This window comes from Phyllobates terribilis, unplaced genomic scaffold (assembly GCF_046119375.1).
Source record: "Phyllobates terribilis strain yellow unplaced genomic scaffold, ASM4611937v1 Scaffold_2__4_contigs__length_985480577, whole genome shotgun sequence".
NCBI lineage: Eukaryota > Metazoa > Chordata > Amphibia > Anura > Dendrobatidae > Phyllobates > Phyllobates terribilis.
The window spans coordinates 14,765,814-14,837,902 of record NW_027362762.1 but is presented as its reverse complement, the minus strand read 5'-3'; the positions used below and the strand labels follow the sequence as shown (position 1 = coordinate 14,837,902).

The following is a 72,089-nucleotide window of genomic DNA, read 5'->3' as shown; positions in this document are numbered from 1 at the left end:
AGCCCCATACAGACATGGAGGAGAACATGAGCGGCCGCACAGAGCCCCATACAGACATGGAGGAGAACATGAGCGGCCGCACAGAGCCCCATACAGACATGGAGGAGAACATGAGCGGCCGCACAGAGCCCCATACAGACATGGAGGAGAACATGAGCGGCTGCACAGAGCCCCATACAGACATGGAGGAGAACATGAGCGGCCGCACAGAGCCCCATACAGACATGGAGGAGAGAACATGAGCGGCCGCACAGAGCCCCATACAGACATGGAGGAGAACATGAGCGGCTGCACAGAGCCCCATACAGACATGGAGGAGAACATGAGCGGCCGCACAGATACCCATACAGACATGGAGGAGAACATGAGCGGCTGCACAGAGCCCCATACAGACATGGAGGAGAACATGAGCGGCCGCACAGAGCCCCATACAGACATGGAGGGAGAACATGAGCGGCCGCACAGAGCCCCATACAGACATGGAGGAGAGAACATGAGCGGCCGCACAGAGCCCCATACAGACATGGAGGAGAACATGAGCGGCCGCACAGAGCCCCATACAGACATGGAGGGAGAACATGAGCGGCCGCACAGAGCCCCATACAGACATGGAGGAGAGAACATTGAGGGCGCCGCCACGAAGCCCCATACAGACATGGAGGGTGAGACATGGAGCGACCCGCACAGAGCCCCTACAGACATGGAGGAGAACATGAGCCGGCCTGCACAGAGCCCCATACAGACATGGAGGGAGAAATGAGAGGCGCACAGAGCCCCATACAGACATGGAGGGAGAGAACATGAGCGGGCCGCACAGAGCCCCATACAGACATGGAGGAGAACATGAGCGGCCGCACAGAGCCCCATACAGACATGGAGGGAGAAATGAGAGGCTGCACAGAGCCCCATACAGACATGGAGGAGAGAACATGAGCGGCCGCACAGAGCCCCATACAGACATGGAGGGAGAACATGAGCGGCCGCACAGAGCCCCATACAGACATGGAGGAGAACATGAGCGGCTGCACAGAGCCCCATACAGACATGGAGGAGAACATGAGCGGCCGCACAGAGCCCCATACAGACATGGAGGGAGAACATGAGCGGCCGCACAGAGCCCCATACAGACATGGAGGGAGAACATGAGCGGCCGCACAGAGCCCCATACAGACATGGAGGAGAGAACATGAGCGGCCGCACAGAGCCCCATACAGACATGGAGGAGAACATGAGGGGCCGCACAGAGCCCCATACAGACATGGAGGAGAACATGAGCGGCCGCACAGAGCCTCATACAGACATGGAGGAGAACATGAGCGGCCGCACAGAGCCTCATACAGACATGGAGGGAGAACATGAGCGGCCACACAGAGCCCCATACAGACATGGAGGAGAACATGAGCGGCCGCACAGAGCCTCATACAGACATGGAGGAGAACATGAGGGGCCGCACAGAGCCCCATACAGACATGGAGGAGAACATGAGCGGCCGCACAGAGCCCCATACAGACATGGAGGAGAACATGAGGGGCCGCACAGAGCCCCATACAGACATGGAGGAGAACATGAGCGGCCGCACAGAGCCTCATACAGACATGGAGGAGAACATGAGCGGCCGCACAGAGCCCCATACAGACATAGAGGAGAACATGAGCGGCCGCACAGAGCCTCATACAGACATGGAGGAGAACATGAGCGGCCGCACAGAGCCTCATACAGACATGGAGGAGAACATGAGCGGCCGCACAGAGCCCCATACAGACATGGAGGAGAACATGAGCGGCCGCACAGAGCCCCATACAGACATGGAGGAGAACATGAGCGGCCGCACAGAGCCCCATACAGACATGGAGGAGAACATGAGCGGCCGCACAGAGCCCCATACAGACATGGAGGAGAGAACATGAGCGGCTGCACAGAGCCCCATACAGACATGGAGGAGAACATGAGGGGCCGCACAGAGCCCCATACAGACATGGAGGAGAACATGAGCGGCCACACAGAGCCCCATACAGACATGGAGGAGAACATGAGCGGCCGCACAGAGCCCCATACAGACATGGAGGGAGAACATGAGCGGCCACACAGAGCCCCATACAGACATGGAGGAGAACATGAGGGGCCGCACAGAGCCCCATACAGACATGGAGGGAGAACATGAGCGGCCACACAGAGCCCCATACAGACATGGAGGAGAACATGAGCGGCCGCACAGAGCCTCATACAGACATGGAGGAGAACATGAGCGGCTGCACAGAGCCCCATACAGACATGGAGGAGAACATGAGCGGCCACACAGAGCCCCATACAGACATGGAGGAGAACATGAGCGGCTGCACAGAGCCCCATACAGACATGGAGGAGAACATGAGCGGCTACACAGAGCCCCATACAGACATGGAGGAGAACATGAGCGGCCACACAGAGCTCCATACAGACATGGAGGAGAACATGAGCAGCTGCACAGAGCCCCATACAGACATGGAGGAGAACATGAGCGGCCACACAGAGCCCCATACAGACATGGAGGAGAACATGAGGGGCCGCACAGAGCCCCATACAGACATGGAGGAGAACATGAGCGGCTGCACAGAGCCCCATACAGACATGGAGGGAACATGAGCGGCTGCACAGAGCCCCATACAGACATGGAGGAGAACATGAGCGGCCGCACAGAGCCCCATACAGACATGGAGGAGAACATGCGCGGCCGCACAGAGCCCCATACAGACATGGAGGAGAACATGAGCGGCTGCACAGAGCCCCATACAGACATGGAGGGAACATGAGCGGCTGCACAGAGCCCCATACAGACATGGAGGGAACATGAGCGGCTGCACAGAGCCCCATACAGACATGGAGGAGAACATGAGCGGCCGCACAGAGCCCCATACAGACATGGAGGAGAACATGAGCGGCCGCACAGAGCCCCATACAGACATGGAGGAGAACATGAGCGGCTGCACAGAGCCCCATACAGACATGGAGGAGAACATGAGCGGCTGCACAGAGCCCCATACAGACATGGAGGAGAACATGAGCGGCCGCACAGAGCCTCATACAGACATGGAGGAGAGAACATGAGCGGCTGCACAGAGCCCCATACAGACATGGAGGAGAACATGAGCGGCTGCACAGAGCCCCATACAGACATGGAGGAGAGAACATGAGCGGCTGCACAGAGCCACATACAGACATGGAGGAGAGAACATGAGCGGCTGCACAGAGCCCCATACAGACATGGAGGAGAAGATGAGCGGCCGCACAGAGCCCCATACAGACATGGAGGAGAACATGAGCGGCCGCACAGAGCCCCATACAGACATGGAGGAGAACATGAGCGGCTGCACAGAGCCCCATCCAGACATGGAGGAGAACATGAGCGGCCGCACAGAGCCCCATACAGACATGGAGGAGAACATGAGCGGCTGCACAGAGCCCCATACAGACATGGAGGAGAACATGAGCGGCTGCACAGAGCCCCATACAGACATGGAGGAGAGAACATGAGCGGCCGCACAGAGCCCCATACAGACATGGAGGAGAACATGAGCGGCTGCACAGAGCCCCATACAGACATGGAGGAGAACATGAGCGGCTGCACAGAGCCCCATACAGACATGGAGGAGAGAACATGAGCGGCTGCACAGAGCCCCATACAGACATGGAGGAGAACATGAGCGGCTGCACAGAGCCCCATACAGACATGGAGGAGAACATGAGCGGCTGCACAGAGCCCCATACAGACATGGAGGAGAACATGAGCGGCCGCACAGAGCCCCATACAGACATGGAGGAGAACATGAGCGGCTGCACAGAGCCCCATACAGACATGGAGGAGAACATGAGCGGCTGCACAGAGCCCCATACAGACATGGAGGAGAACATGAGCGGCTGCACAGAGCCCCATACAGACATGGAGGAGAGAACATGAGCGGCCGCACAGAGCCCCATACAGACATGGAGGAGAGAACATGAGCGGCCGCACAGAGCCCCATACAGACATGGAGGAGAGAACATGAGCGGCCGCACAGAGCCCCATACAGACATGGAGGAGAGAACATGAGCGGCCGCACAGAGCCCCATACAGACATGGAGGAGAGAACATGAGCGGCCGCACAGAGCCCCATACAGACATGGAGGAGAACATGAGCGGCTGCACAGAGCCCCATACAGACATGGAGGAGAGAACATGAGCGGCCGCACAGAGCCCCATACAGACATGGAGGAGAGAACATGAGCGGCCGCACAGAGCCCCATACAGACATGGAGGAGAACATGAGCGGCCACACAGAGCCCCATACAGACATGGAGGAGAGAACATGAGCGGCCGCACAGAGCCCCATACAGACATGGAGGAGAACATGAGCGGCTGCACAGAGCCCCATACAGACATGGAGGAGAGAACATGAGCGGCCGCACAGAGCCCCATACAGACATGGAGGAGAGAACATGAGTGACCGCACAGAGCCCCATACAGACATGGAGGAGAACATGAGCGGCTGCACAGAGCCCCATACAGACATGGAGGAGAGAACATGAGCGGCCGCACAGAGCCCCATACAGACATGGAGGAGAGAACATGAGCGGCCGCACAGAGCCCCATACAGACATGGAGGAGAACATGAGCGGCCACACAGAGCCCCATACAGACATGGAGGAGAGAACATGAGCGGCCGCACAGAGCCCCATACAGACATGGAGGAGAACATGAGGGGCCGCACAGAGCCCCATACAGACATGGAGGAGAGAACATGAGCGGCTGCACAGAGCCCCATACAGACATGGAGGAGAACATGAGCGGCTGCACAGAGCCCCATACAGACATGGAGGAGAGAACATGAGCGGCCGCACAGAGCCCCATACAGACATGGAGGAGAACATGAGCGGCCGCACAGAGCCCCATACAGACATGGAGGAAAGAACATGAGCGGCCGCACAGAGCCCCATACAGACATGGAGGGAGAACATGAGCGGCCGCACAGAGCCCGAACCCCAACCCCATCCAACACCTATAGTGGAGATTGTGAACCCGGCCTCCCCCCAACATCAGGGTCTGACCCCACAAATGCTCTTCGGAATGAAGGGGAAAATATCCAGAGACGCCTCTAAAATCTTGTACAAAACCTTCCCGGAAGAGCGAAGCTGTTATATCTGCGGGAGTGACTCCATATTAATGTCTATGGATGTAGATGAGGACAGAGAAGCCCCCATAGGTGGATGTGGGGGGCACATACTTTTCTCCATATTAATGTCTATTGAAGTAGATGAGGACAGAGAAGCCCCCATAGGTGGATGTGGGGGGCACATACTTTTCTCCATATTAATGTCTATTGAAGTAGATGAGGACAGAGAAGCCCCTGGAGGTGGATGTGGGGGGCACATACTTTCTCCATATTAATGTCTATGGATGTAGATGAGGACAGAGAAGCCCCCGGAGGTGGATGTCGGGGGCACATACTTTTCTCCATATTAATGTCTATGGATGTAGATGAGGACAGAGAAGCCCCTGGAGGTGGATGTGGGGGGCACATACTTTTCTCCATATTAATGTCTATGGATGTAGATGAGGACAGAGAAGCCCCCGGAGGTGGATGTGGGGGGCACATACTTTCCTCCATATTAATGTCTATGGATGTAGATGAGGACAGAGAAGCCCCCGGAGGTGGATGTGGGGGGCACATACTTTTCTCCATATTAATGTCTATGGATGTAGATGAGGACAGAGAAGCCCCTGGAGGTGGATGTTGGGGGCACATACTTTTCTCCATATTAATGTCTATGTATGTAGATGAGGACAGAGAAGCCCCCGGAGGTGGATGTGGGGGGCACATACTTTCCTCCATATTAATGTCTATGGATGTAGATGAGCACAGAGAAGCCCCCGGAGGTGGATGTGGGGGGCACATACTTTTCTCCATATTAATGTCTATGGATGTAGATGAGGACAGAGAAGCCCCTGGAGGTGGATGTCGGGGGCACATACTTTTCTCCATATTAATGTCTATGGATGTAGATGAGGACAGAGAAGCCCCCGGAGGTGGATGTGGGGGGCACATACTTTCTACATATTAATGTCTATGGATGTAGATGAGGACAGAGAAGCCCCCGGAGGTGGATGTGGGGGGCACATACTTTCTCCATATTAATCTCTATGGATGTAGATGAGGACAGAGAAGCCCCTGGAGGTGGATGTGGGGGGCACATACTTTCCTCCATATTAATGTCTATGGATGTAGATGAGGACAGAGAAGCCCCTGGAGGTGGATGTGGGGGGCACATACTTTCCTCCATATTAATGTCTATGGATGTAGATGAGGACAGAGAAGCCCCTGGAGGTGGATGTGGGGGGCACATACTTTTCTCCATATTAATGTCTATGGATGTAGATGAGGACAGAGAAGCCCCCATAGGTGGATGTGGGGGGCACATACTTTTCTCCATATTAATGTCTATTGAAGTAGATGAGGACAGAGAAGCCCCTGGAGGTGGATGTGGGGGGCACATACTTTTCTCCATATTAATGTCTATGGATGTAGATGAGGACAGAGAAGCCCCCGGAGGTGGATGTCGGGGGCACATACTTTTCTCCATATTAATGTCTATGGATGTAGATGAGGACAGAGAAGCCCCTGGAGGTGGATGTGGGGGGCACATACTTTTCTCCATATTAATGTCTATGGATGTAGATGAGGACAGAGAAGCCCCCGGAGGTGGATGTGGGGGGCACATACTTTCCTCCATATTAATGTCTATGGATGTAGATGAGGACAGAGAAGCCCCCGGAGGTGGATGTGGGGGGCACATACTTTCCTCCATATTAATGTCTATGGATGTAGATGAGGACAGAGAAGCCCCCGGAGGTGGATGTGGGGGGGCACATACTTTCCTCCATATTAATGTCTATGGATGTAGATGAGGACAGAGAAGCCCCCGGAGGTGGATGTGGGGGGCACATACTTTCCTCCATATTAATGTCTATGGATGTAGATGAGGACAGAGAAGCCCCCGGAGGTGGATGTGGGGGGCACATACTTTCCTCCATATTAATGTCTATGGATGTAGATGAGGACAGAGAAGCCCCCGGAGGTGGATGTGGGGGGCACATACTTTCCTCCATATTAATGTCTATGGATGTAGATGAGGACAGAGAAGCCCCCGGAGGTGGATGTGGGGGGCACATACTTTCCTCCATATTAATGTCTATGGGTGTAGATGAGGATAGAGAAGCCCCTGGAGGTGGATGTGGGGGGGCACATACTTTTCTCCATATTAATGTCTATGGATGTAGATGAGGACAGAGAAGCCCCTGGAGGTGGATGTTGGGGGCACATACTTTTCTCCATATTAATGTCTATGTATGTAGATGAGGACAGAGAAGCCCCCGGAGGTGGATGTGGGGGGCACATACTTTCCTCCATATTAATGTCTATGGATGTAGATGAGGACAGAGAAGCCCCCGGAGGTGGATGTGGGGGGCACATACTTTTCTCCATATTAATGTCTATGGATGTAGATGAGGACAGAGAAGCCCCCGGAGGTGGATGTCGGGGGCACATACTTTTCTCCATATTAATGTCTATGGATGTAGATGAGGACAGAGAAGCCCCCGGAGGTGGATGTGGGGGGCACATACTTTCTACATATTAATGTCTATGGATGTAGATGAGGACAGAGAAGCCCCCGGAGGTGGATGTGGGGGGCACATACTTTCTCCATATTAATCTCTATGGATGTAGATGAGGACAGAGAAGCCCCTGGAGGTGGATGTGGGGGGCACATACTTTCCTCCATATTAATGTCTATGGATGTAGATGAGGACAGAGAAGCCCCTGGAGGTGGATGTGGGGGGCACATACTTTCCTCCATATTAATGTCTATGGATGTAGATGAGGACAGAGAAGCCCCTGGAGGTGGATGTGGGGGGCACATACTTTCTCCATATTAATGTCTATGGATGTAGATGAGGACAGAGAAGCCCCCGGAGGTGGATGTGGGGGGCACATACTTTCTCCATATTAATGTCTATGGATGTAGATGAGGACAGAGAAGCCCCGGAGGTGGATGTGGGGGGCACATACTTTCCTCCTTATTAATGTCTATGGATGTAGATGAGGACAGAGAAGCCCTGGAGGTGGATGTGGGGGGCACATACTTTCCTCCATATTAATGTCTATGGATGCAGATGAGGACAGAGAAGCCCCCGGAGGTGGATGTGGGGGGCACATACTTTCCTCCATATTAATGTCTATGGATGTAGATGAGGACAGAGAAGCCCCCGGAGGTGGATGTGGGGGGCACATACTTTCTCCATATTAATGTCTATGGATGTAGATGAGGACAGAGAAGCCCCTGGAGGTGGATGTGGGGGGCACATACTTTTTTCCATATTAATGTCTATGAATGTAGATGAGGACAGAGAAGCCCCCGGAGGTGGATGTGGGGGGCACATACTTTCCTCCATATTAATGTCTATGGATGAAGATGAGGACAGAGAAGCCCCTGGAGGTGGATGTGGGGGGCACATACTTTCCCCATATTAATGTCTATGGATGTAGATGAGGACAGAGAAGCCCCTGGAGGTGGATGTGGGGGGCACATACTTTTCTCCATATAGTGTATATTCTCATAATGTATCTATGTTTCCCCCACAGAAGTCAATAGAGCATAGAAATCTGATTCCTCAGTGTTGTGTATTTGTACTTTCAGACGCTGATGACTTCATTTTTTCGATGCTTTGTTGCAGGATTTGCACCTGATTCTGCTTTTCTGCGCTGTAGATCCATCACTGACTGCAGATCTCTGGTGACGCCTTCTGATTCCTTCTCTGAGAATATCATCCTTTTCTATTGGGATAATATGTTCCTAGCGTCTTTCTATCCGCACTCACCGTCCGCTCCTCGCCGTCCGCTCCTCGCCGTTGCTCTCAGGGATATTGGCACTGGTGACCGGGCTGCTGCCTGCCGCTGCACTGCGGAGACACTGGGACCTCCTGTATATATGAAGTCTGGGAGCGTCAGATGAGGTCACGCCGCACAATAGAATTCACCTGAGACCCAGTTCTGTCCCAATAGTCACAGGAGAGCATTTATTTCAGGAGCAGTTGATTAACATTGACGAAACAATAATTAATGAAATCGTATCTATTATTTCACACAAATCCAAAGAAAATCCTGATCCACATCAAGAAGAAAAAGCTGCTCTTTGTGCATATAATAGTTTCTGTCTCGATTCTCCTGCTGTGTAATCTGTGTGATTTGCGATTAATCCTTTCTGAGAGAGCAAACCCTCTTCATCATCATTCTGCCAGCACAATAGGTATATGAACTTCGTTTCCTTCTCTTCCCAGCATGCATTTCTCCTTCCATTGTCCATTGTCTTGCCTGCCCTAAGCTGAAAGTTCTTGCGCCCTCATGTAGTGTGACAGCCAGGAGGGCAGCAACAAACAGACAAAGATCCACTCACTATTGTCTGTGCTTTTTCTTTAGCGGGACAAAGGCCCACCCCAACTCCCTGTGGAGAGGAAAAGACACCCCCCACTTCCTGCAAAGAGACAAAGACACACCCCAACTTCCTGTGTAGAGGAAAAGACACCCCCCACTTCCTGCAAAGAGACAAAGACACACCCCAACTCCCTGTAGAGAGGAAAAGACACACCTCACTTCCTGTAGAGAGACAAAGACACGTCCTCACTTCCTGTAGAGAGACAAAGACACGTCCTCACTTCCTGTAGAGAGACAAAGACACCCCCCACTTCCTGTAAAGAGGAAAAGACACACCCCACTTCCTGCAAAGAGACAAAGACACGTCCTCACTTCCTGTAGAGAGACAAAGACACACCCTACTTCCTGTAGAGAGACAAAGACACGTCCTCACTTCCTGTAGAGATACAAAGTCACACCCCACTTCCTGTAAAGAGGAAAAGACACACCCCACTTCCTGTAAAGAGGAAAAGACACACCCCACTTCCTGTAAAGAGGAAAAGACACACCCCTCTTCCTGTAAAGAGGAAAAGACATACCCCACTTCCTGCAAAGAGACAGACACCCCCCATTTCCTGTAAAGAGACAAAGACATGTCCTCACTTCCTGCAAAGAGACAAAGACACACCCCACTTCCTGGGAAAGAGGAAAAGACATACCCCACTTCCTGCAAAGAGACAGACACCCCCCATTTCCTGTAGAGAGACAAAGACACGTCCTCACTTCCTGCAAAGAGACAAAGACACACCCCAACTTCCTGTGTAGAGGAAAAGACACCCCCCACTTCCTGCAAAGAGACAAAGACACACCCCAACTCCCTGTAGAGAGGAAAAGACACACCTCACTTCCTGTAGAGAGACAAAGACACGTCCTCACTTCCTGTAGAGAGACAAAGACACGTCCTCACTTCCTGTAGAGAGACAAAGACACCCCCCACTTCCTGTAAAGAGGAAAAGACACACCCCACTTCCTGCAAAGAGACAAAGACACGTCCTCACTTCCTGTAGAGAGACAAAGACACACCCCACTTCCTGTAGAGAGACAAAGACACGTCCTCACTTCCTGTAGAGATACAAAGTCACACCCCACTTCCTGTAAAGAGGAAAAGACACACCCCACTTCCTGTAAAGAGGAAAAGACACACCCCTCTTCCTGTAAAGAGGAAAAGACATACCCCACTTCCTGCAAAGAGACAGACACCCCCCATTTCCTGTAGAGAGACAAAGACATGTCCTCACTTCCTGCAAAGAGACAAAGACACACCCCACTTCCTGGGAAAGAGGAAAAGACATACCCCACTTCCTGCAAAGAGACAGACACCCCCCATTTCCTGTAGAGAGACAAAGACACGTCCTCACTTCCTGCAAAGAGACAAAGACACACCCCACTTCCTGTAAAGAGGAAAAGACACACCCCACTTCCTGTAGAGAGACAAAGACAGCCCCCACTTCCTGTAGAGAGAAAAAGACACACCCCCACTTTCTGCAGAGAGACAAAGACATAACCCCACTTCCTGTAGAGAGAAAAAGACACACCTCTACTGCCTGTAGGGAGGAAAAGACCCCCCCCACTTCCTGAAGTGACAAAGATCCACTCCCACTTCCTGTAGAGAGAAAAAGACACACCCCCACTTTCTGCAGAGAGACAAAGACATAACCCCACTTCCTGTAGAGAGAAAAAGACACACCTCCACTGCCTGTAGGGAGGAAAAGACCCCCCCCACTTCCTGAAGTGACAAAGACCCACTTCCACTTCCTGTAGATAAAGACACGCAGCTACTTCCTGAAGAGAGACAAAGACACGCCCCCACTTACTGTAGAGAGGCAAAGACATGCCCCTACTTCCTGAAGTGACAAAGATCCACTCCCAGTTCCTGTAGAGACAAAGACACCCCCCACTTCCCGTAGAGAGAAAAAGACAGGTCCTCACTTCCTGTAGAGAGACAAAGACAGGTCCTCACTTCCTGTAGAGAGACAAAGACATAACCCCACTTCCTGTAGAGAGAAAAAGACACACCTCCACTTCCTGTAGAGAGGAAAAGACCCCCCCACTTCCTGAAGTGACAAAGATCCACTTCCAGTTCCTGTAGATAGACAAAGACACGCAGCTACTTCCTGAAAATCTGACTCAGTGTTTCTGTTGCATGAGACGGATTACGCGCATTGGGCAGTTACACAGAATTTTTGGGCTGAATAAATCTAACACTTTGTAGTTCTGTTCGTCACTGCACTGACCATCAGATGGACCCAAGGGTACAAAACCAACAGTGACCATTGGTGTGTGTCCAAAGTAAAATGGATCATTTGTCCTTGATAACTGAGGCAATATGGCTGCAGCAGGTTATGAGCGCAGACAAGAGCACAGCTGGGTGAACGGACTGATACAAGGAATCTTCCACAGGTTCTTATGCCACTATATTCTGAAGTTCTGCAATTTTTCCATCAATGGAGCTGTGCGTGGGCTCATTTTTTCTGCCCGACCAGTAATAGTTTTGATTAGTACAATTTTGTGGCACATACAACACTGTAATGCCGTAGCCATGTTGGTTGTGGCATTACAGTGATTGGCTGGCCGCACAGCATCATCAGGTCTATATAAGACCTTGTGCCGCCATGCTCGTCACAGTCTACCTCGGAAACAGGCAGAGTAGGGAGAGCTGCTGCTTAGTCAAGGAGAGATTTTCTTGTTTATAGTTAGTATAGGTATTCCACAGCATATCTATATATCCATGTGAACTAACAGTCCTTCTGAGGACTAATCCAGCTGTATATATTCAGTGGTGATAGCAGAAGTTAGGCATGGAGGCAGGGTATGTGGCAGACTGCAGTGCATATAGCACAAAAGGGTCCATTGAACGTCCTGTCTGCTGCTGCTGTTGTTACAGATAGTTGTTGACATAGCCCCAGATATCAGGGGCCAGGGCAAATTTTTATTTTATTTTAATCCTGGTTATTTGCTTAAAAAGCAAGGCAGGCAGGGTATGTGACTAACTGCAGTGCATACAGCACAAGAGGGTCCATTGCACGTTTTGACTAATCCTGCTATTACAGATATTTGTAGACATAGACCCAGGTATCAGGGGCCAGGGATGTTTTTTTTTATATAACAATCCAGAGTACACCATTTTTCTGCTCCATTTGCTTGTTAGCACTGCAGAATAAAGCCAGATCTGTTCCATATTTCAGCAATACAAATCCAGAAATTTGAACTGAACGTAGAAAATATTGGCCTCCTTTTGCATTCCGTTGCAGTGTGTCGGTCAAGCTTTTCACACTAGGTGTCTGTGAAGAATAGTATTAGTAAATTACAGGCCTGCTAATTAAAACCGTGGTTCTCTGTCAGACATATCACCTATAACAGTGTTCCAAAATCAACCATTTCTGCCTTCCATTTCATTGCAGTGTGTCGGTGAAGCTATTCACATTAGGTCGCTGTGAAGAATAGTATTAGTACACTACAGGCCTGCTAATTAAAACTGTGGTTCTCAGTCAGACGTATCACATATAACTGCATTCCAAAATCAGCTATTTCTGACTTCCATTTCCATTTTATTGCAGTGTGTCAGTGTGGCACCCCTGCGGGTTCAGTCGCCACAGAGGTACACCCACACACTTGCATCCATTACACTTCAGAGGGCAGGGCGAGATTGCTCCTAAGGGAGAGCACAGTCCCTGGTCCCTAGCTGGAGGGTGGAATCATGTAGTGGGTGGAGGAAGAAGTTCAGGGGAGCACTTCAGTAGGAGTATAAGAAGGAATGGAACCATCTAGAAGGTGTTCAGTCAGAGGAGGACAGTTAAAGGGGCAGGAGCTCTGCAGGAGCTCTGCTCGAGAGGAGCAGGCCTGAGTGAGAGAGGCCCAGGAAGTGAGGCTGAAGAGTAGAGAGGAGCAGGGAGGAAAGCTCCAGAAAGAAAGAGGGGATCCTAGGGGTACGGGAAGTGCAGAAGGCCACCCGTACGCCCGAATCTACCAGGACGTGGAGGGATCAGGCTGCAAAGGGGACCGGCCCCTAACTAGTGGGAATTACAACATTCAGCTAGAAACCGGAGGCTTCTTCATTTTCAGGGTGTAGATGCCCACAGCCGCAATTAATCACTGAAAAGGTAGCCGCACAGGATCCAGGGAACTCCAGGTTGCCCGCCAAGATCTGAGGTTACCGGCTTGGGACACTGGTTGCGAGGCGCAGGGCAGGAGGGTGAGAGCCAGCGCAGGAAGACGACCGAGAAAAGCACACAGAATGGGGTCCCATTAAGTACTTCTGAAACACCTGAGGGATTGCTGAACCCCTGCCTCGGCGAATGCAGAATGACGTGGGTGGTGATAATTGGCCGTTGTAACCAGGAGCAACGTGATAATCGTGAGTAAACCTTGAAGACTGCACCCCACTGTCTCTGTGAATTATTGCTGTGCCATCACCAGCCCTGCATTACACTGCTTAACAACAGCTATCTCATCATTAACCACCACGGCACCGCCCTGGAGCTAAGCTCTACCTGTGGAGAGCTGAACCAACTCTGCTGCATTACCAACAGCTCCAGAGGACTTGCTCCGCAGCGGCGGCTCCATATAGCCGCATACCACAGGTGGCATCACGAACATTATCTATATAAAAACTTTATTCCTTTTACTTTTCCCCTTTTTATTGACAGCCCTGGGTCACGGACCGGGTCACTGCCACTGTGACATCCCCCAGCATCGACCGGCCCGGCTACCGAGTACCCCACGGCCCAGGGGGCGCGTCATCAGCGAAGCTATTCACACAAGGTTACTGTGAAAAATAGTATTAGTAAACTACAAGACTGCTATTGAAAATCGTGGTTGTCCGTCAAACATATCACATATAACTGCTGTCCAAAATCAGCCATTTCTGGCTTCCATTTACATTTTGTTGCAGTGTGTCAGTGAAGCTGTTCACACAAGGTATTGTAGTATGAACATGAAAAATGGCTATTTTATATTTCAAATCCATATTGAAATATAAACCAGACAACAGCATTTGTAGGTGTCTTACCTCAGTAGACTCTAGGGGTCATTAGTCCAGACATACTAAAGCATTAGCCTAAGTTTGCTAAGTCTGAGGTTTAATCTTTATTACTGAAGGGAATTAGCCTTTTGTATACTCTGTGTTTGTCAGGCGATGTAGAACTAGAGACAGACGATTGCACAAAATTGTAAATTAAACTACAGACATATGATTTAAGATGGAGAAGCTTATTGTTGTACCAAAAATATAAGTGGCTATCTGAAACCCATTATGATGTATCCAACCTTTAATCAATATTCTGATTATATATTCTGTGTTAAGGTATACTTTATCTGTGTATGTATCTCACTGATACATAGCTTCTTTACACAATATACTGTCTGGGAAGAAAACCTTGTTCTGATTTATAACCCGGTGTAGGATTTACGCTTATCATATGTAAACATTATGACAGAAGAATGGTCCGTGAATAGGTCTTGTTCAGCATTGCTCATCTGTGATAGCTGGCCACTGTCACGGGATTTAAATGTTGGCCAACAACCTATGAACTTTCATGCTTACGTAATATTAGGTTGGGTAAGCGTTTTTCTAAAGTATAAAGCTGTTGAAGAATTCAGTTATGGCAGAAGCATTGTGCACCTTTGAAGAGGACGCTCTTCAAAGTGTAGGGGACCTAGGACGCATTCTCTGTCCATCGCTGAGCGCTTCTCCAGCTGAAGTTTCCGGACAGATGATGTATATGCTACTAGGGAAATCTTTTTCTTCTTCTATCGGGACCTAGGACGCATTCTCTGTCCATCGCTGAGCGCTTCTCCAGCTGAAGTTTCCGGACAGATGATGTATATGCTACTAGGGAAATCTTTTTCTTCGTCTATCAGGACCTAGGATGCATTCTCTGTCCATCGATGAGCGCTTCTCCAGCTGAAGTTTCCGGACAGATGATGTATATGCTACTAGGGAAATCTTTTTCTTCTTATATCCAATAGTAAGTATGTAACCTTTATAAGTATTTAATCTTAGTAACCTTTAATCTGCAAAAGTGTACGCAATATAATAATATCATACTATTCCTTTGATTCTGTATTTTATCTTTCAAATTAACTATTATAAATAAAATTGCATTATATTACAAGTGGTTGCCTTCTTTAAAGCCGTATCCGAACCTTATTGCTAAAAACTTGGCAATACAGGTTACTGCGAAGAATAGTATTAGTAAACTACAGGTCTGCTCTTTAAAACCGTGGTTGTCCGTCAGACATATCACATATAACTGTGTTCTAAAATCAGCTATTTGTTCACATGAGGTCGCTGTGAAGTAAAAGTAACCTACAGGCCCGCTATTTAAAACCGTGGTTGTCCGTCAGACGTATCACATATAACTGCGGTTCAAATCTAGCCATTTATAGTGAATGTGGAAAATATTGTCCTCCATTTAAAATGGACAAGGTGCGTGGCAAGAGACGGGGAAGTGGACGTGATGGTGATTATGCATGCAGAGGCCGTGGCCATGGGCAAGCTGAAATTGTGCCCCAACAAACACCCACATCTTGTAGCTTGACCTTCCTGTCCCAATTACTAGGGAACCGCAGAACACCACTATTGAACACAGAGCAGTGTCAAAAGGTTGTTGGTTGGATAGCAGATAATTCTTCCAGTCACTTTGCCACCACCACCACCCTGTCTTCCACACGGTCAAGTGTCAGCAGCCGTGAGTCTGGACCGCATATTCCTCACCCTGATCCTCCTTCCTCCCACCATGCCGAGTGCCTGGAGACAACTGATCCCACACTTGGACACTCCGAAGAGCTGTTCACTTTTCCATTTATAGATTCGGGCCTCTCACCCGGCCAGCTTCAAGCGGGTGAAAAGGAGAATGCGTGTAACGATGCCAAAATATTTGAGCCACGATCACACGAAGGTAACGGTGGGAAAGTGCAATTACTGTCGCAAGAGGTGGATAATAATGAGACACAATTGCCAGAAAGTCAAGGAGGAGGACCAGGGTGCAGAAGTGGAAGACGAGGTGGCGGATGTTATAGTAACTGACCAAACCTGGCAGGGGGACATACAGAGCGAGGACAGCAGCACATAGGGGGAGGGAGGTGTAGCACCACAACAGGCAGGAAGAAGCCGTGTGGTGTTCGCAGACACAAGGCGGGAAAGCGTTCCTCGTAACGCCAACACGACTGAAGTTGCCAGTACAACTGTTAGGTCTTCCCGAGTCTGGTTGTTTTTAAAGACTCTGCAGATAACCCCAAAAAGGCCATTTGCACCACCTGCCAGGCCAGTATCAGCAGGGGTGCAAGACTAGCAGCCTGACCAACACCAGCATGATCAGGCACATGACAGCAAAGCACCCGACTCTAAGTGGGCCGAACCCCAGGGTCCAGAAGCAGTGTCTGCGGGCGACACCACTGCTTCTTTCGCTGTTGTGAGGGCATGCCAATCCCCTGTCCATGGCATGGCGCATGCGAAGAGGCCTCCCTCCCTGCACCTGTCATTGCATACTCTCAACTAGCACCATCAGCAAGCACGTTCACGTCCTTGTCCCAGCACAGCGTTTAATTGTCACTATCCCAGTCCTTGGAACGCAAACGCAAATATGCAGCCAACGCCCCACAGACCACACTACTAAATTCACACATTTCGCGAAGGCTTGCTCTCAAAATATAGCCTTTAAGGCTTATGGAGACGGAAGCTATCCGCAACCTGATGGCAGCAGCCGTTCCTCGGTACTTGGTCCCCAGCTGCCACTATTTCTCCCGGTTTGCTGTCCCCGCATTATACGAGCACGTGTCCCACAACATTAGCTGTGCCCTCAACAACGCAGTTATTGGGAAAGTCCACCTAACCACGGACATGTGGACAAATGTTTGCGGGCAGGACGGTACATCTCGCTGACAGCACATTAGATTAATATAGTGGAAGCCGGGATCCAGTCAGACCTTGGGACGGAACATGTCCTCCCAACTACGAGGATTGCGGGCCCTGGGTCAATCAGGGTTGCCCCCACATTCTACAGCTCCTGCACCTCATCCTTCTCTTTAGCCTCCATCTCTGAATTGACCACCTTAGTCACAAGCTGGAAGCACTGCAGCACTGCTTCAGCCAAGCGGCAATAGGCTGTAGTGAAGCTAATATGCTAAGGTAGCAAACCGCACAATGCTGAAGAGTTGTGGACAGCTCTAAAAGAGCAGGCAGATCTGTGGCTGACACCACTGAACCTACACTTAGCCATGGTCGTGTGTGACAATGGCCAGAACCTGGTGGTGGCTCTGAAGCCAGGCAAGGTCACACAAGCACCATGCCTGGCCTATGTGCTTAACCTCGTGGTTTAGCAGTTTCTCAAAACCTACCCAGATCTCCCAGATCTGCTTGTCAAAGTACGCTGCGTGTGTGCCCATTTTATAAAGTCAGCTACAGCTTCTGCTGCCCTTGCCATGCTTAAGCAGTGTTTATAGCTTCCAGCTCACCAACTGGTGTGCGATGTCCCCACGCGTTGGAACTCTACATTGCAGATGTTGGGAAGGATTTGTGAGCAGAAGAGGGCAGTTGTTGACTACCAGCATCAACACGGACATCGGTATTCAGGTCAGACTGCACACATAAGACCTCAGTAGTGGACATGGATGTCAGACATCTGTACAATCCTCCAAAACTTTGAGGACTACACCAAGATGGTGAGCGGCAATGACGCCATAATTAGCGTCACCATCCCACTTCTCTGTCTTCTGAAACACTCTCTGCTCACAATTAAAGAGGAGGCATTGCAGGCAGAGCACGATGAGATGGAGCAAGGAACCATACAAGGTGATTCCATACAGCCCAGCCTCATTTCATCCCAATGTGGATTGAGTGACAATGAGGAAGAAGAGGAGGAGGAGGAAGGACAGCAGCTAGCTTCCTGCGCTATAGACAGTACTACCTGCACAACTGTCACACCATGAATGTAGATGTGTCTATCAAAGTGGGGGGGGGGGTGCTCCTAGAAGTGACCGACAACAGGCTGCCATGGAACCACCCCCGAAAGGGGAGAGGAGGAGGAGAAAAGCAGTGGAGACAGGGTGTGGTCTTAACCAGTCTAGACAGACCTCACCCGGCAGCCAGCATGGACGGAAGCCAGGACCGAGCCTCTGCCTGTGGCGTGCAGCAACAAGTGACCCCCCTCACTCTGGAGGGAGCGATAACCAAACTGTCCCCGGAGGATGCCGAGTTCCTCCAGGCCAAAGTACAGGAGCTGAGCCAGCAAGTGGAGAAGGCCCAGCAAGCACCTGTTGCCAGATGGAAGGAGGAGCTGCTGGCGAAGATCGCAGCCCGGCGGCAGCCAGCGCTGCGTGCCACCAGCGGCACCCCAGCCCTGGCGGAGCCTGATGAGTGCCAGGAGGCCGCGTGCTGCACAGGAGCAGGTAGGAGAAGCTCCCCTGTCCCGGGCGCTGAAAGCACCGACCTGCTCCTGGGCCTCCTGCAGAACCCTCTGTCCCCGGGCGCGTACGCCCTAGAGCAGCTTCTGAGCCCGGTACCTCCAATCCCGGGCGCTGACTCCGCGGACCTGGTGATCGGCTCCCTCCCAGAACCGCCAGCCCCGACTCTGGGTGTACGGAGCCCCCTCATTTGACTGGTCCACCAAATATGAGGACCAGCAAGAACCCCCTCTAATCCCTGCACCAGCACCCCCTGCTGCCCGCTAAGAAGGAGAAGAATTTAGGTGGGACAACCGCGGGAGGGGGGGGCCTCAGGAGGCTACCGCAGGAGACCCAGGCCCAAGCCTCTGCAGAGGGAGGAATTCTGCAGACAGGAACTCCTGCAGCTGGCGAAGGAACGGCGCACCCGGCGGGTGCGCTGGGAGCAAATGGAGGCCCAGAACAAGGCCCCCAAAGCTCAAGTCCGCCAAACAGAATCTGTCCGGCCTAGTCCCCGTGCGGAGGGACTAATAGTGAAATTTGATCTGGAAGCCGGATGGGGCTTTATCCGGGATCCGCAATTTGATCGGGACATTTTTGTTAATTGGCGGGATGTCGAGCTCCACCTGGAACAGGGCCATACCGACCGAAATCTTTACCCCGGTGACCGTATCACTTATGTGATGCTCACAGCCCTCCCTGGGAGATGGGGTACTCGGAGCCGGGTCAGATGTTGGGGGAAGCAGTCGTGGCCTGGACCCGTTCCGTGCCCAGGGCCGTCACATAAGAGTAATGGGCTTACAGGGTTGAGTGGTTATTATCGACTACGCCACCTGTGGTACCTGGTGAAGGCCACCAGTGCTGCTGCAGTCCTCTGAGGCGGGATGTTGTAGCAGCCGTCGTTGATACTACTCCCCACAGGCGGAGCAGGGCCTCAGGGCAGAGACAAGGATGGAGGGGGTAGTAGTGTAGGAGGTCTGGTGCTACGTGGTGAGGTGCAGTGCAGAAATAAAGAGTCCGGAGGCCATAGGGATTGACTTCCAGGGTTTTTACTCACGGTGGAGAGTGCAGCTGCAAGGCTTCTCCCTGCTCCTCACGGAGTTCTGCGGTCACCAGGGACGGGGGTCCGACAACCTCCGAGCAATTCAAGTGCTTAATCAGGACCCCGCACCAGAGTGTCCCTAGACTTCAGACCGAGTCCTTTCCTGTCTGTCTGTGTGTAGATAGGCCAGGTCTCCATCTGGACTACGCTCAGAAAAAGGGTACAGGGGCAGTTCTGCTCCTTCCGTTACCCGGTGGGATCCTCAGGGCCTGCCGGGCTTCCCTGACTAGAACGTGGAGTAGCAAAGTCAGGTGTCGGGGGCCGGTACCCCTCTTGCTGCCGGAATCCCTCTGACTAGGCCAGAATAGCGAGGAAAGGTGGCATATACCGCTCCGTCTGCATCCCCTTGGGATCCTTTTGCGGTGGAGCTACACTCCTAAGCTCCAGGCCTTCTTGGTCATGGTCCTTGACCGGGTTGAGACATTCGTTAACTCCAATCTGCCCCTCGACTCAAGGCCGGAGTACGAGGACCGTGTCCCCATCAACTGCAGGTTCACCCAGAAGCTACGTTCAGGGATGGAGATCACAATCAAAGAACCATGAGCCCAAGATGGCTGTTTATTAAATATGAAATATTAAGTGTCACTAAAATTTGAGTCCTCCAGCCTCACCCTCTACATGGTTCCCCCTATCTCTTGGTTTCCCAGTCTCCCATTTTCCAGTAGGGGCAGCACTATAGTGCCTACTAGCCCCCTCTGGTGGGAGAAGTGTGGTGTTGGATGTGGAGGTGGGGTCCTGACCATTGCACCGTTCTTACCTCGAAGGACGAACACCACACCCCATTGAAGAGGTGCTGCATCCCTGTGGCGGTCGAACCCTCAGGGGCGCCACACTTACACCAGGCACCATGGGGAACACGGGTGGTATGCCCTCCAAGTGCATCGTGTGGTCGAGGAGGAAGAGGACATGCCCCTGCAGTCTGAGGCTGATGACCCGGCTGGGTCAGTCGGCAAAAACCAGAAGTACCCCCCCAGGCGGGGACACCACTACTAAGTACAGTAAGTGGGACTGAACATTGTAAAATAATTACCCGTAAGGGTACAGTAGGAAAATTTGTTTATGTGTGTAAACTGAAAATTAATGTGTGCATTTATTTACCCCAGTGAGGGTATAAAGACTTGTAGGCTGAGGACTGTGAGCAGCCAAAAACTGTCCATTGTAAATAGTTGCACCTATTAAAGTGCCCCCTATTGGTTTTATATTAAGAGACCACTGAACAAAAACCCGTTTGGCGTGGCCGAAAACGTGGTCCAACACCTGGATCACTGATGCCCTGTAGCCACGCCCAGGGCCTATGTTGAGGGTTTTCAGACGAGTCCCCTCATGCTACTCATGTTGCACCTTCACCAGTGAGATAGACACCTGGTTATGGGACTCACTGTAACTTTAAGAAGAATGTCTTATATGAAAAATGTTTTATATATTTGAAGAAAGTTTTATGATGTTTTGATAAAAGTAACCAGCAACGTTTAAGAAAAAGTGCCTCCCATAAAGGTAAGAAAGCGTTTGTTTATAATCTTATATGTGATGCATCTAAAAATTGCATGTCTGTAATATACCGTGTTTTGACTATGTTTCAGCCCGCGGACGTGCTGTGTTTTACCGGGGGGGAATGTGGCGCCCCTGAGGGTTCAGTCGCCACAGAGGTACTGCACCTCACCCAGAGGTGTGGCATCTCCTTCTCTCAGGTAAGGATGGAGTACTACCCGGGACCCCAACACCTGCACTCAACACTACACTACTCCAGGCCGGGTGGAAGGGCATTATGCACTTCTTTTGCTGCCCCGTCCCTGGCAGGAGTGGGGGGAACCAAAAGTGAGGGGGAACTAGTAGTGGGTGTGGGTGGAGGACGTAGGCCAGGGAAGCACTTGTAGAAGATACATATATATAGGGAAGCCATCTTAGACAGTAGAGTGGAGTAAAGAAGTGAAAGAAGCAGGGGCCCTTCAGGAGCTCTGCTCGGGAGGCAGGCTCAGCCTGTCATGCCCAAGACTGAGAGAGGAGTGGGAGCTAGGGAGGAAGGCTCCAGGAACTGAAGGGGTCCCAGGGGGTATGGTGAGCGCAGGACGGCACCCGTACACCCGAATCTGCCAGGTGTCAGAGGGATCAGGCCGCAAGAAGGGAACCGGTCCCTGGACTAGCCGAGTTACTTCAAGTCTCGGCTGGAAAACCAGAGGCTTCTGCACTTTCAGGGTGCGGTCGCCACATTTGCACCTAAGCCGCCGAAAAGGGCACCAAGTCAGGTCCGGGAACTTCAAGTTGCCCAGACGGATCTTAGGGTACACGATCGGGACTTTGTGTGGCGGGGCGCAGGGCAGGAGGGAGAAGACCCAGCGTGGGAAGTCGGCTAAGAAAGGAAAAAACAGAAAGGGGTCCCGTTAAGTGCTTCTGATATTCTTGAGGGAGTGCTGAACTCCTGCCTGGTAAACGCAGCGCGACATGGGAGACTGTCACCTGTATGGTGCCACCTGAGGAACCTAAATAACTGTGAGTAAACTCGGATGACTGCACTCCACCGTTTCTGTCAGTTATTTCTACCACGCTGTCGCTCCTGCACTACAACGCCCAGCATCACCATCTGCACCTACACTGCCCTGGGGTTGTGCTCTGCCTGTGGAGAGCCGCACCAACCCAGCTGCCCTAACATCCACTCCAGAGGTCTGCAGCAGCGCCGGTACCCATTACCGTGAACCACAGGTGGCGTCACGAGACAAAACTGTTATTCATCCCATCAAGTAACAAACCCCTTTTTAAAGAGTGACCCCAGGGTACGGGCCCGGGAGCCGACCGCCGTGACATCCAAAGAAGGCAAAGGCCCGGGTATCGAATCCCCCATATCCCCCTGGGCGAGTCAGATCTGTACTGGGGGCAGTGGGGACCGCAGGGATCTATACTGGGAGCAGTGGGGACCACAGGGATCTGTACCGGGAGCAGTGGGGACCACAGGGATCTGTACCGGGAGCAGTGGGGACCACAGGGATCTGTACAGGGAGCAGTGGGGACCACAGGGATCTGTACCGGGAGCAGTGGGGACCACAGGGATCTGTACCGGGAGCAGTGGGGACCACAGGGATCTGTACTGGGAGCAGTGGGGACCACAGGGATCTGTACCGGGAGCAGTGGGGACCACAGGGATCTGTACTGGGAGCAGTGGGGACCACAGGGATCTGTATTGGGAGCAGTGGGGACAGCAGGGATCTGTACCGGGAGCAGTGGGGACCACAGGGATCTGTACCGGGAGCAGTGGGGAGCGCAAGCATCTGTATTGGGAGCAGTGGGGACCACAGGGATCTGTACCAGGAGCAGTGGGGTCCCGCAGGGATCTGTACCAGGAGCAGTGGGGACCGCAGGGATCTGTACCAGGAGCAGTGGGGACCGCAGGGATCTGTACCAGGAGCAGTGGGGACTGCAGGGATCTGTACCAGGAGCAGTGGGGACCGCAGGGATCTGTACCAGGAGCAGTGGGGACCGCAGGGATCTGTACCAGGAGCAGTGGGGACCGCAGGGATCTGTACCGGGAGCAGTGGGGACCGCAGGGATCTGTACCAGGAGCAGAGGGGACCGCAGGGATCTGTACCAGGAGCAGTGGGGACCGCAGGGATCTGTACCGGGAGCAGTGGGGACCGCAGGGATCTGTACCGGGAGCAGTGGGGACCGCAGGGATCTGTACCAGGAGCAGTGGGGACCGCAGGGATCTGTACCGGGAGCAGTGGGGGCCGCAGGGATCTGTACTGGGAGCAGTGGGGACCGCAGGGATCTGTACCGGGAGCAGTGGGGACCGCAGGGATCTGTACCAGGAGCAGTGGGGACCGCAGGGATCTGTACCGGGAGCAGTGGGGACCGCAGGGATCTGTACCGGGAGCAGTGGGGTACCTACAGTCACATATGGTGGAGGTTCACAGATGTTTTGAGGTTGTTTTGCTTCCTCTGGCACTGGGAAGCCAGTAGAAATGTAGAACAGAAATAAAAGTCACTTCACACAGAAAACACAATGTGACTCCATGTCATTTTATTTTCCAGATCCTGTGTACAGATTTCTACCCAGCACTTTACTACACCAGGACAAGAAAGCCTCAAAGTCCAGAACCCACTGAATGAAGCATCAACATTATATGGAAACACCATTCTCAATCTTCTTTGGGTCCAGGTACAGATAGGACAAGCACCTGGTCTGGTTCCACTCATTAATTATCTTAGATATATCGGCAAGTTTCTCCTGAAATTTCAGAATGAGTATTTGGGGGGTTTCCTCAATAAAATGCCCATCAGGGTAACTCCCAAGTCATCTCTAACATACAGAAAAAAAAAATTCTAAGATCAAGTACAAAATGTATGGAATAGTGGATCCAGATTTATAAAATATCCACCTGGTCCTTGGGCTCGGTGCTCAGCTGCCACACGGTAACCAATCCGTTAGTGGTGGTGTTGACATCGGGCAGGGAATCCAGGATAGTCTGTAATGTGGTGGTCCCTTTGGATGTGGGAGGGGGGCTCTTCATAGATGATGGTCCATTGGGCATCCAGGAATAAAAGTCAAACTGTAGAGGAAATACACAGGGAAAAGAACAAGGCTGTGGTCAGATATTGTGCACAACCATTTATTACCTAGGTCAAGCCATGTTCATATTACAACAGCTCATTATGTAGGGCGTAGGACAGGCTGTATTTATGGTACTTCTCCTAATTTACCGCAAAGTGTCCCGATACATGAGCGTGGTCTACAGAGCATGAATCAAAACTTCAGTTTTCTAAGAATCCATGATGCTCCACTTGCCATGAACTACACCTGTGGTTCCCAACCTTACCAAAACTGAACCCTTGAAAACGTTTCTTCAGGGAAAGCCAAGTCCTCTTAGATTTAAAGGCCTAATTCTAGATTTCAGTAGAAATTTACTGATGGTCTGCACTCAGCATCTATGAGCAGACAGAACATAGGATTATTGAAGTCCGGTGGGAGGAGACACTGGACCAGTCCTATGGGAGGATCTCCAGGACACCAGGACCAAGACCTTGCATATCAGCATCATATGTGAATAATCCTTCATCAGTTACCACTCACCTGACCACTATTGACCGCTGCGTGCTGAGCAGAGCATCTGAAGACCACCATGGTCAGGTATTTTACCAGTGAGGACACAGTCTCCAGAGATGATGGGATTCCTGGTGGAGGGTCAGACGTGTGAGAAGTCATTGTTGTAGAATTTATCATTAAGTATAGTATATACCAATGTGCATAGCTTCCTGTAGCGATGAATATGCCATTACTCACCCACTACTGGCACCCAACAATTTTTATATTTCAGGGGTTACAGTGAGTTAAAGGGAATCCGTCACCCCCTGGCACTTATCTGACCTCTAATAAGGGCATACAGGTGATAGAAATGTAAATCTCAAACCCCTTCTCATGTACAGCACCATGGAATCAATAGCGCTATATAAATAATAATAATAATAAATCTATACCTACCTGTATGCCTCATAGGGGTCTGCTTGCTGTGAAATGTCTTTTTATTCAATCCGTTTTCTAATTATTGCAGACCGGGGACTGGAAGAAATCCAACCTCCTGTGTGAATTACAATGTTTCCCCCCTCCCCTGCATGTCACAGTGCCCTGGATTTGGCTGCTGCAATTGCACATCACAGGGCACTGTGACATGCAGGGGAGGGGGAAACATTGTAATTCACAAAGGAGGTTGGATTTCTTCCAGTCCCCGGGACTGGAACACATCAGAAACTTGAAGGAATAAAAAGACATTTCACAGCAACAAGACCTCAAATATGAGGTATGCAGGTATAAATAGATTTACATTTCTATCACCTGTATGTCCTTATTAAAGTGCCAGGGGGTAACACATTCCCTTTAATTGCTGCAGTTCATTCCCTTCAGAGCGTCTCTCAGAGCTGACCACCACACAAGGTAACTGCTGCATGTCCCATTTCACATGAATGGAGAATAGTTGCACTCACATCAATGGGGTGTACTATACAATGGTCACCAGGAGCGCTGCTCTGAAGAACTTCCTTCTCTATACCAAATCTCAAAAGATCTGCCACAAGTGCAAGATGGGAATCTGCTGGAGCAGACTCATTGAATGGTGAAATGTGAAGACATCTCCAGGTTTGTGAAGAATGTACAACACAACATATTGTAGTATATAGTGGCGTGTAAAAGTTTGTGCACCCCTGGTCAAAATTCCTGTTATTGTGAACAGTTAAGCAAGTTAAAGTTGAAATGATCTCTAAAAAACCTAAAGTTACAGATGACACATTTCCTATGTGTTTTAGGCAAAAAAAAAAAATTGGCGTTTTTTACATTTTAAAAATTACAAAAAGGAAAATGGGCTGATGCAAAAGTTTGGGCACCTTTAGATATTTGTGTGCTCAGATAACTTTGACCAAGGTTTCAGACCTTAATTAGTCTGTTAGGGTTATGGCTTGTTCACTATCATCTGTAGGAAAGGCCAGATGCAAACTTCCCGGCTTTATCAAAATCTCCTGTAACCTTGTGCCAAAAAACAGCATCAATGGGATTTTCTAAGCAGCTGCCGAGTACGCTGAAAATGTTGGAGGCTACAAAGCAGGAAAAGCTATAAGAAGGTAGCAAAGCGCTTTTAATTGCACTTTCCTCAGTTCAAAATGTAATTGAGAAATGGCAGTTACCAGGAACAGTGGAGGTCAAGATAAGGTCTGGAAGACCAAGCAAATTTTCAGTAAGAGCTGCTCGTAGGCTTGCTAGAGAGGCAAATCAGAACCCCCACATGACTGCAAAAGACCTTCAGAAAGATTTAGCAAACTTGAGTTGTGGTACATTGTTCTACTGTTCAGAGACACCTGCACAAATATGGCCTTCATATAAGAGTCATCAGAAGAAAACCTCTCCTGCATCCTCACCATATAATTCAGCATCAGAAGTGCAAAAGAACATCTAAACAAGCCTGATGCATTTTGGAATCAAGTCCTGCGGACCGATTAGGGTAAAATAAAACTCTTTGGCCACAATGTTCAAAGGTATGTGGGGAGAAAAAAAGGGCACAGAATTTCAGGAAAGAACATCCCGCCAACCATTTAGTATGGCGGTGGATCCATTATGCTTTGGGGTTGTGTTGCAGCCAATGGCACGGGGAACATTTAATCTGTAGAGGGAAGAATGGATTCAATGAAATTTCAACAAATTCTTGAAGGAAACATAACACCATCTGTAAAAAAACTTAAGCTAAAGAGGAAGGTTCTACAAATGGATAATGATGTTAAACACATGTTAAAATCCACAATAGACGACTTCAAAAGGCACAAGCTAAGCTAAGGTTTTACAACGGCCCTCACAGTCTCCTGATCTGAACATCAATGAAAATCTGTGACTTAACCTCAAAATAGCAGAGCATGCAAGACGATCCAAGATCTCACAGAACTGGAGGAATTCTCCAAGGAAGAATGGGGGAAAGTCCCTCAAACAAGAAGTGAAAGACTCCTGTCTGGCTACGTTTACGTAAAAGCATTTACAAGCTGTGATACTTTTCAAAAGGGGGCGCAACTAGGTATTAACCATGCAGGGTGCCCAAACTTTTGCATCGGCCCATTTTCCTTTTTGTAATTTTTAAAATATGAAAGTTGAAAAAAAATATTATTTTTTTGCCTAAAATACAAAGGAAAGGTCTCATCTGTAACTTTCGGCCTTTTAGGGATCATTTCATCTGCAACTTGCTTAACTGTTCACAGTAACAGGAATTTTGACCAGGGGTGTACAAACTTTTACATCCCAACTATCAAGTCTTCATCTGAAGCAGCAACATTCACATTACGTCAGGTTTAAGCTGCATCCACAGGTGGAGAATAAGACATAATATATCCCAGGATCAGTAGAAGTAAAGAACTTCTCCTGTTTCTTAGACCACCGTGTAGATCTGTCCTGTATCAGAGCCTCCTTACTCTTGGTTGTGATAATTATGACATTATGATGGTCGTACCAGAGGATTCATGTTTCAGGAAGCCCTTCTCGTAGATCTCGGCCACCCAGGCCTGCAGTTCTGGATCTGTCCTCACAGACTCGTCACTCTTATAATAATACTGCACAATGCCGGATACAAAGCTGGAAGGAGAGAGGAGATGAAGATTAGATCATGGCTTCCTATACACTGTGTGCAGAATTATTAGGCAAGTTGTATTTTAGAGGATTATTTTTATTATTGATGAAGAACTATGTTCTCAATCAACCCAAAAGACTCATAAATATCCAAACTTAATATTTTTGGAAGTTGGAGTGGTTTTTTTTTAGATTTGGCTATCTTAGGAGGATATCTGTTTGTGCAGGTAACTATTACTGTGCAGAATTATTAGGCAACTTAATAAAAACCAAATATAATCCCATCTCACTTGCTTATTTTCACCAGGTAAACCAATATCAGTGCACAAAATTTAGAGATAAACATTTCTGACATGTAAAAACAAAAAAATTAGTGATGAATATAGCCACCTTTCTTTATAATGACACTCAGCAGCCTTCCATCCATAGATTCTGTCAGTTGCTTGATCTGTTTTCGATCAACATTGCGTGCAGCAGCCCCCACAGCCTCCCAGACACTGCTCCCAGAGGTGTACTGTTTTCCCTCCCTGTAGATCTCACCACAGCCTCCCAGACACTGCTCCCAGAGGTGTACTGTTTTCCCTCCCTGTAGATCTCACTTTTTATCATGGACCACAGGTTCTCTATGGGGTTCAGATCAGGTGAACAAGGGGGCCATGTCATTATTTTTTCTTCTTTTAGACCTTTACTGGCCAGCCACGCTGTGGAGTAGTTGGATGCATGTGATGGAGCATTGTCCTGCATGAAAATCATGTTTTTCTTGAACGATACTGACTTCTTCTTGTACCACTGCTTGAAGAAGTTGTCTTCCAGAAACTGGCAGTAGGTCTGGGAGTTGAGCTTCACTCCATCCTCAACCCGAAAAGGTCCCACAAGTTCATCTTTGATGATACCAGCCCATACCAGTACCCCACCTCCACTTTGCTGGCGTCTGAATCGGAGTGGAGCTCTCTGCCCTTTACTGATCCAGCCTCTGGCCCATCCATCTGGCCCATCAAGAGTCACTCTCATTTCATCAGTCCATAAAACCTTTGAAAAATCAGTCTTAAGATATTTCTTGGCCCATTCTTGACGTTTTATCTTATGTTTCTTGTTCAAAGGTGGTGGTTTTTCAGCCTTCCTTACCTTGGCCATGTCCCTGAGTATCGCACACCTTGTGCTTTTTGATACTCCAGTAATGTTGCAGCTCTGAAATATGGCAAAACTGGTGGCGAATGGCATCTTGGCAGCTTCACGCTTGATTTTCCTCAATTCATGGCCAGTTATTTTGTTTTTTTGGCCAACACGCTTCTTGCGACCCTGTTGGCTATTTGCCATGAAACGCTTGATTGTTCGGTGATCACGCTTCAAAAGTTTGGAAATTTCAAGACTGCTGCATCCCTCTGCAAGACAATTCACAATTTTGGACTTTTCAGAGCCCGTCAAATCTCTCTTCTGACCCATTTTGCCAAAAGGAAAGGAAGTTGCCTAATAATTAAGTCCACCTTATATAGGGTGTTGATGTCATTAGTCAGCATCCCTCCTCATTACAGAGATGCACATCACCAGATTTACTTAATTGGTAGTTGGCTCTCAAGAATATGCAGCTTGGAGTAGGACGACATGTATAAAAAGTATCATGTGATCAAAATACGCATCTGCCTAATAATTCTGCACACAATGTATACTGTGGGATCATCTCAAGACTCATCCCGGTCATTATAAATAGACATCTAGACTTACTAGTTTTGATCTCTGGCCCCATTATGTGCTAGTAATCTGGGCACAGGATGGTCCTGTCTGAATACTTCCTGGCTTTATGCCACCATACAATGTGGCCGTGTGGGACCATTCTTGATCATTCATTACTCAGTTTCAGTGCCCATAGAGTACAGAGCTTTATGTAGACTATATGAGTGCTAAGTGGCCACGGTTTGCCTTTATTAGATTTCATTAACATGTATCAGGCACTATTCATATGGGCACTGCATATTAAGTGGATATAAAAAGTCTACACACCCTGTTAAGATGCTAGGTTTTTGTTATGTAACAAATATCATTCCACGAAGAATCATTTTAGAACTTTTTCCACTTTTAATGTTGCAGATAATCTATATACAATTTAATTGAAAAATAAACTGAAATCTTTTTTGGAGGAAAAACAAAAATAAAGAACTAAAATAATATGTTTGCTTGAATCTGCAGACCCTTAAACTAATACTTTATTAATTCATCTTTGAATTTCTGGCAGCTTTCAGTCTTTTTGGGTCGGAGTCTATCAGCGCTGCACATCTAGAATTTGTGATCTTTGCCCCCACTCTAGCAGTAGCGCCACAACTGTCATATTACGAGGGAATCTCCTGTGTACAGCGCCCTTGAAGGTTATCACCCAAAGCTTTCATCTTCTGGTGAAGCCGTTCTTTTTATGGTTTGAAAGTTGGTTAGGTTCATTATTGTGCTGAAATTCATCTTCAGCTTTTAGCAGAGGCCTGAAAGTTTTGCTTAAAAAATAACAGATATTTGGACCTGTTCGTAATTCCCTCCACCTTACCTAAGGCTCCAATTCCAGCTGTCAAGTCCCAAAACATCACACTGCCTCCACCATGCTTCACTGTGGGCATGGTGTTCATTTCTGATGCACAGTATTGGCTTTGCACCAAATTTACCTTTTAGAATTAAATCTAAAATGGTCAACCTTGGTCACATCAGACATAACCCATTTTTTTCTGACATGCATTTGGTAAAATGCATGTGGGGAAATACATCATCACTTTCCTTATTGGGGTTCACAATCTAAATTCCCTATCAGGCTTTGGAGTGTGGGAGGAAATCCATGCAAACACACAAACTCTTTTCAAATAGTCCTTGGTGGGATGTGAACCCAGGACCACAGGACTGCAAAGCAACACTGCTAACCACTGAGCCACCGTGCTGACTCAGTGGGTCACACTGCACATTTACACTCAGGTTACTACTATGTAACATGAGTGTATACAGTAAGTGATTGGCCAATTCTGAACACACTGCATCCCCAATTTTAAGATGAGTGCTTCTTTAAGAAACTGCCTATAAATCTTAAGTTCGGTATGTTCTGGCTCCAACAATGTCATAAATGGCTTTACATCCAGAGGGGACATTGTCATGTACACGTCACCTCTCCATCGCCTCCCAGATCATCTTCCCATCATCTCTGTAGTAGTAATTGGGAATGGACTCCAATCCTCGGGCCTCGATGTCGTCAGGCAGACAGAGGCCGCTGTACGTCACCTCCTGCATCGCCTTCTCCAGTAAAACATTGATACCTCCTTTACCAACAGTCATAATCTGAGCAAAAGAGAATATATAAAGCTTAAAGGCAAACCTGATAACCGGCCTCTGTCATGAATAAATAGGCGTCAAAGGTCCCCCTAACAAAGGTTCTTTTAAAACATAAGGGTCTTACCTGATCAAAAATGCCCCCAGGACCAATGACTTCACATCTGGTGAGAATATTGATGTTCAGAGTGTAGCGTAGATGAGGGATAATGAGCTGCAGGAAAAATGGAGAAGAAGAATCAAAGTAGACAATAAACCATTGATGAGTGACTAAGACATTTCCCACCATTAGAGAAGATCTCCACTAAATTGATATGAATGTTGGCAGATGACAGGGGCTTATTGGTAGGAGTGGATACTGATGGTCTTTGGGGGTCTGCACTGATCTGCCATGTTTGGTTTTTAGTAGGTGATAGGAATCAGAATGTTAGAAACCACAAGAGCAGAGATTGACTCTTGGATGGATCCATCATTTCACAAGTTGGATTAATTTAACAAAGACCATTCATCTCCGTTACATGTCCAGTGTTACAGAATTCAGGTTGAAATCTAATCACGGGGTGGACGTCTCTCACCTTGTACACTGGATGGTTACGCGGCAGTTCCGGTGAGTGGCTATGTTAAATACTTCAGCAAACAGATGGGTGTGGAGAAGATGATAAATCGTCTGGTGGACCTGGAAGTCGGCATTGCGCACCCAGATCTTGGCCAAGGTCCAGTCCCACTCATTGTCACTGGGCAAGAAGATCGGCATCTGTTCTCCTGGAGTCTGACCCAACTGTAATTGAAGCAGGAGATGGACCTCATCCAGAAAGCCTCAATAAAATGTGTTTGATTTTCTATCAAAGATTACAGTGACCCATCACCCAAAGCTGACAACCTGGACATTAAATGTACACAAAGACCCTCCTTCCAAGGGAAGTTCAGAGTCAAATACGAAAAGACATTTTGCATTATGCTCTAGTGTTGTACTCACTAATCTTCAGTATCAGAACCAAATCTCTATAACTTTTCCTGTGCAGATCATGCTCTGGTTTACAGATGAACCTCCCAGAAAATAAATTGGACACTTTTCCTACATCAGAAGACTACAATTATATATCTTTGGTCCTCATGATTAGCAGCATTAGACGTCTCTAGCCATCACACAATCAAAACTATAGCCAAAAGTCCACAATGTTGGACCCTTTACAATAGCTCAGGATTAAAGAAGGAACCAAATAAAACATCCTCTTTATGGTAGAAAGAACTGTGGGCACAAAGTTTAGGATTCATGTCAAAAGGATGTGAAATATGGCAAGAGGATGAAGAAAGCGGTCAAAACACCCCTTGGATACAAATGCTGTATGGGGTAACTGGACAATACCTGGATAGCGATGGGAAGCAGCTGGTCCTTGGGGTCCTTCCACAGCAGACACATGGGGGCAGTCAGGTATTGAGGATTTTTATTAATCAAGTCATTAGGAGGAACTCCGTCCAGAACCTTGTAATCAGCCAGGAAGATGTTTCCATCCTGTGAACAAGGTGGAAAAGTTTTCACTCAAGGATTAAATATTACCAGTATAGTAAAGCAGTAACTGCATTTCTAACTCTTGCAGACAACAGGTTATTTCTTGTAGCACCTTTTTCATGTATTATTTAGGATGTACAGTACAGACCAAAAGTTTGGACACACCTTCTCATTTAAAAATTTCTCTGTGTTTTCTTGGCTATGAAAATTGTACATTCACACTGAAGGCATCAAAACTATGAATTACCACATGTGGAATTATATACTTAACAAAAAAGTGTGAAACAACTGAAAATATGTCTTATATTCTAGGGTCTTCACAGTAGCCACCTTTTGCTTTGATAACTGCTTTGCACACTCTTGACATTCTTTTGATGAGCTTCAAGAGGTAGTCACCAGAAATGGTCTTCCAACAATCTTGAAGGAGTTCCCAGAGATGCTTAGCACTTGTTGGCCCTTTTGCCTTCACTCTGGAGGTCCAGCTCACCCCAAACCATCTCGATTGGGTTCAGGTCTGGTGAATGTGGAGGCCAGGTCATTTGGCGTAGCACCCCATCACTCTCCACCTTGGTCAAATAGCCCTTACACAGCCTGGAGGTGTGTTTGGGGTCATTGTCTTGTTGAAAAATACATGATGGTCCAACTAAACGCAAACCGGATGGAATAGCATGCCACTGCAAGATGCTGTGGTCGCCATGCTGGTTCAGTATGCCTTCAATTTTGAATAAATCCCCAACAGTGTCACCAGGAAAGCACCCCCACACCATCACACCTCCTCCTCTATGCTTCACGGTGGGAACCAGGCATGTAGAGTCCATCCGTTCACCTTTTCTGCGTCGCACAAAGACACGGTGGTTGGAACCAAAGATCTCAAATTTGGACTCATCAGACCAAAGCACAGATTTCCACTGGTTCAATGTCCATTCCTTGTGTTCTTTAGCCCAAACAAGTCTCTTCTGCTTGTTGCCTGTCCTTAGCAGTGGTTTCCTAGCAGCTATTTTACCATGAAGGCCTGCTGCACAAAGTCTCCTCTTAACAGTTGTTGAAGAGATGTGTCCGCTGCTAGAACTCTGTGTGGCATTGACCTGGTCTCTAATCTGAGCTGCTGTTAACCTGCGATTTCTGAGGCTGGTGACTCGGATAAACTTATCCTCAGAAGCAGAGGTGACTCTTGGTCTTTCTTTCCTGGGGCGGTCCTCATGTGAGACAGTTTCTTTGTAGTGCTTGATGGTTTTTGCAACTGCACTTGAGGACACTTTCAAAGTTTTCCCAATTTTTCGCACTGACTGACCTTCATTTCTTAAAGTAATGATGGCCACTCGTTTTTCTTTACTTAGAATTTGTATTATGGCAAGAAAAAAGCAGCTAACAGTCTATTCAGTAGGACTATCAGCTGTGTATCCACCAGACTTCTGCACAACACAACTGATTGTCCCAACCCCATTTATAAGGCAAGAAATCCCACTTATTAACCCTGACAGGGCACACCTGTGAGGGGAAAACCATTTCCGGTGACTAAATCTTGAAGCTCATCAAGAGAATGCCAAGAGTGTGCAAAGCAGTCATCAAAGCAAAAGGTGGCTACTGTGAAGAACCTAGAATATAAGACATATTTTCAGTTGTTTCACACTTTTTTGTTAAGTATATAATTCCACATGTGGTAATTCATAGTTTTGATGCCTTCAGTGTGAATGTACAATTTTCATAGTCTTGAAAATGCAGAAAAATCTTTAAATGAGGTGTGTCCAAACTTTTGGTCTGTACTGTATATATACAAATTTTTACAACGGTGTGCGGTAATCACCAAGTAAAGAAAGGAGTAACAAAAAGAATATTAAAATGAATATTTCATTTGAGACATATATATAAAAAGATAAATAAAAGGGAAAGGTACCAATCAAAGGAAGACACAATAGGAGCTATTTAGTGCTTGGGAGGATACTAGATGAAAAAAATAATGTAAATAGGGCTAAGGGTGTCCGTAATCAAAATTTCATGGTAAAAAATATCTGCTCAGCAGCGCTCTTTGTAAATATAATCCATGACATTCCAAAATGATTTAATTAGTCCAATGAAAAACAAAGAAGCACCCAAAGTTAACCTATATGTTCCACATAACGGGGCAAATCGCTGACAGCTGCATATCAGGTGAGGGAAACAACAGCAGTGCTATCGTGCCTTAAACACAAAAAATGACACGGCCAAAAAATACAAAGTTCCCCTCTAACCGATATGCCAAAGCGAGTCCTCCAATGAAAGGTGGAATATCAAACATAAGTATCAACACCAGATAGATAATTCACAATAAAGTCATAAAAAAATATATCCCATACCAATGTGAAAGCTCCTGCTTCCTGCCCCGACGCGCACGTTTCGCATTAGCTTCTTCTGGAGGCGCCTCCAGAAGAAGCTAATGCGAAACGTGCGCGTATCGTTTAGAGGGGAACTTTTGATTACGGACACCCTTAGCCCTATTTACATTATTTTTTTCATCTAGTATCCTCCCAAGCACTAAATAGCTCCTATTGTGTCTTCCTTTGATTGGTACCTTTCCCTTTTATTTATCTTTTTATATATATGTCTCAAATAAAATATTCATTTTAATATTCTTTTTGTTACTCCTTTCTTTACTTGGTGATTATCGCACACCTTTGTAAAAATTTGTATATATAAGTGATATTGGGAGTACTCTCATTTCTTTATATACTTGGACTATCTATGTGAAATCTATTATTTAGGATGTGACAATTTAGGTTACTCACAGCCACTTTTCTCTTTGTCTGGGGACCACAATTTGCCTGCATGGAGCTATATCTACATAGTGGTCATGGAAGGTTCCATTTGCTGTAATATAGGTTCTCTTTATTAAACAGAATATAGAAACTACCGCACTCCTGGAGTGGTAGAGGTGCTCAGGTAGGGTTGCAAGCCAGTAGTATTATCAATAAATAACCTGGCACTCAATTAACTCGTGAGTATTTTTATAAATGAATATTTAATAATCATGTGTAGTACAACGAGCAGTTTCGGTCACAAGGACCTTCATCGGTGTACTACAAGAGTGAAAAAAACAAAGTTAAGTGTCACATGGACAAATGTATATACGGAATACAAGCATAGCAAAACGAAATCAAAATAGGCATAATTGAAAATAATCGAATGGTCATGTAAAATAGATATGGAATATACAACATGGGGAATGGATGGGAAGGAGGACAAGGGTGGGATGGGATAACAAGGTAGGATGGAAACCAATACATGATGGAACCTATCAGATACAAAGTGATGATAGGAGTAAGGCTGAGGCCGGGTTTGGCACAGAGCACTGTGGAAGAAATAAAGATACTAAAAGTCATGGTGGAGTGGAGGGAGAAGGTGGAAGATAACTGAACTAACGGTGGACACCGCGTTCTATCTCCTCCACGGCTGCATCTGGTCTCTACACCTTTCAGGTATCTTCCACCTTCTCCTTCCACTCCACCATAACTTTTGGTATCTTTATTTCACTCTTTATTAGACAGACATGTTTAATAAAGAGAGACTATATTACAGCTAAGTTGTGTATTGAGAAGGAGGACTTGAGGAGACATCATAAGGTAATATGGTGATCAGTCCCTCACCTGAAGTTCTTTGTGAAGATCAGTGGTGCTCCCCAGGGAGGCGGCCACCATGCTGCTACTGACCGGGAAGTTCTCCGGTAGTCGGGTGCATTTCTTTATCAGCATTGGGTTAACTACATTCAGATACTGGTAACCAAAGAAGGAGTCCTCATTCCAGATACGGGAGACCTCATCTGGAGAAGAAAGAAAAGGAGGAAAACTGGTTTATGGGTGAGGATCATCATGATAAAGACAGAAGCATAAGAGTAATAGGACTGGATGTATAGGGTGGAGGACCAGGGCTCAATATATAAGGTTTACATATCTTCCGTTAACCCAGCTGACTTTTTAGGATGTTTTGTATAGGGAAATACTCGCAGATTTGTGAAGATCCATTCCATGTATGTGAATATACCTTAATTTCAATTATCTGATAATGGGACACTCAAATCACTCAGAGGCAAGTCAGAAAAACCAAAGTCAGAAGATCTTTAATAGAGTCTATCTGTATTGTGCTCCTTCAGAACTCCTCATCTTGTGGTGAGTCTTCTGGTGGTCTACCTGTATCTTCAGAGGTCGTTCTCTTTTTCCATGTCTGAGCTTTATTGTCTTCGGACGAGGTCAATCTTATATGTTCAGTTATTATAAAACCTCAGCTTGGTTGTTTATACTCTATGTGTAAGGTTTATCTTGATTTAATGAAGGACTCACCTCCTCATCCAATTCTTCACAAATCTACTAAGGTGTCAATCCATAGTTTATAGAGATACTCTTTAATTGTGTCTTAAGATGAGTTTATGTGGTGCCCCTGAGGGTTCGACTGCCACAGGAATGCTGCACTTCTCTAATGGAGTGTGGTGTTCCTCCTCTGAGGTAAGGCCAGTGTGATAGTCGTGACCCAACCTTTGCATCCAACACCACACTTCTCCACCAGAGGGAGCTTATATGCATTAGGTGCTGCTCCCCTGGTTACAGGGAGACTGGGGAACACAAAGTGGTAGGAACCAGCTAGTGGGTGAGGGTGGAGGACTTACAAGTTAGTTACACTTCAGATTTCATATTTAATAAAAAGCCATCTTTGATCTTGGTCCTTCCGTCCTAAGTCGTCGGTTCTAGTGGTCGTACTGTGCTGTCAAACTACTGTGTGTTGTTGTGACCTCCCTCCCGGAGCGCAGATCCTGTGTGGGCCTGCACCGGCAAGGGACACAGCCCTCGTACCCTGGCCTTGGGACAAGAGGTAGGTTGTAGACAAGGAATGTCTCAACCCGGCCAAGGACCAGGATCAAGAAGGCCCGGGAGCTTTAGAGTGTGGCTCCCCAGCAAATGGGTCCCGGGGAGGATGCAGACGGAGCGGAGCACGCCACCTGTCCTTGCCTACCTGATCTATTCAGAGGGATTCCGGCTGCAAGAGGGGTACCGCCCCCCGATACCCGACCTTGTACTCTATGTCCTGGATAGGAAAGCCCGGTTAGGCCCTGAGGATCCCACCAGGCATCGGATGGAGAGGAATTGCCACCCGAGCCCTAGTCCCGAGAGGAGCTCAGAAGGAGACCCGGCCTATCTACACACGCACAGACGGGAAAGGGTGAAGTCTGTAGTGCAGGAACACTCTGGTGTAGGGTCGCTACCGAACACTGGACTTTCTCGGAGGTAGTTGGACCCCCGTCCCTGGTGGCCGCAGGACTCCGCGGGGAGCAGGGAGTCGCCTTCCCACTATCATCTCTAAGTGAGTAAAGCCTTGGAAGTTCACCCCTATGGCCTCCGGACTGTTCATTATGCGCCATACCAATGCGACGCGGTGCCCGTACTCCCCGCGCTACTACCCCCCTCCATCCTGTCTGTCTGCCCTGAGGCCTTGCTCCGCCTGTGGGGAGCAGTGAGAACTTTGGCCGCCATGACACTGGGCCTCAGCGGACTGCAGTGGCGCTGGTGACCCTTCACCAGGCACCACAGGTGGCGTAGTCGTTAAAAATCAGCCACTCAACCAGGACAAGCCCACACCCTCTCTTTCTAATGTGACGGCCCTGAGCACGGGTCGGGCCCGGGCCACGGCTGCATCCCATCTCTCCATCACAGGGCCCGACACCGAGTCCCCCAACACCCAGGGTAAAACACGGGCTTTACGAGTAGAGGCATCACAAATCTGGCGTAGTCGGCAGGATCGCGTGCCCGCAGCAAAGGAAGAAGTGCCCATTGCTACCGGGTACTGTGTGCCTTACACCTTGAACTGTTGTTTTACACTTAAAATGGCGCCCGCCCAAGAAGAACAGACGCCATAACGCTGTAAAAAGACTGTCTTTGAATGCTTCCCATTGTGGGATGGGCTCCCGATTGGCGCCAAAAATGTGGACTGCCCCTTCCATCAGAGACTGTCCGCGAGGTAATACCAGTCAAACTGGATGGGCTGAAAGAAGGCGGGCCTGTCACCATTCCGCCCAGGAACCGCCCCGAAAGAGGAGGAAGAAGAAAAGCAACAAGGTGCGGCCATTGCAGTCGGAGCTTGGCAGTCAACAGAGGCAGACATGGATGCCTCTGGGGAGCAAGACCACGCGTCTACTGAACCCGGTTCAGGCCCTTCACCCGGCAGAGAGCAAGGCTGCAGTGTGTTGACCCCGGGAGATATTGCATTTCTCCAGCAGGAAGCTCCGGGACTCTTAAAAAGGCAGAAAGAGGCCCTGGAGGCGGCGACGGCTGCGTGGCGGGAGGAGATGCTGCTGCGTGTCCGAGACCACCGCCAAGGAGTTGAGGCCACAGGACAAGTCGACTCGGTGACAGAGGTCGAGAGCGGCCCAGTGGCGGGTGAGTGTGCAACCCCTGCCCCGGCTGCAGAGCCTACCGTGACTATTCTGGACCTCATGTCGGAATACATAATTCCCCACGCAGTCACCTGGGAGCAAGCGCTAGCTCCAGAGCTGTAATCGGCAGCCATGGGTGGGGACCTGCGATGCCGCCCACACCCTGACACGGAGGTGTCTGAAGCTGCAGAGGAAACTACCGGCTCCAACCCGGACTGGTCCGCGTCTATAGAGGACTCGCAGCAACCCGCTCTTATCCCGCTACCCGCACCAGCAGTAACCTGGCCCGAGGCTGAGGAGTGGGCCTGGGAAAACCAGCGGGGCGACCTAATAGGCTTCCCCCAGGAGACCCGGGCTGAAGCGTGGAGGAGGAGCCAGTGGTGCAGCGACCAGATATTCCAGCTCACATGGGAGCAGCGTCGGCGGGAGCTGCGCTGCGAGCGCCTCGAGGCCCGGACCATAGATGCTAAATCTCGGGCGTGTCAGGAGGAGACCACCTGTCCCAGTCCCCGGTACGAAGGCCAAGTCGTCTGTTTTCACCAGGAGACGGGGTGGGGGTTCATCCGGTGTCCCCAGTTCCAGGACGATGTGTTCGTCAGCCGGCGAGACGTTGAGCCGCGCCTCAAGAAGGGACACACCGGTCAGAACCTCTTCCTGGGTGACACAGTGACTTTCTCTCGCCACCAGGGAGAGCGTGGGTGGTATGCCCTGGAGGTACATAAAGTGTCCAGGAGCGACGCCACCCCGCGCTCAGCCTCAGGGGACCGGCTAGCCTCCGTCGGGAGGAATGAGCCCTTTCCAAGAAGACTGCCCGAGGTTTAAAGCAGCCCCCGGCTGTAGTTGCAGTTTTTGTTCACAATTTTTAATGTGTTGACTTTTGCTATTATGTTTGATTTCTTACCCGGTTTTTCTAGAGACACGTGTCCTTGCGGACTAGCAGACAGACTCTTTCCCCATGCATATACAGTACAGACCAAAAGTTTGGACACACCTTCTCATTTAAAGTTTTTTCTGTATTTTCATGACTATGAAAATTGTACATTCACACTGAAGGCATCAAAACTATGAATTAACACATGTGGAATTATATACTTAACAAAAAAGTGTGAAACAACTGAAAATATGTCTTATATTCTAGATTCTTCAAAGTAGCCACCTTTTGCTTTGATGACTGCTTTGCACACTCTTGGCATTCTCTTGATGAGCTTCAAGAGGTAGTCACCGGAAATGGTCTTCCAACAATCTTGAAGGAGTTCCCAGAGATGCTTAGCACTTGTTGGCCCTTTTGCCTTCACTCTGCGGTCCAGCTCACCCCAAACCATCTCGATTGGGTTCAGGTCTGGTGACTGTGGAGGCCAGGTCATCTGGCGTAGCACTCCATTACTCTCCTTGTTGGTCAAAGAGCCCTTACACAGCCTGGAGGTGTGTTTGGGGTCATTGTCCTGTTGAAAAATAAATGATGGTCCAACTAAACGCAAACTGGATGGAATAGCATGCCGCTGCAAGATGCTGTGGTAGCCATGCTGGTTCTGTATGCCTTCAATTTTGAATAAATCCCCAACAGTGTCACCTGCAAAGCACCCCCACACCATCACACCTCCTGCTCCATGCTTCACGGTGGGAACCAGGCATGTAGAGTCCATCCGTTCACCTTTTCTGCGTCGCACAAAGACACGGTGGTTGGAACCAAAGATCTCAAATTTGGACTCATCAGACCAAAGCACAGATTTCCACTGGTCTAATGTCCATTCCTTGTGTTCTTTAGCCCAAACAAGTCTCTTCTGCTTGTTGCCTGTCCTTAGCAGTGGTTTCCTTCCAGCTATTTTATCATGAAGGCCTGCTGCACAAAGTCTCCTCTTAACAGTTGTTGTAGAGATGTGTCCGCTGCTAGAACTCTTTGTGGCATTGACCTGGTCTCTAATCTGAGCTGCAGTTAACCTGCGATTTCTGAGGCTGGTGACTCGGATAAACTTATCCTCAGAAGCAGAGGTGACTCTTGGTCTTCCTTTCCTGGGGCGGTCCTCATGTGAGCCAGTTTCTTTGTAGCGCTTGATGGTTTTTGCAAGTGCACTTGGGGACACTTTCAAAGTTTTCCCAATTTTTCAGACTGACTGACATTCATTTCTTAAAGTAATGATGGCCACTCGTTTTTCTTTACTTAGAATTTGTATTATGGCAAGAAAAAAGCAGCTAACAGTCTATTCAGTAGGACTATCAGCTGTGTATCCACCAGACTTCTGCACAATACAACTGATGGTTCCAACCCCATTTATAAGGCAAGAAATTCCACTTATTAAACCTGACAGGGCACACCTGTGAAGTGAAAACCATTTCCGGTGACTACCTCTTGAAGCTCATCAAGAGAATGCCAAGAGTGTGCAAAGCAGTCATCAAAGCAAAAGGTGGCTACTTTGAAGAACCTAGAATATAAGATCTATTTTCAGTTGTTTCACAATTTTTTGTTAAGTATATAATTCCACATGTGTTAATTCATAGTTTTGATGCCTTCAGTGTGAATGTACAATTTTCATAGTCATGAAAATACAGAAAAAACTTTAAATGAGAAGGTGTGTCCAAACTTTTGGTCTGTACTGTAGTTTGCATCTATTTAGGTGCTCCATATTGGTTTTATACAAAACCGCGGATATTTTATACCTCAAAACCTCTCCAGGAGGTCCAACTCGGGATCTTCATGCCCTGCAGCCACCCCAGGGCCAACGTTGGGGGTTTAGGACAGATCCCTCGCACTTCTGAACTGACTCTGCGTCCGTGCACTTTATCTGTCTGCCTGCAATAATGTCTCTGGAAAATGCTAGCACTTTTATCATTTTCTAGCACTCTTATAATTTTATACTTTTGTATTTTTATACCTGTTATGCAACGTTCAAGAATCTGTGCCTCCCATAAAGGGAAGATAGTTTTGTTATTATAAAAAGAAAATTTCCTGGGTGTTACTTCTTTTGCAGTCCGCGGATGTGCTGTGTTTTACCAGGGGGGAATGTGGCGCCCCTGAGGGTTCGACCACCAGAGGAATGCTGCACTTCTCTAATGGAGTGTGGTGTTCCTCCTCTGAGGTAAGGCCAGTGTGATAGTCGTGACCCAGCCTTGCATTCAACACCACACTTCTCCACCAGAGGAAGCTGGTATGCACTAGGTGCTGCTCCCCTGGTTACAGGGAGACTGGGGAACACAAAGTGGTAGGAACCAGCTAGTGGGTGTGGGTGGAGGACTTACAAGTTAGTTACACTTCAGATTTCATATTTAATAAAAAGCCATTTTTGATATTGGTCCTTCCGTCCTAACTCGTCGGTTCTAGTGGTCGTACTGAGCTGTCAAACTACTTTGTGTTGTTGTGACTTCCCTCCGGGAGCGCAGATCCTGTGTGGACCTGCACCGGCAAGTGACACACCCCTCGTACCCTGGCCTTGGGACGAGAGGTAGGTTGTAGACAAGGAATGTCTCAACCCGGCCAAGTACCAGGATCAAGAAGGCCCGGGAGCTTTAGAGTGTGGCTCCCCAGCAAATGGGTCCCGGGGAGGATGCAGACGGAGCGGAGCATGCCACCTGTCCTCGCCTACCTGATCTATTCAGAGGGATTCCGGCTGCAAGAGGGGTACCGCCCCCCGATACCCGACCTTGTACTCTATGTCCTGGACAGGAAAGCCCGGTTAGGCCCTGAGGATCCCACCGGGCATCGGATGGAGAGGAATTGCCACACGTGCCCTAGTCCTGAGAGGAGCTCAGAGGGAGACCCGGCCTTTCTACACACGCACAGAGGGGAAAGGGTGAAGTCTGTAGTGCAGGAACACTCTGGTGTAGGGTCGCTACCGAACACTGGACTTTCTCGGAGGTAGTCGGACCCCCGTCCCTGGTGGCCGCAGGACTCCGCGGGGAGCAGGGAGTCGCCTTCCCGCTATCATCTCTAAGTGAGTAAAGCCTTGGAACTTCACCCCTATGGCCTCCGGACTGTTCATTATGCGCCATACCATGCGACACGGTGCCCGTACTCCCCGCACTACTACCCCCCTCCATCCTGTCTGTCTGCCCTGAGGCCTTGCTCTGCCTGTGGGGAGCAGTGAGAACTTTGGCCGCCATGACACCGGGCCTCAGCGGACTGCAGCGGCGCTCGTGACCCTTCACCAGGCACAACAGGTGGCGTAGTCGTTAAAAATCAGCCACTCAACCCGGACAAGCCCACACCATCTCTTTCTAATGTGATGGCCCTGAGCACCGAGTCTCCCAACACCCAGGGTAAAACACGGGCTTTACGAGTAGAGGCGTCACATTTACACCATCCAACCTGTGGCATTAACGACAACTGAATGGTAAATGGTTACCTATCGGCAGGCACGTAGGAGCATGTTTACACAGAAGGACCGCGCATAACGGTGCTCACCAATCTGTAATAGATCAATAGAGCAATGCGCATAGGCTGCCATTGCTCCCGGCAGTACGAATGCTTTTATACAGGACCATGAGCTGCCAAGAATAATGATATTTTGTGCAGCAGAAGAGATTATTTTACCCAACTATTAAGCATTTTGCTCATTCATCTGATGATCGGCAGTCTGTTTAGACTGCATGTCAAAGAACCAACATGGGGACTCACACAGATCTTTCGGCAGGCACCAATTTGTCAGGGGAACAGTTGGCCGCCCCCAATCGTCAGGGCAATTACACAATTGATTGACGAGTGATGGACCAGGCCACAACTCTTTTCACTACTAGGTCAGTTATTTGGGAACTCACAGTGAGCGTATGGTATATTCACGTCCGATTCCAAAGCATGGAATATAAATATGTGGCACCCTGCTGTTCACAGGTACCACAGGACCCAAAAGGGTGCATGGATGGACTTCTCCACAAGAGGCCCTCATTACATACAAACACCTCCACCCTTCCATCTCATACCACCAGAGGGAGCCCGTTAGGGATATATATATATGGAGGGTGGAGCCATGGAAGTGAGTGAGTAGTCAGAGTTAGTCTGAGGAGAGCGTGCTGACGCTGAGAGCAGCGAATACGCAGCATGTCTGCTGCTGTATTGAGGGCCCCGAGTGTGGCCGGAGGCAAAGAGGAGAGGAGAGAGGAGTTGAGGGGGCAGAGGAGCATCATAGGCTCACCCCGAGTATACAAACCAGACACCGGGTCCACGCCTACAGGGTCCCTTTATACCCAGTAGGCATCACCGGCATACCAGGAGGACTACAAGTCCCTGGCCTACCTGAAGCTAAACCCATTACAGGACCAGGAACCACGAAGGCCCCTGCGTCCAGGGATAGTGGTTACCAGAAAAAGGTCCTACTACCAAGCGACAGGTGAAGGAACAGCACGACACAGAAGCTAGGCCCAGTTGCAGGCTGGCCAGGAACTTAGAGAGAGGGAGACACGGACCAGGAGGCCTTATACCCGCTCACTGGGGAGAAGTCCTGAAGTGCACCCTTCGTACCGAGTACCCTGGACCGTACCTGACATCCGCACCAGTAAAGGTATTGAAGCGAATCCCCTGTCTCTGTCAGTTACTCCTGCTGCGCCACCCCGACTGCACTACAAGTCCCAGCATCACCACCCACCTTCAAACTCTACACTGCTCTGAGGCCCGCTCCACCTGTGGGGAGCTGTTCCATCCTAGCTGCCTATCAACAGCTTCAGAGGTCTGCAGCAGCGCTGGTACAAATTACCAGAAACCACAGGTGGCGTCACGATCGAACTATAAACCCCATATAAACTATCCCCTTTTTGTTGACCGCCCTGGGCCATGGACTGGGCCAGCCACTGTGACATATTCCCCCCCAGCATCCATAGGACCGGACACCGAGTACCCCACTGCCCTGGGGGCGCGTCAAATACACTGCTCAAAAAAATAAAGGGAACACTTAAACAACAGAATATAACGCCAAGTGAATCAAACTTCTGTGAAATCAAACTGTCCACTTAGGAAGCAACACTGATTGACAATCAATTTCACATGCTGTTGTGCAAATTGAATAGACAATAGATGGAAATTATTGGCAATTATCAAGACACCCTCAATAAAGGAGTGGTTCTGCAGGTGGGGACCACAGACCACTTCTCAGTACCAATGCTTTCAGGCTGATGTTTTGGTCACTTTTGAATGTTGGTTCTGCTTTCACACTCGTGGTTGTATGAGATGGACTCTACAACCCACAGAAGTTGCTCAGGTAGTGCAGCTCATCCAGGATGGCACATCAATGTGAGCTGTGGCAAGAAAGTTTGCTGTGTCTGTCAGCGTAGTGTGCAGAGGCTGGAGGCGCTACCAGGAGACAGGCCAGTACACCAGGAGACATGGAGTGGGCCGCAGGAGGGCAACAACCCTGCAGCAGGACCTCTACCTCTGCCGTTGTGCAAGGAGGAACAGGAGGAGCACTGCCAAAGCCCTGCAAAATGACCTCCAGCAGGCCACAAATGTGCATGTGTCTGCACAAACGGTTAGAAACCAACTCCATGAGGGTGGTATGAGGGCCTGACCTCCACAGATGGGGGTTGTGCTCACAGCCCAACAGCGTGCAGGACGCTTGGCATTTGCCACAGAACACCAGGATTGGCAAAGTCGCCACTCGCGCCCTGTGCTCTTCACAGATGAAAGCAGGTTCACACTGAGCACATGTGACAGACGTGACAGAGTCTGGAGACGCCGTGGAGAGCGATCTGCTGCCTGCAACATCCTTCAGCATGACCGGTTTGGCAGTGGATCAGTAATGGTGTGGGGTGGCATTTCTTTGGAGGGCCGCACAGCCCTCCATGTGCTCGCCAGAGGTAGCCTGACTGCCATTAGGTACCGAGATGAGATCCTCAGACTCCTTGTGAGACCATATGCTGGTGCGGTTGGCCCTGGGTTCCTCCTAATGCAGGACAATGCCAGACCTCATGTGGCTGGAGTGTGTCAGCAGTTCCTGCAAGATGAAGGTGACGCGCCCCCTGGGCCAGTGCTGTTTGGGGATTACCCGGAGCCGGATCAGATGGGGGTTGTAGTCTCCAAGTGGCGGCGACCCGGTCCGTGCCCAGGGTGTCAAACTCAGTGTGTGGCAGTCTTTACAGATGTTATAGTTGTTCTTAGTGTCGACTACGCCACCCGTTGATTTGCGGTCAAAAGGCCGCCGCTGCAGCAGGGTCCGCTGAGGCTGTTGGTATGTGTGCAGCTGTGGTTGTATAACCCCCAACGGGAGGGGTATAGCCTCAGGGGGTCAGGTGTAGAGGATGGTGGTTGTGAAGGTGCAGGATGATCAAGCAAGAAGACTCAGAGTCGGGCTGTGCAGTTCAGGGGTTTTTACTTACGGGTGTTCTTATGGTCACTCTGGCCTGAAGCGACCACCCGAGCCGTGCTGCGTCCACCAGGTCCTGGACTCGGCCAACCCCCAAGCGATTCTGGAGCATGGTCCTGAGCTCCTGTCTGACTTTCCCTCTCTTCTGGCCGTTCTCACTAGGGATCCACTTCTGTCCGGCTCCCTCGGGTCTCTTGGTGGGTACACCTCTTCTGGGTTCCCTGACCCTATACTTGGTATGCCTTCCTAGTGGATTTAGTGAGGGTCGTGGCAGATCCTGCCCACGACCTCCGGTCTCTGGCTGAGGATTAGTGGCCTCCACCAGCTTGGGATCCGGTACCCTGGGTGCCAACCCTTCACCCTGCTGTTTGTATTCTGGGGTCTTGGGGTTCCTTCTTCTTCTCTCTGGGTCCTTCTGACTCCTCTCTCTCTCTCAGACTTGGCCTTGGAGCTGGGCCCAGCCGGAACCACAACTCCCTGTCAGCCCTTCTGGCTGAGCTTCTCTGCTCTGCTCCTCTGACTCTACAAAAGACTGACTGACTGACCCTGATCTAAGATGGTGCCCACCTTATATACTCCCTCTATGTGTGAGCTCAGGTGACCAGCACCCAATGAGCTCCTAGCCTTACCCAGACTGCTCCCCCTATCTGCCCCTACACTACTGGGATGTTCCACCCCCCTCCCACTCCAGCCAGGGACAGACACTGTCGTACCTGCACATAAACTGGTGGGAGTACCGTCAATCTGTCCCCCGGAAATGGGATGTATGTAGTGTATGCAGCTAACTGAGCTCAGTTCCACACTCCATCCTTACCCGGGAGTGGAATACCACACCTCTGGCTTGAGGTGTAATACCCCTGTAGCAGCCGAATCCTCAGGGTGCTACATTGGCATTGAAGCTATGGACTGGCCGCCCGTTCCCCAGACCTGAATCCGATTGAGCTCATCTGGGACATCATGTCTCGCTCCATCCACCAACGTCACGTTGCACCACAGACTGTCCAGGAGTTGGCGGATTCTTTAGTCCAGGTCTGGGAGGAGATCCCACAGGAGACCATCCGCAACCTCATCAGGAGCATGCCCAGGCGTTGTAGGGAGGTCATACAGGCACGTGGAGGCCACACACAATGCTCAGCCTCATCAGGAGCATGCCCAGGCGTTGTAGGGAGGTCATACAGGCACGTGGAGGCCACACACAATACTGAGCCTCATCAGGAGCATGCCCAGGCGTTGTAGGGAGGTCATACAGGCACGTGGAGGCCACACATAATACTCAGTCTCATCAGGAGCATGCCCAGGCGTTGTAGGGAGGTCATACAGGCACGTGGAGGCCACACACAATACTCAGCCTCATCAGGAGCATGCCCAGGCGTTGTAGGGAGGTCATACAGGCACGTGGAGGCCACACACAATACTCAGCCTCATCAGGAGCATGCCCAGGCGTTGTAGGGAGGTCATACAGGCACGTGGAGGCCACACACAATACTCAGCCTCATCAGGAGCATGCCCAGGCGTTGTAGGGAGGTCATACAGACACGTGGAGGCCACACACAATACTGAGCCTCATCAGGAGCATGCCCAGGCGTTGTAGGGAGGTCATACAGGCACGTGGAGGCCACACACAATACTAGCCTCATCAGAAGCATGACCAGGCGTTGTAGGGAGGTCATACAGGCACGTGGAGGCCACACACAATACTCAGCCTCATCAGGAGCATGCCCAGGCGTTGTAGGGAGGTCATACAGGCACGTGGAGGCCACACACAATACTCAGCCTCATCAGGAGCATGCCCAGGCGTTGTAGGGAGGTCATACAGGCACGTGGAGGCCACACACAATACTCAGCCTCATCAGGAGCATGCCCAGGCGTTGTAGGGAGGTCATACAGGCACGTGGAGGCCACACACAATACTCAGCCTCATCAGGAGCATGCCCAGGCGCTGTAGGGAGGTCATACAGGCACGTGGAGGCCACACACAATACTCAGCCTCATCAGGAGCATGCCCATGCGTTGTAGGGAGGTCATACCGGCACGTGGAGGCCACACACAATACTCAGCCTCATCAGGAGCATGCCCAGGCATTGTAGGGAGGTCATACAGGCACGTGGAGGCCACACACAATACTCAGCCTCATCAGGAGCATGCCCAGGCGTTGTAGGGAGGTCATACCAGCACGTGGAGGCCACACACAATACTCAGCCTCATCAGTAGCATGCCCAGGTGTTGTAGGGAGGTCATACAGACACGTGGAGGCCACACACAATACTCAGCCTCATCAGGAGCATGCCCAGGCGTTGTAGGGAGGTCATACAGGCACGTGGAGGCCACACACAATACTCAGCCTCATTGTGACTTGTTTTAAGGACATTACATCACAGTTGGATCAGCCTGTAGGGTGTTTTTTCCACTTTAATTTTGGGGATGACTCCACATCCAGGCCTCCATTGGTTAATAAATGTGATTTCCATTGATGATTTTTATGTGATTTTGTTGTCAGCACATTCAGCTTTCTACAGAACAAAGTATTCATTGAGGAGATTTCATTCATTCACATCCAGGATGTGTTATTTCAGTGTTCCCTTTATTTTTTTGAGCAGTGTATATATATATACCCCTGGTACGGTCACTGCCAACTCCACTATAACAAAAGGAACTTGCTGCCACCACCAATCATTTACACAGGCCTACTGGACACCCGTTATAAGTAGTGTATGGCTTCAGGTGTGCGGTTCATAGAGCAAGAGGAACAGAGCTATTAATTTTTATATATTTAATCAAAAAAGTAGGCAGTGATAAAAAATATACAAAGATGTTACAAGAAAAGAAAAAACAGTATAGTATAAACAATTACATGAAATAAAAAGGATTAACAGAAGAAATGTACTAAACCTGATGTCGCAGGCTTTTATGAATGAGCTTTTCATTGTTGGGGGCGTAACAGTACAGCACCACAGCAGACTGTGCCTCCCAATAATGACACTGATCATAGCTCGGTATTTGCTTTTATTAACACAAGTCACACCCATATATCTCCCCTCCGGTGACTTATAACAGGACTGGTCATAGGATGTGGCTGGTTTCCAGAAAATTATGGGATCTTCAATTTCTATAATATCTTCACCTCTGGAGGTTCAAGGTGCGAGATATTACTGTCATGTTTCCTATCACGATTTCATGTCTCTTATATCTGTCATATCTGTGCCATCCATAGTAATCCAATATTCATAATTTGTTAAAGAGGACAAAGGATTTTAAAGTAGTCTGCTTGCCTTTCTGATCAATAGTCTAGAGGTGAGAAGTTATTTCTACTGGCCATAAATCTGTCGCCTCCAAAAATTCTGTCAGCCCTGCCTGGTCTGCGATCCATCAGATAATCCGCTTTAATTACCTGTTCATGTCAGGGTCCCCTCTAACCAGGGTCATCTGGAGGTCATAGCTTTGCTTCAGTATTCACTATCAGTAGATTTTACAGTTACATCTCTGACACCACACAATTATCATAAAACGAGCATTCTTAAGAACACTCAATCACAATTATCTTGCATTGTAATTCGACCTTTGGAGGACACAATCTTCAGACCTGCATGGCTTCAAGGTTCTGTTTTCAGATTGACTAGATCTATTCTGACATTGTTCACACTATAGTGAGACCATTACTGAATATAAATGAGGATTAAATTGAATCCGAAGCCTTGAGACCAGAAAAGGGCTTAGCGATGTGATACTCAGGGTGGGGAGCACCTGAAGTTTTTTTTTTCTATTGAAATAAAACACCATCTTGATGTCTTCTAGCTTCCCCCAGGAGTCGGTGCATTTTGTGAAACCTTTTAATCCTACTTCAAGTCCTCGGTAAGAAAACAGATGTACATGGGTTCACGGGGCTTCCAGTGTGGAGGACCGAGATGATAATTGTTTCAATAGGGTAATTCAGACTGGCTCATCCTCCCATACAGGCTTGTGGCATCATAGCTACAGTTATCTGCCAGCTCATGTGTGGGCAGCAGGTGTCATCCACTTGTCCTATGCTAACGATTCGAAGGAATTGCACGGATGCACAGTACATGCCGAGCGCACATTTAATCTGCCAAATATCTGTAGATGTGACTTATATAAATCTAAGAAGTCAGACATCATTCATAAGATCAATTACATGGTTTATAATTCCAAAATGGCAACCATACACAATCATGAATAGCTCATCACCGGTCAGCTATAACCATGGAGGAAGGAACCTTCCATAGACTGTTGAACATTAGTCCCTATCATAACAAAACCTTAAATTTCAGTGGAGACCTCCTGCAGATCAAATACAGAGCGCGACCATCAGTATAATAAAGAAGGGACCCAGTTGGATGGCAAGAAGAACAAACAAATCAATTTTGGAACAAATCAAGTCACTCAAAGCAAGAATCACCAAGCTTCAAATTGCCTACTTTGGACACATAATATGAAGAGAGCAATCACTGGAGAAGGACATTATGATTGGAAGAATAGAAGGAACAAAGTGAAGAGGAAAACCAGCAACCCAATGGCTTGATACTATTAAGATACCAGTGGAGAAGACCATGGTGGACTTATCTAGGCTTGCACAAGATCGATCTTCCTACAGAGCATTCATCCATCAAGTCGCCATGGCTCAAGATCGAACCGAAGGCTGTTAAATAAAATAAATAAATAGGTTCTCCCAATGAGAGGTGAAGTTAGGAAGCCATGGTCCCAATGTTAACCTTAGATTGACCACAGAATTTACGACTGACCAATGATTGAAGTTTCCAGACAGCTTGTTTTTACAATGCAAGATGTAAGGGGAGTATTCACTTTGAGCCTGGTGCAACTGGTGGAAAAATACTATCTGGGGTAGAACTGAACACCTACACCAGAATCTTGGTGATCTGGAAGCTGTTTTGCTTTTGGTTGGAGAACCTTTCTTTCATGGGTAGATTCTTAACACTGTCTGCATCAATGCAGTATGGGGCCCCTGGGGCGTACATCTTCCACCTGCAAAACAATAAGAATTAGGTACTAACGGAGGACATGATCCCGAGATACTCCATAATCCAGCTGTTAGCCGGTCACTCACTTGTAAACTTCTCTATTATTTTCCAGCTCTTTTGTCCTTTGTGTATCTCCATTGCATGAAGATGATATGCTCCCTGAAAAAAGAACAGGTCATCCCAACTGTGCTCAGCTCCCCCCTGCAGGGACTGTGCATTGTTTACTTTCACACATTGGTCGGACATTATTTACTTTTACACATTGGTGGGGCATTGCTTACTTTTATAAATTGGTTGGGTATTGTTTATTTTTACACATCGTTCGGGCATTGTTTACTTTCTCACTTTGTCGGGTATTGTTTACTTTCTACACATTGGTAGAGCATTGTTTACTTTCACACATTGGACAGGCACTGTTTACTTTTGCATTTTAGTTGGCTATTGTTTACTTTCACACATTGGTGGAGCATTGCTTACTTTTATAAATTGGTGGGGTATTGTTTATTTTTACATATTGTTCGGGCATTGTGAACTTTCTCACTTTGTTGGGTATTGTTTACCTTCTACACATTGGTAGAGCATTGTTTACTTTGACATTTTAGTTGGCTATTGTTTACTTTTACACACTGGTCAGGCATTGAGATCCATTCCTCATGCATTGTTTACTTTAACACATACCACTAATTTAATTAACCTCTTAAGGACTGGCCATACACCTTTTAACAGTAGTTGTTAAGGAGCCTTATTCTTTACCCCTGCTTTTTAATGGCGCTGAGGAATAAGAGTATAGCGCCACCCAGTGGCTGAAATTCCCGCAGGTATCAACCGTACATGACAGCTGGCACCCTGCAGTATCGACCCCGGCCAGTTTTGAAGCTGATCAGGGCCAATTAAACCCTTTAGTACTGCTGTCAATCATGACATAATTATTTAATTGGTTACAAGGGGGTTACAAGACACTCTTGTAAGCATCAGATCCCCCGGAATGAGAATCATGGCAGCCGATGGTTACCATGATACCCTGAGGTCATGTGATGACTCCAGGGTATGGTGGCCTGTGAGACCCAGTCATAAGTCATTTTGCCAAGTCTGGCAAAATACAAGCCCTAATATGGCTCATTCGTCAAAAAAAAATAAAATAGCTACAGCTCTCAGGATATGACTATGCAAAAACAAATTCATTTTTGTAAAATACTGTTTTAAGTGTGTAAAAATAGCAACAAAAAAAAATATAAATCTGGTGTTCACTGTAGTTGTACCGACCCGACGAACAAATCGGTTTTATCATTTTACCGCCTGGTGAACCGTGCAAAAAATAAAAATAATAACTGAATTACTTGTTTTTGCTCATTCTGTGTTTGAAAGTCTGAAAAAAAAAAAAAAGCGAGCAAAAATTATTATGTGCCCCAAAATGGTACCAAACAATCTGCAACTCGTCCTGTAAAAAATAAGCCCTCATACAGCTCAGTTTCCAAAAAATCAAACAGTTACAGCTCTCAGGATAAGGCAACGAAAAAAACAACCGCACTTTTTTTTTTTATAAAAAAGCATTTTTACTGTGTGAAAGCAGCAAAAACCTAAAGAAACCTATATAAATCTGATATCGCTGTAATCGCACCGACCCGAAGAATAAAGCCGTCTTATCACTTACACTACAAAAATAAAATAAAGGCTATTCTTGTGCTGCTGTTTATTTGTTCATTCTACCTCCAAATAATCGGAATACGGCTCGGCTCACATTTATCCTGCGTTCTCCGCTGAGCTCTTACATCGGGGTTTCCGTGTAAGTTCCCGAAAACCGTGATTAAGACAAAACCCCCAACAGAACCACTCCTTTATGAGGCATATGGAGTCACTTTGGACTGGTGTGTGTTCCAATGGTGTCCCATCATTTTAGGTGTCTTTTTAGAGCACAAGTGTTGACGACCACAGATCTATGCACGCCTAAAAAGATGGAGTAGACGCAAAACGGAGCCCAAAGTGTCTCCATTTGCCTCATTACGGTGGGTGGTTCTGTCCGGGGTTTTGTCTGAATCACATTTTTGTGGGTTTTACACAGAAACCCCAATGTAAGTGCTCAGCATAGAACACAACAAGGAGATCCAGTCTTATTCTGGAAGCGTTAAAAAATATTATGTACCTCAAAATGTTACCAATGAAACTCTAATTTATCCCGCACAAAACCAGCCCCCACTCAGGCCGTCATCTGTCACTGGAATTATAGGGGGTTCCCACATTACTGGTAGAACAAAGACTTCCAAAAAGTGACATGACTCCTGCCCCCCCAAAAAATCCAGTGAATTCTCTGCTCCCAAATCCAAATGCCCCTCCTTCTGAGCCCCACTGTGCCTAAACTGCAGTAAGCAGCCACATGTTTGGCATTATTGTAGTGGGGAGAGAGCACTTAACAATTTACGGGGTGCATGTTTCCAGAAGCACAAGCTGGGCACAATGTATGGGGGCGCTACAATTTATGGGGGCACAATTTATGGACACTAAATTGGCATATTTGCAATTCTCCAGAGTAAACCCTGGCGTGGATGTTACAAAATAGTCACTGCAGTTGTAGATTATTCATTGTGAGCTGCAATTTCTACAATTGTTGATGCAGCAGCAAAAAAGGCAAATACAATTCTGGGATGTATTAACAGAAGCATACAGTCTAGATCACGTGAAGTCATTATCGGTCTTTACTCTTCTTTGGTCAGACCTCATCTGGAATACTGTGTACAGTTTTGGGCACCACATTTTAAAAAAGACATAGACAAACTGGAGCAAGTTCAGAGAAGAGCGACCAGAATGGTGACTGGTCTGCAAACCATGTCCTATGAGGAACGGTTGCAGGATTTGGGAATGTTTAGCTTGCAAAAAAGAAGACTGAGAGGAGACTTAATAGCTGTCTACAAATATGTCAAGGGCTGTCACATTGTAGAAGGATCATCTTTATTCTCATTTGCACAAGGAAAGACTAGAAGCAATGGGATGAAACTAAATGGGAGGAGACACAGATTAGATATTAGAAAAAACTTTTTGACAGTTAGGGTGATTAATGAGTGGAACAGGTTGCCACGAGAGGTAGTGAGTTCCCCTTCAATGGACGTCTTCAAACAGAGGCTGGACAGACATCTGTCTGAGATGATCTAGTGAATCCTGCTTTGAGCAGGGGGTTGGACCAGATGACCCAGGAGGTCCCTTCCAACTCTACCATTCTATGATTCTATGATTCTATGATTCTAATTGGGTTATTTTTGGGTTTTTTCTGCTGGTTTGGCACCTCAGGGGCTCCGCAAATGTCACCCGCAAACTATTCTTCCAAAATCTGTGCTCCAAAAGTCAAAGAGCGCTCCATCCTTTTCTAGACCTGCTAGGTGGCCAAACAGAAGTTTTTGACCACATATGGGGTATCATCGAATTCAGGAGAAATTGCATAATAAATTATGGGGTCCGTTTTCCTACAGTATTACCCATTGTAAAAATTACAAATTTGGAGCTAAGACATTATTTTCATGAAAAAAATGAAACTTTTCAATATAACGACCTGTTGTTACCAAATTCTGTGTAGTAGCTGTGGGTTCAAAATGCTAACTAAACCCCTGGATAAAATCATTGAGGGGTGTAGTTTCCAAAATGAGGTAACTTGTGGGGGGTTTCCACTGTTCAAGCACATCAGGGGCTCCCCAAACGTGACATGACACCCGCAGACCATGCCATCAAATTCTGTATTCCAAAACGTCACTCCTTTCTTTCCGAGCCATGCCGTGTGTCCAAACAGTAGTTTTCCCCCACATATGGGGTATCGACGTACTCAGGAGAAATTGCACAACAAATTTTTGGGTCCATTTTCTCCTGTTATCTTTGTGAAAATAAAAAAAAAATTGGGGCTAAATTTAAATTTTTGAAAAAAAAAAGTGAAATGTTAATTTTTTCCTTCCACAATGCTTTCGTTTTTAGAATGGTGTCACTTTTGGGTATTTTCGATCATATAGACCTCTCAAAGTCACTTCAAATGTGATGTGGTCCCTAAAAAAATGTTTTTTGTAAATTTTGTTGGAAAAATGAGAAATCGCTGGTCAACTTTTAACCCTTCTAACTTCCTAACCAAAAAAAAAATTATGTTTAAAAAATGATGCATACGTAAAGTAGACATGTGGGAAATGTTATTTATGAAATATTTTGTGATACATACCGTAACTCTCTGGTTTAAGGGCATAAGAATTAAAAGTTTGAAAATTGAAAAATTTTCAAACTTCGTCAAATTTCTGATATTTTCACAAATAAATTCAAGTCGTGTCTATAAAATTATACCACTATCATGAAGTACAATATGTCACAAATAATTACCAAATAAAGTGACGCTGGTCAGATTTAAAAAATTTTGGCCTGGTCATTAAGGTCAAAATTGCCAAGTGACTAAGCGGTTAAACTGTACTAATACTGTCATCCCTGCTCATGTGAGGACATCAAAACATTTTGGTTTAAACTTGGGAAAATCACAAAAAAAATGGGCTTCCTATACTGCTGTACATGCTTTTTTTATGATGCAAAAACTGATGGCAAAGTTTCAGCTGCGTTTTTGCTACTTTTTTTGTGCTCACTCATTGCTTTCTATGGGTGAAAAAAACGCTGCAAAAACAAACTAAAAACCAAAGGTGTGCATGAGATTTTGGAAGTCTCATAGCTTTTGCTGGTCCTGTGAATAGCAGATTTTAATTTGCACAAAGAAAGCAGCAAAAAAAAAAAATGCAGCAAAAACGCAATGTGAACATAGTCTTAGAAGTCCTGTAAAGAAGACAGGCCATTTTTTGGTTAAATGGGTACTCATTGCTCAGGGTTACTCACCTGTCCCCTCAGGGATCAGCACACTGGTCTGTCCAGGTATCCACTGGTACACGGGGAACTTGTAGCAGTTCCCATTAGGAGGGGTGACATGGACGTAATCTACATACCAGGGGTCCTCAACTGAGAACACGTGAGTCTCTTTGTAGAGTCGCACAGACACAGATCCCCAACATCCTCCTCAATAGTCACATCAAAGGTACGCACCTGTACAGACAGACCCCACATTATGGTAAACACCCCTAAATCTACTGGACGTAGATGACTGACGCATCTGTATATACTATGGAGTGGGGACATGCAGTCAGTATCAGTATATAGGGCAGCGAGTGTAGTCCTGAGACCACACTGCTCTGGATTCTGTGGATTACATAGCGCCACCACCAGGAGCTACCAGAGACCCGCAGCACAGGGCATGTGGAGGATACCACCCTGCGGGTACTTTACAGCTCTGAAAAGCTTTTTTTGGGCTGTTCATTTTGTTTATTTAGCTTCCCACATGCAGGGGTCCGGGACATAGTGAGATGAACTACAAGAGTTCGGTACCGTCCGGTTTGGGTTCACCTTGTCGTGGTGGGATGGCTTTTACGTTCCTTTGATCAAAACATTGTTGACTAAGTCTCCCGTATTATTTTCATGCACTATTACTATTTATTTATTTACCGCATGGAATTTGCTAATTTTTCTTTTATCATAGGTTCTACAGCTCCTTATAGGTTACAGACAGGACTACCGATAACTTACTGCAGACATCCATCCCTGACCCCCTAAGGTCACAGACCCTTGATAGTCAGATGCTGCCCACTTGCCTATGAGTGAGTGTATTGTGGCAAATCTAAAGGAAATTCATGTACAATTTTAGCATCTGTGGTTAAATTTGAGCCCCAAATTGTAATACACCATCACTGAGCCTAATACCAAGTGGCTGCAGTTTTCCCTCCAGCAGGTGACTCTGATTCCAGGACCACCGATGACCTGGTTTCCATCATTTATTTTTACCAAGCCATGGGTGGGGTAGACCTGTAGTCCATTGTGGCTCTGCCGCCCAAGGGTCGCACATACCTGGATTTGGTCCAGACTGAGACCACTCACTATTCCAGGGAGCCACCCATGGGGCAGCTTCTTCTTATCACTTTCTCCATTTGCCCCCAAAAGACTGATGGAGATGGCGTCAATGGTCCCAGAAAGAAAATCCTTTCCTGTGGCCACAGTCACCTTGTAGCGCCCCATGTCTCCAGTGGATGATCCACACTGGATCAGCTCTGTCCTGTGTCACTGAGTAAGGATGGGTGGAGAGACTTTGTAATAATTTATATATTCTATGTCCTCCAGGAAAACAGATCATAAGATCTCAGTAAAACACATGTGTGAACAGCAAAGCAGCTGATCCGTGCAACAACAACCTGGGGCCTCCACATCCCTGCTCCAGGCCCGTGTGTCTCCTATACAGGAGGATATGATGCCGAGAGGATGAGACACCGCTGCGCCACATGAGAGGACAGCGCGGGAGAATGACCATCCGGATGCTGTGACCGCTCTGTATATTATGAAGTCTACAGCATGTTACCTGCAGGGGGGAATTCAGCCAGAGAAACTTTGTGATCTTTATAACTTCTCCATTTCTAATTCTTTATTATTCCACCGCCTATGCAGCACAATATATATATATATATATATATACAGTATATATGTTGAAGAATACCTATACTAACTATAAACAAGCAAATCTCTCCCTAGCTCAGCAGCACCTCTCCCTACACTGTCTGATCCGGAGTGACTGTGACGAGCATGGCGGCGCCCGGTCTGATATAGACCCGATGACGCTGTGCGGCCAGCCAATCACTGTAATGCCACAACCAACATGGCTACGGCATTACAGTGCATGGCAGGCAATTCCTGCATGTTCATTGGCTCTCTAAAGAGTGCCAAACATGCAGGGAGGGGAACCAAGCTCCCGCCAAGCTTGTCAAATAGTGTGATGCTTGGGTGAGTTCTGAGCAATGGCGAGCACGTTCGCTCATCACTCATCGTAGGTGGCTTTTAGCAGTGTCTCACGCTTGTGACACAAAAAAATCTTTTATGAACTCTGTCTGCCAACAGAAAAAATATATTTGTTTTACTGTGCTTACAGCTGAATTTCATCCACCAAAATAATGACAAACTGGGCTAACACAGGGTGCACTATCGCATTAGCAAATGACAAAAAAGTTTTTCGTGCTCTGCACTCAGAAGCCCTGCACTGACAAGCTCTGCACTCAGAAGCCCTGTACTGACAAGCTCTGCACTCAGAAGCCCTGCACTGACAAGCTCTGCACTCAGAAGCCCTGCACTGACAAGCTCTGCACTCAGAAGCCCTGCACTGACAAGCTCTGCACTCAGAAGCCCTGCACTGACAAGCTCTGCAGATAGCTGAATTTCAACCCCACAAAATTAAAAAGTGGCCTACAAGGGCTTGTTTGCTTAATCACATTAGAAGTGCAAAAATAGATTGAAGGTATACTCCTGCATGGAGCACAGTACAACCGGTGCACAGCACTGTTCTGAGCCATAGACCCTGCTCTTTCGGTCAGAATCTGAGTAATTGCACAAAAAACAAAAAAAAGGGCTGCAAGGTCGATATAAAAGGTAAATAGCACAGGACTTATCTACACTATCTGACTTCCACAGGAGCGCCCATCTATCTAGCTAATATCTCTCATTACACAGGAGGAGCACACTCAGCAGCATCTGTCTCCAGCAGTGACATGCATGAAATGGCGCTGAGGGAACATGGCCGGTTTTTATACAGAGAGCACACGTGATTTCAGCAGCCAATTGCAGAAGCCCTTGTGTCTGTACAGTGTGGATGCTTCCTGTGCTGTGATTTGCTAGCCGCGATTTCCTGACTTAAAATTAAAGGAAAAAAAAAATTACAAGCGCACCACTGATCTGACCTGTTCTGAGCTCTCACCAGCCCCCCACCCATCTACCACGTCCCCCCGCTCAACATACACAAGCACTATGCTAGCAAAACCGTTAAAATCGCTGTAGTTGCCCCGCAATCATGGTCCTGCACGTTTTCGAACGGTGCCGATTTTCGCCGATTTTAAGTAAAAATGCTCACCTTTCCGATCACAAGTCTGAATGTGCCACATTCGTGTCGAACTTAAGTTTGGAGATCGGATTTTGAACAAATTCGCTCATCACTCGACACTCGTTATCTAAACTATCTGACTTAGAAGCCACTGCCTTTCTAACTAGCTAAAATCTCTCAGTAAGTAGGAGCAGCGTCTGTGATCTGGTATAATCAGAAAATGGCGCTGACACAACATGGCCGCTCTTTATATAGAGAGGACATGTGATTTCAGCAGCCAATGGCACAAGCCCTTGTGTCTGGACATTATAGATGCTTCCTGCGCCCTGATTGGCTAGCCGCGATTTGCACAAATAAAGTTAGGGGGAAAAAAAAAAGAGCAAGCACGTTAGCACGGCGCTACTCACAGCTCCTGTCAGCTCTCCCCAGCCCCTCTTCTCATCAAACACATCCCCCCGCTCATCATACACCACCAGTATGATAGCCAAAGTGATAAAAGTACTTTAGTTGCAACGCAATAATTTCCCACATTTTTTCACCAAATTTTTCCGATTTTTGCAGATTTTAATATAAAAATACTCGTGTTTCCGATCATGAATCTGAATGTACCATATTCGTACTGAATTTAAAACTTGCGTTAGTTTTTCGAACATATTCGCTCATCGCTACTGAATACCCAGGCCCATTTCCTGAATCTTGCACCTGTTTATCCCTATGTCAGTCCCTGTCTGAACTAGGACCTATTCCTGTACCTCTTAGTATCTGTCTGATCTTTCCCTTCACCTCCTCTATCTGTTCCAGTATCTTTATCATAACCTGCAGTGTCTGTACCAGAACGTATCTCTAATCCGCTATCCCCCATGCTACATTTTGTGAGTTGTGTCCACTCGCTACTTCATAGCAAGTACCCTGTGTGAATATGGCTCTGCTTGTCCTGTGACCTTGTCTGTGTAATTATCCTCTGCGTACTTGTTATTGTCCTGTGCTAACCTGGTCCTGTCTGTTCCATGTGAACAAAGTCCTGTCTCTCCTGACGCTTGCAGTATTCCTGCCTGACTGCTCCTGTGGTATTCCAATCCTGCGGTTCCGTTCCCATATTTTGTCTTTAATGGGCTCTATCTGTTCCTGTATTCCAGTCTGTACTGGGTCCTTTCCATTTCTGTATTCCAGTCTGTACTGTGCCCTACCCAGCCTGTCTACCTGCCTGTCTGTATACCAGCCATGCCCACCAGTACCTACCTGTCTATCTGTATACCAGCCATGCATACCAGTACCTACCTGCCTATCTGTATATCAGCCATGCCCGCCAGTACCTACCTGCCTATCTGTATACCAGCCATGCCCGCCAGTACCTACCTGCCTATCTGTATACTAGCCATGCCCGCCAGTACCTACCTGCCTATCTGTATATCAGCCATGCCCGCCAGTACCTACCTGCCTATCTGTATGCCAGCCATGCACGGCAGTACCTACCTGTGACGCGCCCCCTGAGCCTGTGCTGTGCAGGGGAATACCCGGAGCCGGATCGCTGGGGGTTGTAGTCTCCGTGGCGCTGACCCGGTCCGTGCCCAGGGTAGTCAAACCAGTGGCAGTCTTAATGTGATAACAAGTGTCCGACTACGCCACCCGTGGATTGCGGTCAGTGGGGACCGCCGCTGCGCTGCCGACCGCTGAGGCTGATGTTGTATGCGCAGCCAAGTATGGGATAACTCCCCACAGGAGAAGTATTGCCTCAGGGCAGCTAGTGTGGAAGATGGTGGGAGTGATGGTGTGAGGGTCCCAGTACTGATGGTGCTGGTGCGGCAATGAAACACAGAGACGTGGGCCTGCAGTTTCCAATGCTTTACTCACAGTTGTTATTCGTGTCAATCCTGCAGGCGATGACTGCCCAAGCCGTGCTGCGTCCACCAGGCAAGGGGCTCGACCAACTCCCAGGCAATTCCAGAGCGTGGCACAGGACTCCCTTCTTTTCCTTTCTCTGGCCGTCCCCACGAGTGACCCACCTTTGTCCAGCTTCCTCGGGCCTTCTATTGGCGAAACCTCTCTCCGGTTTCCCTGACCCTATATGGTATGCTTTCCTGATGGATGTAGTGAGGGGTCGTACCAAGATGTGGTCACAACCTCCGGTCCTTGGCTGAGGAATCTGTTGCCTCCACCAATTTGGGTTCCGGTACCCTGCTCTGCCAACCCGTCACCCGCAATCTCCTGGGTCCTTAGGGTTCCCTCTGTCCTCGTGTCTCTGGGCCTTTCTTGATGTTCTTGTTCCTTTCTTACTTTCCTTTCTGTTCCTTCTTCTCTCTCTCTCTCTCTGGCCCCGGCATCCTGACAAGGCCTGCCTGGGGAGCAGAGCCCATGCAGCAGCTCTGCTCCTTGTCACTCCTCCTCAGACTGAACACTGTTCTAAGATGGTGCCCACCTTATATACCTCCCTCTAGCACCCAAGCCCAGGTGACTAGCAACCAATGGGCTCCTACCTATGCCCAGAGACCCACCCCTATCTGCTCCTACACCACTGGGTTTTCCTCCCCCTCCCCACTCCAGGCATAGACATAGTCGGTGGTGCCTGCACTTCTGTCTAGTGGGATCACCGTTGAGCTGTCCCTCGGAAATGGGGTGTGTGTGGTGCATGCAGCTAACTGAGCCCTGGTCCATACTCCATCCTTACCCGGGAGTGGAATATCACACCTCTGGTCTGAGGTGCAATACCCCTGTAGCAGCCGAGCCCTCGGGGTGCTACACCTGCCTATCTGTATACCAGCCATGCCCGCCAGTACCTACCTGCCTATCTGTATACCAGCCATGCCTGCCAGTACCTACCTGCCTATCTGTATTCCAGCCATGCCCGCCAGTACCTACCTGCCTATCTGTATACCAGCCATGCTCACCAGTACCTACCTGCCTATCTGTATACCAGCCATGCTCGCCAGTACCTACCTGCCTATCTGTGTACCAGCCATGCCCACCACTACTTACCTGCCTGTCTGTATACCTGCCGTGCCCACCAGCACCTGCCCGTCTGTATACCAGCCATGTCCACCAGCACCTACCTCCCTATCTGTGTACCAGCCATGCCCACCACTACTTACCTGCCTGTCTGTATACCAGCCATGCTCGCCAGTACCTACCTGCCTATCTGTATACCAGCCATGCCCGCCAGTACCTACCTGCCTATCTGTATACCAGCCATGCCCACCAGTACCTACCTGCCTATCTGTGTACCAGCCTTGCCCACCACTACTTACCTGCCTGTCTGTATGCCAGCCGTGCCCACCAGCACCTGCCCGTCTGTATAACAGCCATGTCTGCCAATACCTACCTGCATACGAGCTGAACCTCCCAGTACCTGCATACCTCGTTGTGGGTCAGCAGCCGTGTGACCGAGGTCTCCCCTGGTGTAGCACCTCATCCACCTCCCTCGTCCCTCCTTGGATCACGGAGTCATCAAGCCACCGTACATCCAAGGTCAGATTTGGTGAGGCCCCTAGTCACGCCCATCCAGGCACTCCTCAGTCCATGGCCCAGTGGGACCACAATCTACACTCACGCCAGATGGTCCAGGGGTGAGCGTGACAGTGGCTATCTGACACATAGTTGATGGAAGGTATGTACCATGTCACGGAGGTTGTCATCTGTGATGTAATCCTGGAGTATTGCTCTAGTGCACATAGTACAAACCGGCTTGTTTTGTGAATCTGGTTCAGGTTTACGGGCAGCCTGAGAAATGGACGGGTCTGACTGCCCACATACCCCACCTCTGGGTGTGGTTAACGGGGTAAAATTAAGTCTGTTTGTTTGACACATGGTCTGTGTGTGGAGGTAAGAAGACCTCCTGTGTGATGTCTCCAGACTGAGCCGGTATGATGGATGCTATTCAGCCTGTGTGTCCTGGACGCTCTCTAAAGTGACTTTGTTGAAACTGTTTACTTTGTTTAGCCTGCAATTTATTTTTCCTTTGCTTGTAGCTTGGTTTATGAAGCACCAATAAACCAGCCTGGATATTTAAGTGGCAATGGTTCCTGTGTTACCTCACCATGCACCCAAGTGAGTAGCATTCCCACAATTTGTGTTAGAAGTGCAGGCAGCTTTCCCAAGGAACACATGTGACTGCTACACAGGTACTACATGTCCTGGGTGCAGGCGGCCATAAGCCAGCAAGGAACATCAGTCAGCATGGAGGACCTGATTAAACACCTAGTGCAAGCCCAGCAGCAGCAGTGGTAATGGGCTGGTTGGTGCATTCCCTTCCGAGGCCAATACAGACTTGGGTTGCCTAGGGTGATCTCCGAAATGCCGATGACCTCATCAAAAGGTATCAGGGGGTAGAGGGTTCCTTGGGGAGGGAACCCCCTCCATACTGGGAGTCCCATTAGGGGGCTGAGGCTTGAAAGGGGATGGGCGTCCAAGGTCCAATGGGGTGTGGGAGGTATTGCCAAAGGTCCCTGGAAATATCACGGCACAGACCATATGGCTTACCTTTGTCCCCTGACCTCCGAGCAGTTGGTATCCTGAGAAGCCTGTTCATACTATGCATATCTGGCCTGTAGTGTGAACTGACAACCCAGCGAGCGGCCGCAGGCTTGTCACATAAAGGTGAATGATAAGCGACTGTACTGCTAGACTCAGGGAGTCTGGTGACCCTTGTGAGGGCCACACTTCCTCTCAAGCTGATCCCTGGGAAGATGGTTGGAATCCGCTGCATTCACAGAGATGCTAAAGACTATCCAGTGGCCAGAGTGGACATTGAAATGGCCCAAGGTACTGTGTCCCATGAGGTTGGTTTGGTCCAGGACTTATTGCACCCCATTATAATAGGCCAGGCTCAGATGAGAGACGGGTCGCCCCTAAAGAAGTGTCACCAAACGCAGAGTCTGACGGGTTTCCCTACTGTGTCCTTGTGGGGAATGAAGAGGGAGTGTCCCCTGAGGCCGACATTCCTGAGTTAGGGGTGACCGGCGAAAATTTTGAGTCAGCCCAACATAGCGACCTAACTCTAAAGGAGGCATTCAATAATGTAACCGTCATAAACAGGATAGCACAGGAGTCAGGAGCTCATACCAGGTTTCCCTATTTTATGTTGAGTGGCGATTTATTGTACCGGGTTACTAAGGTGAGGGAGGATATAGGGGAACAATTGTTGGCACTAGGATTCTATAGACTGAGGTTGCTGGACATGGTCCATTCACATGTCTTGGGTTGCCATCTGGGGGTGGACAAAACTCAAAAAAGGGTCATGCGGAAAATCACCGGGAAATCTTAAAGTGTTGCAAGTCCTGTCCCACTTGCCAGATAACAGCACCATCTCTCAATTTCAAAGTCCCCTAGTGCCATTACTAGTGATGAGCGAGCATGTTCACTACTGCTCAGTACTCGCCCGGGCCTCCTCCCTGCATGTTTGGCGCTCTTTAGAGAGTAGCCATGTTGGTTGTGGCATTACAGTGATTGGCTGGCCGCACAGCGTCATCAGGTCTATTCTCGTCACAGTCACTCCGGAATCAGACAGTGTAGGGAGAGCTGCTGCTGATGAGTTAGGGAGAGATTCGCTTGCTTCTAGTTAGTGTAGGTGTACAGACTATATTAGAGACACATATCCATCTCAACAAACAGTCCTTCTGAGGACTAATCCATCTGCCGAGATATCAGGCAGGCAGTGTATATAGGCAGGCAGGCAGGGTATATAGCAGACTGCAGTGCATATAGCACAAGAGGCTCCATTCTAGTTCTGCCTTCTGCTGCTGTTAGACATTTCTATACAAAGGCCCAGGTCTCAGGGGCCAGGAATGATTTTTTTTTGGATCTTAATCCTCATTATTTGCTTAAAAAGAAATCCAGAGAACACTGTTTTTCTGCGCCATTTGCTTGTTGGCACTGCAGAATACAGCCAGGTCCTTTCCATATTACAGCGCTAAAAATCCAGCTATTTAAAACTGTGGTTTGTCCGTTACACGGATCACATATAATTGCGCTGAAAATACTGCTCCATTAAAAAAAATTTCAGTGTGTCAGTGAATCAATTGACACCAGATTGCTGATCAAAATAGTTACCTACAGGCCAGGTATTTAAAAGTGTGTTTTCTCCGTCACACGGATCACATATAAGTTCACTCCAAATTCAGACATTTGTAGTGAGCGTGGAAGATATTGTCCTCCATTTAAAATGGGCAAGGCACGTGGCAAGGGACGGGGAACTGGACGTGATGGTGATGATGGTGCATGCAGAGGCCGAGGCAGTGGGCAAGCTGAAATTGTGCCACAACAAACACAACAAACATCTTCTCGCCCGACCTTCTTGTCCCAATTACTAGGGGACCGCAGCACACCACTATTGAACCCAGAGCAGTGTGAAAAGGTTGTTGGTTGGACAGCAGATAATGCTTCCAGCCACTTAGCCACCACCACAACCACCTTGTCTTCCACACGGTCAAGTCTCAGTAGCCGTGAGTCTGGACCGCATAATCCTCACCCTGAACCTCCTTCCTCCCACCATGCCGAGTGCCCAGAGACAACTGATCCCACACTTGGACACTCAGAAGAGCTGTTCACTTTTCCATTTATAGATTCGGGCCTCTCGCCCGGTCCACTTGAAGCGGGGAAAGAGTAGATTGCATGTAGCGATGCCCAAATATTTAAGTAGCCACCGTCACATGAAGGCGATGGTGGGAAAGTGTCACCAGAGGTGGACAATGATGAGACACAATTGCCAGAAAGTCAGGAGGAGGACCAGAGTGCGGAAGTGGAAGACGAGGTGGTGGATGATATAGTAACTGACCCAACCTGGCAGGAGGACATGCAGAGCGAGGACAGCAGCACACAGGGGTAGGGAGGCAGAGCACCCCAACAGGCAGGAAGAAGCAGTGTGGTGACCGCAGGAAGAAGGCAGGCTACAGTTCCCCGTAACACCAACACAGAGGAAGTTGCCAGTACAACTGTTAGGTCTTCCCGAGTCTGGATGTTTTTTAAAGACTCTGCCGATAAACCCAAAAAGGCCATTTGCACCACCTGCCAGGCCAGCATCAGCAGCGGTGGCAAAATGACCAGCCTGACCACCACCAGCAAGATCAGGCACATGGCAGCAAAGCACCCGACTTTGTGGGCCGAAACCCAGGTCCAGGAACATTGTCTGTGGGTGGCACCATTGCTTCTTCTGCAGCTGTGCATGCAAGTCAATCCCCTGTCCACGGTGCATGCGAAGATGCCTCCTGCCCTGCACCTGTCGTTGCACACTCTCAAGTAACAGCATCAGGAAGCACGTCCACGTCCTTGTCCCAGCGCAGCGTTCAGTTGTCCATACCCCAGTCCTTGGAACGCAAGCGCAAATATGCAGCCAACGCCCCACAGGCCACACTACTAAATTCCCACACTTCGCGACTGCTTGCGCTCGAAATGTTGCCTTTTAGACTTGTGGAGATGGACGCATTCCACAACCTGATGGAGACGGCCGTCCTTCGTACTCGATTCCTAGCCACCACTATTTCTCCTGGTGTGCCGTCCCCGCATTACACAAGCACATGTCCCAAAACATTAGCCGTGCCCTCAACAACGCAGTTACCGGGAAAGTCCACCTAACCACGGACACGTGGACAAGTGCTTGTGGGCAGGGACGGTACATCTCGCTGACAGCACACTGGGTTAACATAGTGGATTCCGGGACCCAGTCGGACCTTGAGATGGAACATGTCCTCCCAACACCAAGGATTGCATGCCTTAGGTCAATCAGAGTTGCCCCCACAGTCTACAGCTCTTGCACCTCATCCTCCAGTCGGACTCCAGTGGACTCACTGCATACCCTATAACTGTATAGCAGACTCTCTCCTTTCTGATGGGAATTTGTCGTTACTGTGGCCCTGGTCTATGTGTCTTTAAATTCTTAGTGAGGTTTTTCCTAAATTTGGTCAGCCGTTGGACTCACTGCATACCCTATAACTGTATAGCAGACTCTCTCCTTTCTAATGGGAATTTGTCATTACTGTGGCCCTGCTGTATGTGTCTTTAAATTCTTAGTGGGGTTTTTCCTAAATTTGGTCAGCCGTTGGACTCACTGCATAACCTATAAGTGTATAGCAGACTCTCTCCTTTCTAATAGGAACATGTCGTACTCATTACTGTGGCCCTGCTCTATTTGTCTTTAAATAGTTAGTGGGGTTTTTCCAAAATTTTGGCAGCCCTTGCAGTCACAGCATGGGCATTATCATAGAAGACACGCTCCTTTATAATGGGAACATTTTTTTTACTGAGACCCTCCTCTACGTCTCTTCAAAGGGGTATTGGGTTGCATCCAAATTTTTGGCAGCGCTTGCAGTCACTGCATACGCAATAACAGTATAGGAGACCCACTCTTTAAAAATGGGAACAACAGCGCATAGCAGGCTGATGGCTCTCTAACAATAGCGGGGGCTGAGTGCTGGCCTTTTAAGAATAGTAAGGGCTGCCTGATGGCCCTATAAAAATAGGCTTTGTGAATTTCAGAGTCCCTCCATCATAAATGAAACAGGATGTGTCACACACCACATTGCTAGATAAGGTTTTAAAATGTTAAAATGACATTTCCCGGTGAATGCATTTGCCTTAAAAAATAACGTAAAAAAAACAAACAGTAGGATCTTTCTTTAGTATAAAAACAGAGTCGCCAATGTAACCTCAATGTAATCACATTGTTCAGCTCCTGAACCTCCTCCTCCATCTCCGAAATGACCACATCAGTCACAAGCTGACAGCACTGCAGCACTGCCTTGGTCAAGCGGCAACAGGCTGTGCTGAAGATAACATGCTTAAAGCTTAGGTGGCAAACCGCCCAGCGCTGCAGAGTTGTTGAAAGCTGTAATACAGCAGCTTGATCTGTGGCTTTCACCGCTGAACATACAGCCAGGCATGGTCATGTGTGACAATGGGCGGAACCTGGTGACGGAGAAATGACAGCCGGAGTAGATACGGTTTCCCTCTATGCCAGTCCTTTCACCGAGCTAAAAAATTTGGCTGTGGTGAAATACTTCTCCCACTGAGAAGCTGTTTCATATTGAAAAACATTGTGCCCACCAGAGGATTTGATTCTGAGGGCTCACCTTTCTCCACCGCTCAAGAGCCCCATAGCATGTGCAAAGTTAGCGCTATCATGAACTCTCCTAATGTAGAAGCCAGGGCACACCAGAGGATTCTCTGGTGGGACCGTGCAACAGTACCGAGAAGCAGTCCTGGCTGAGAAAAGTGTGTGGGAAGGTTCCTGGTTCCTGGTTGCTTTTCTACTGAGGTGGAAACCCACACAAACACGGGGAGAACATACAAAGTCCTTGCAGATGTTGTCCTTGCTGGGATTTGAACCCAGGATCCCAGTGCTGCAATGATTCAGTGCTAACCACTGATCCAATTTGCTGCCGTTCACCCTCTAATATCACAGGCTGGAGAAACTTGCACCTACGGCTACTCTATCTTCAGCTCCTTTGTGAGAAACTAATGTATTTGGGCAGCCACTCAGTCTACCAAATAAAATTCCTGAGAAGGAAATTGGGTATGGCTTCGCTACTGGTACTGGGGGCAGTGTTAATACCATGGCGTCGTACCATAGGCTACTGGAAATATTCCAGGCTGGTAGGAGGCAATCAGATTCCCACAGAAAAGTGCCAGCAGTAATGTTCAGGGACCCGCGCTTGTAGAAGGCGGAGACAACACCAGGAGAAATAGTGACGGCTGGGGACCGAGTATGGACAAGGGGCATGAGGCCTGAGGTTATTAAAAGCTTCCGCCTCAATGAGCCTAAAAGGCCACATTTCAAGTGCAAGCAGCTGCCCAGAAATCTGGCACTTTAGTATTGCGGCCTGTGGGTGGGTGGGTGGCTTGCAACATACTTGCGCTTGCATTCCAAGTAACAGAAAATTAATCAGATGGTGGCCTCTATCATCATCATGGCCTCTCCTCGGCACTATGAACTCTCCTGAAGGAGAAGCCAGGGCCCACTGGAGGAGTCTCCGGTTTTCTGGTGGGCCCGTCCAACCCTGCCGAGAAGCAGCCCTGGCTAAGAAAAGTGTGGGGGAAGGTTCCCGGACACTCTATGGCTGCTTTTTTAATGTGGATCGGACATGCTTATGCATGTTATTTCTCAAACCGCATTGCAGATCAGGCCATTGCCCATCTCTGTAGTCATGAAATTAAATGTGCAAAGAAAGATGTGTGTGTGTCAAAGCACCACCGAGAAGTGAGAGTTGATGTTGGACGGGCTGCCATTGCTTATGCAACAAGCTGCATTAGAGGACTTCCTGGGAGAAATGACACCCAGAGTAGATACGGTTTCCCTCTATGCCAGTCCTTTCACCGAGCAAAAGAATATGGCTGTGGTGAAATACAACTCTCAGCAAAAAAAAGCTGTGGACTGGCTCCGTACCGGCCCTGGCCACATTCACTTGACCACATGTTTGTGGTTAGGCGGTCCTTCCCAGTAAGTGCACTGGGGAGAGCACGGGTAATGTTGTGGGACCCATGCTTGTGGAAGGCGGAGACGATACCGGGAGAAATAGGGCGGCTGGGGACCAAGTATGGATATCCGGCCGCCGCCATAAGATTGTGGAGAGCTTCCGCCTCCACTAGCCTAAAAGGCCACATTTTAAATGCAAGCAGCTGTCAAAAATTTGGCAGTATAGTTGTGAGAGTGTGAACTGTGATAGACTACATCTGAGGTTAACGGTACCGTAACTTTAAGATACCCGGGTATCCCTATACTAGGGGTATAAGAGCAATTGGTATAGTTTCATGCATTGTTATTGTTAATAGTGGTAGGATTGTACTCAGTGTGCCATCTCAGGGGGTCCCTATAGACCGCCCTCACTAGACTGACACTGTGATTAGGTAAAATTGTTCAATATCTTTAGAATAATTCACATAAACTGGGAACCTTGAGATTGGCACATTGATTTCAGCTTTTGCTGATTGTGTGTATTTAGTAGAGACAGTGTCCCAGGCAGAACCTCAGACTGATTCATGCAATACTGAATTTTAGTCTAATCCCTGTTTTAGTAACAAAAGTGTTGTTTATTTCTGTCTCTGTCTCAGTTTGTGACTCACTGGATCTCTCTCGGACCTCCGGTCATTGCATAGTATTGCAGCCTGTGGGTGGGTGGGTGGCTGGCTGCATACTTGCGCTTGCATTCCAAGGAATGGGGTAGGGACAACTGAACGCTGCACTGGGACAAGGACGTGGACGGTGATTGTTGCAAGTCTGCAGCAACAGGTGCATGGCAGGAGGCATCTTCGCATGCGCCAAGGATCACTTTTGATTTGCACACTTTTAAGCAGTGACCTGGGAGTCAGAGATTCTTCCAGAGGTCTTCCCCATGCTTTTCCCATAACTTTTCAGCACTGTATGCATGTGTCTGATGATGTGTCACACACCACATGGCCAGATAAGGTTGTAAAATGTTAAAATGACATTTCCCGTTGAATGCATTTGTCTTGGTTGAAAGCAATGCAAAAGTGCAAAACGCATCAAAAACGCTACGTGTGAGCATAGCCCAAAGTGTGGAGGAGTATTTTTGGTTTTGGTTATTTATTTTGCCTTATATACAAGTCATTACCCTGGAAAGGATGTTCCTTAATATATTTCCCAGGAAAATCCATTTTGGTTTTGTCTTTGTATGTTTTATTGTGGGTCCGTAAAAGTGGCGTAATACTCTGACAACGTTGTTGACAGCAGTGACCTGGGAGTCAAAAATGCTTCCAGGGGTCTTCCTCATGCTGTTCCCATGTCATTTGAGCACTGTTCTGCAGACCACCGGGGGGAGCCACCTGAAAAATGCTCAAGTTTCCCATAGACTTACATTGGGCTTGTTGTTCGGGTCGAGCACCCGAGTATTCCAATTTGCTCGACCGAAGCAACGAGTACCCGAGCAATTTAGTGCTCGCTCATCACTAACCATTACTCGGGCCGTCATGGAAGTGCCATTTAAGCGAATTGCCATGGACTCGGTCGGTCCCCTGGTTAAATCTGCTCATGGGCATCAATATGTATTGGTCATCCTTGACTATGCTATGCGGTATCCTGAAGCGGTTCCCCTGAGAAACTCTTCTGCAAAAAGTATAGCCAGGGAGTTGGTCCACGTTTTTTCCTGAACAGGATTACCAAGGGAGATTCTGACCGACCAAAGAACACCCTTTATGAGTAAGGTGATTAGGGAACTGTGTAAGGCCCTGCAAATTACATAACTGAAGATGTCAGTGTACCATCCCCAGACGGATGGCCTTGTGAAAAAGTTCACTAAAACATTGAAGAGTATGCTTAAGAAGGTCATAGAAAAAGATGGTCGAGATTGGGACTGTCTCCTAACGTATCTGTTTTCTATCCTGGAGATTTCACATGCCTCTACTGGATTCTCTGTGTTTGAACTTATGTATAGCCAACATGTGTGGGGTCTCCTCAGCATAGCATTAAGAAGCTTGTTTTGTGCAGCTGAGTCAGGTTTACGGGCAGTCTGAGAGATGGGCGGGTCTGGCTGCCCACTTACCCCACCTATGGGCGTGGTTATTATTATTATTTATTATCATAGCGCCATTTATTTCATGACGCTTTACATGTGAAAAAGGGGTATAATACAAGAACAATTACAGTAATCTTGAACACAATGTGACAGCGACTGGTACAGGAGGAGCGAGGTCCCTGCCCGCGAGGGCTCACAATCTACA

At 48.3% G+C, this 72,089-nt stretch overlaps 1 pseudogene; it reads right to left on the bottom strand.

The window, feature by feature from the left end:
* Positions 1-23,970: 23,970 nt before the first annotated feature.
* LOC141243409 (hydroperoxide isomerase ALOXE3-like) lies at positions 23,971-57,637 on the bottom strand (annotated as a pseudogene).
* Positions 57,638-72,089: the final 14,452 nt, after the last annotated feature.